The 69,242-nt window shown below is 47.5% G+C and overlaps 4 protein-coding genes, 1 long non-coding RNA gene and 1 pseudogene across 7 annotated transcripts; 4 read left to right on the top strand and 2 right to left on the bottom strand.

Moving 5' to 3' along the window:
* Nucleotides 1-2,565: 2,565 nt before the first annotated feature.
* On the top strand, nt 2,566-7,916 carry LOC150011792 (keratin, type II cuticular Hb1-like). Its single transcript, XM_090275561.1, has 9 exons — nt 2,566-2,939; nt 3,648-3,856; nt 4,634-4,694; nt 5,461-5,556; nt 5,768-5,932; nt 6,151-6,276; nt 6,541-6,761; nt 7,016-7,047; nt 7,283-7,916. The coding sequence occupies exons 1-9, from the start codon at nt 2,571-2,573 to the stop codon at nt 7,543-7,545; spliced, it is 1,542 nt and encodes a 513-aa protein (XP_090131687.1). The 5' UTR covers nt 2,566-2,570; the 3' UTR covers nt 7,546-7,916.
* A 3,449-nt stretch (nt 7,917-11,365) lies between these two features.
* On the bottom strand, nt 11,366-13,522 carry LOC150011791 (keratin, type II cytoskeletal 8-like). 2 transcript variants are annotated; one of them, XM_090275559.1, is made up of 3 exons: nt 13,221-13,522; nt 12,238-12,269; nt 11,366-11,749 (listed from the first exon to the last, which is right to left on the bottom strand). In XM_090275559.1, exons 1-3 carry the CDS (start codon nt 13,322-13,324, stop codon nt 11,574-11,576), a joined length of 312 nt encoding a protein of 103 aa, XP_090131685.1. In that variant the 5' UTR covers nt 13,325-13,522; the 3' UTR covers nt 11,366-11,573. The 2 variants fall into 2 exon arrangements, with proteins under 2 accessions (XP_090131685.1, XP_090131684.1); XM_090275558.1 differs by having other exon boundaries at nt 11,366-11,724.
* A 10,130-nt stretch (nt 13,523-23,652) lies between these two features.
* LOC150011790 (keratin, type II cuticular Hb1-like) lies at nt 23,653-31,624 on the top strand. The gene is made up of 9 exons (XM_090275557.1): nt 23,653-24,036; nt 26,275-26,483; nt 27,135-27,195; nt 28,110-28,205; nt 28,708-28,872; nt 29,034-29,159; nt 29,858-30,078; nt 30,253-30,284; nt 30,804-31,624. The coding sequence occupies exons 1-9, from the start codon at nt 23,653-23,655 to the stop codon at nt 30,977-30,979; spliced, it is 1,470 nt and encodes a 489-aa protein (XP_090131683.1). The 3' UTR covers nt 30,980-31,624.
* Nucleotides 31,625-33,012: 1,388 nt separating this feature from the next.
* Nucleotides 33,013-47,204, bottom strand: KRT7 (keratin 7). Of its 2 annotated transcripts, XM_090273210.1 has the most exons (9): nt 46,777-47,202; nt 45,264-45,475; nt 43,137-43,197; nt 41,858-41,953; nt 40,271-40,435; nt 39,123-39,248; nt 36,379-36,599; nt 33,760-33,794; nt 33,046-33,391 (listed from the first exon to the last, which is right to left on the bottom strand). In XM_090273210.1, exons 1-9 carry the CDS (start codon nt 47,098-47,100, stop codon nt 33,213-33,215), a joined length of 1,419 nt encoding a protein of 472 aa, XP_090129336.1. In that variant the 5' UTR covers nt 47,101-47,202; the 3' UTR covers nt 33,046-33,212. The 2 variants fall into 2 exon arrangements, with proteins under 2 accessions (XP_090129337.1, XP_090129336.1); XM_090273211.1 differs by lacking the exon at nt 36,379-36,599 and having other exon boundaries at nt 33,013-33,391; nt 46,777-47,204.
* Nucleotides 46,390-51,588, top strand: LOC150011788 (uncharacterized). The gene is made up of 2 exons (XR_016510467.1): nt 46,390-47,212; nt 51,130-51,588. It is a non-coding gene; the product is annotated as an uncharacterized LOC150011788 (long non-coding RNA).
* A 1,946-nt stretch (nt 51,589-53,534) lies between these two features.
* Nucleotides 53,535-54,291, top strand: LOC150011787 (thiol S-methyltransferase TMT1A pseudogene; annotated as a pseudogene).
* Nucleotides 54,292-69,242: the final 14,951 nt, after the last annotated feature.

The following is a 69,242-nucleotide window of genomic DNA, read 5'->3' as shown; positions in this document are numbered from 1 at the left end:
TCCAGGGCTCAATCTGGTTTTAAACTTATTCTTGCTTTTTAAAAAATTGCTTAGCAAGGGTCAGCCATTAGTAATTAGCTCATGTTTATGCACATCATTTTATAAGGAGTTATCCTGGTAGAAAAGGTAAAGTGAGTGTGAATTGCACCTTGACTCACTGCGCTTCTCCGCAAGACACCCAGCCAGCTGGCTTGCCAGGAGCACCACTGCTCACTGTGGGCAGTGCCGGAGATTGCAGATGAGGTTATAAAGGGCCTCAGAAGTTCTGGCCAGCTCCCCAAACACATAAAGTCACAGCAGGTACCACACCCTCCTCTGGGATGACCAGATGACTGACACAGTCTCTTATCCCATATCTGTCCTGTCACAAGGTCCAACTCCTGAATGTTTTGCACAGACACCCAGAGCCCAACTTCTAACAAACCCTATTTTCTTCTCCTTCCTTCTCTTTTCCCATAACCTCGCCCCCTTCCTTTGCCCCTGAGCTGCTCTGCCTACCTTTGCCCCAAAGGCACAGCAACTACAGGGGGCTGCTAAGCACTTCATTTCACTTCTCTCTTCATCCTTCCACTTATGCAAACCTCTTATTTTATAAGATAATTTTTCTAGACATGCTCTGTTGAAGTGAGCGTGATTCATGGATAAAAGAATAGTACAATCTATCAAGGTTACTTACAATACATATAAGTATACAAATAATTAAAACTGCCAGTTTCCATCTCCACCCTTCATTTCTGAGACATAGGATCCTGCAGATCTAACCCACATCCCTCTCCAGCCCCCAGCCTCATATTGCCCTTGTGCCACACTCACACCCCATTAGCCCCTCCTGGCTCTGACCATCCTACCATCCCCCACTCATTCTGCCCATCTTCTTTAGACTGACTCCCCAACCCTAAATCCACAGACACCCCATCCTGAACAACTCCCTCTACTCTCTTGATTTTCCAGGGTTTAGGCAATCTAGGGTTGTAACAGCTTGTAGGTGAGAAGGGATGGCATCTCCTGAGCTCCACTACTGACAAGCTGGAGGCTTTGGGTAAGTTATTTAGCCTCTCTGAGCCTCGGTTTTCTCATCTGTAAATTGGGGATAATGGTACATACTTCATATGATTGTGAGAATTAGAGATCATTTATAGCATGTAATGATAGTAGGTGACTAAAAAAAGAAAATATCCTTGGATCAAAATATGTTTTTCTACAGAGTACTTTCTGATTGAAAAGGGGGAAGTAATCTGATGTAGCATTACCAATAACAGGACAACCTGACATTTTATACTTCTTGGGTGATACAGTAAGAGATGCATAGCATCATTTATTAACTATTCAGCCCCAAAATGTTTCAGTTAAACCCAATCAAGCCTCTAGACCAGTGTAATCTAATAGATGTTGGTGTAATGATGGAAATGTTTTATATCTGTACTGTCCAATAACATAGCCACTAGTCCTGTGTGATATGTGGCTACTACAACTGAAGGATTCAATTTTGAATTTATTTAATGTCAACTAATTTAACTAGCCACAATTGCCTATTGGCTATCATACTGAACAGCCCAACTCCAGAGTTAACTTCCAGTTTATAGAAAATACAAGGGCTACAGCCACAAGTTAAAACACATTAAACCTATTTTTTAAAATTTGGGAGACAATTGGAAAAACTGAAATGAAATAGATAGTTAATAGCTCTTTGGAATTATTGTTCATTTTCTTGAATATGAAAATGGTACTGTCTTTACATTAAGAAATGTATGTTGAAATATTTAAGGGTTACATGCCATGCTGCCTGTAACTGTCAAATAATTAGACCAAAGTGAAAGGAAATATAAGAATGTTAACATCTGTCGAATCTAGGTACCTAGGTGAAACATCTCAGGATGTTTGTTATACTACTCTTTCAACTTTTCTATATGTTTAGAAATTATCATAATAAAAGCTGAAAAATACATAAAATATTTAATAATGCAGTAGCTGCTGCCATGGTAAGAAAAATCAGATGTTTTCAAGCAGCCCAATGGACAATCTAGGGAAGGGGAAAGTCCAGATTTGTGTTTTAGTGGCACTTTGGCCACTCCTGGAATGGAATTGAGACCTCAGCCATTTCTGGGTGTCCTTCCCACTCACTCCCCAACTCACACACAAGTCCCCTCCTCCATGCTTCTCCCAACATCTGGCCTCCCTTCTCTGCCTATTCTCCTGGGCCTATTCTTCCCTCCCTTCTCCTCCCCTGCCCTGCCCTCTCTCCCCAATACCCTCAGATGAGTGTATGCCCTGCTGGCAGGGCACTTTGAAGATGAAACATGCTGAGTCCCCCTACGGCCCAGAGATTGGCATCCTTTACACAGAGGCGGGTGCGGGCCACTCACCATTAAAGCACATTCTAGAGAAGGGTTGGACTGGGCTAACCGCCCAAGCCCATAAAGCACAAATTGTGCCAACTCCATCTACATAGCCAAGCCCCTTCCCATCGGAGCATAAATAGGACTGGGGCCACTTTAGGAACACATTGGAGTTTCCATCAAGACTCCAGAACTCACATCCTCTACTCTGCAACCCAAACCTCCAGGAGCATCATGACCTGCGGATCAGGATTCTGCGGCCAGACCTTCAGCTGCGCCTCGGCCTGCGGGCCCCGGCCAGGCCGCTGCTGCATCACGGCCGCCCCCTACCGCGGCGTCTCCTGCTACCGCGGCCTCACCAGGGGCTTTGGCAGCCAGAGCCTCTGCGGGGCCTTCCGCTCTGGCTCCTGCGGCCGCAGCTTCGGATACCGCTCTGGCGGCGTGTGCGGACCCAGCCCACCCTGCATCACCACCGTGTCGGTCAATGAGAGCCTCCTCACGCCCCTCAACCTGGAGATTGACCCCAATGCGCAGTGCGTGAAGCATGAGGAGAAGGAGCAGATCAAGTGTCTCAACAGCAGGTTCGCGGCCTTCATCGACAAGGTGGGTGTCCTTGATCAGCTCTTTCCTGAACTTTCACTTCCTCTACCAATCACTGAAAGGGTAGACAAGGCAGAAGGGATATGGTCCAGGTGAGCTCCCAGTCTGATGGAGGACAGGACACACATCCAAGACACACAGACACAGAGAGATGCATATAGAGGAGGCAGGGGCTCCTGGTTTGATAGCACTGTATATATCGCCTCTGTCCACACAAGCAGGATCCCCACAAAGAGACAAGGACAAGGCTTGGAACTATATCAGAGGGAGGAGGCCATATGTGCACACAAGCCACAAGAAATGCACATAAGAAATAGGAGCAGGACCACAGGGACATTTTTGGAAAGTTTCTTTAATCACATCTTTCCTGAAACTCACCCATGCTCACACTCAGGCAAGCCACTAAGGGAGGAATCAAAAGTAAAACAACCTCTACTCAGCTCCTGGCTACATGCCACCTGGTCTCATCAGGTGGGGATAACTCAGTTCACCTGAGCACAGAAAGTGGCCTTTCCAAGTTCCTAGTTCCCACCCCTAAAATGAAAAACCAAATGTGGATCATAACAGGAAATTCAGAACTTGCTTTGTCTTCAGTGTTTAACCCTGCCTAAGCTCTGTTAAGCTCCAGCTTTGAGAATTCACATAAAGCATCCCCCAAATTGGCTTTGGGACGCCAAGAGCCATCTCACCCCTCTTCCCACCCAAATGCAGGTGCGCTTCCTGGAGCAGCAGAACAAGCTGCTGGAGACCAAGTGGCAGTTCTACCAGAACCGCAAGTGCTGTGAGAGCAACCTGGAGCCGCTGTTTGAGGGCTACATCGAGACGCTGAGGCGAGAGGCCGAGTGTGCGGAGGCCGACAGCGGGAGGCTGGCCTCAGAGCTAAACCACGTGCAGGAGGTGATGGAGGGCTACAAGAAGAAGTGAGTGCAGTGTGGCTGGCTTTGACACTGGGCACAGGAAATGACTTAGGTTAAAGCCCATTGGATTAGACACGAGAAGAACTTCCAAGTAGGCTGAGCAGCCCTGCAGGCCAGGCTGGCATGAGCAGCAGGATCTTCTCACCTGTGCAGTTGTTGTCCAGAGGCCTGCCTAAGAGTAGGGCTGTGGTTCCCCCAGAAGCTCTCTCCCCTGCTTCAGCCTTCTCTTCTTGAGCCTCATCACCCAGCGCTGTTGCCTGCGCTCTGTGGGGAGGAGACTTTTGCTGCTTTCCAGGCCTGTGACTTCTGACTGCCCACCTAAAGCCTATGGATCATGGATGTGATATGAATCCCAGTGTCACTCAGGGCTGACATGTCTTGGGGCTCTGGGTGTCCTACTGCCTAGGGTGTTAAGTGCTGATGGCCTTTGGGACTCATAGACCGTAAACCTGAGCTAGGATGGACACCCAGGTGAGAAGAGGCGGGAGTTGCAGTGACTCAGAGTGGATGGGCTGGGTGCTGAGGCCTCATTTGCCTCCTGAAGTGACTTGAGAGCAGCTTTGGGACACAGGGCTATGAGATTCCAGAAGATTAGCCCCATGGGCCCTCAATTCAAAGTGGAGACATCCCAAATCCAACCAAAAGGACCCCACATGGACACTGGGGGTCCAGCTGTGTTGGGAGGTTCCTAACATTGCCCCCTTCGATGTTATGAAGTGGAGGGGTATTCGTGGGAGACCTGCCCTTCCCTGACCTCCCACTCTACCTCTTCTGCCTCAGGTACGAGGAGGAAGTTTCTCTGAGAGCAACAGCCGAGAATGAGTTTGTAGCTCTGAAGAAGGTGAGTAACGTGAGATCAAGACACAGACCCAGGGGATCTCAGATTGACAGACTCTTCTTGGAAACACGCAGAGGGTTACAACCTCAGTGTGGGGAGCAATGACCTTTGCCAAATCAGGTGGGGGAGTCCCAGAGATCAGGTCATGGAAGACACATCCAGAGCTTTGACAGAGGGCAGTAACTGTGCAGTACCCACTAACATCCTGTCCTGGGCAGGGCTGTGGCTCGGTTGATCTCTGGATGTCCTGCTCTGCCTCAGAGGTTGTGGTCTGTGGGTCCCATGGAGGCCTGGCATCTTCAGTCTCTGTTGAGGGACAGTGTCCTGTCTAAAGCTGTGGGGTGTCTGACCCAAAAGAGGAGCAGAGACCCAGGGTGTGGGGGAGGAAGGGACAGAGTTAGGAGTGGCCAGTTGGAGTCTGGGAGGAGTGCTGGGCGACGGGGAGGGGTCAAGTTGGCTGAGTGGGAGTGAGTCTGGGCAGGCATCCTGGAACAGGGTGAGTAAAAGGAAACCTGGGAGGGTAAGCTGTGTCAGGTGGGAGGGACAAAGGCTGGTGGCCCATTTCCAAGACACAGAGGGGTTTGTTCTTAGATCCGGAGAAAGTTGTGAGGCCCATCCCAGGAAGGTCAGAGGTATGGAGATGGGAAGGGAATGGGAACACTGGGAATCCTTCCCTCAACCTGGCCCCCATGAGTGGGTGAGGAGAGAGTGGAGTTTGGAGTAATGATCACCAGGGTCCTCTGAGCTCAAAGACTGCCCACCTTTCTAGGATGTGGACTGTGCCTACCTGCGCAAGTCAGACCTGGAGGCCAATTCGGAGGCCCTGACCCAGGAGATCGACTTCCTGCGGCGACTGTATGAGGAGGTGAGGGGTGTGGTCTGGGCAGAAACTGGCAGCTGGCCTGGAGGAGAGGCCTTAGGCTTGGGACAGGAGGTTGACAGGGACTTGGGCAGGGGGCTGCAGTCCATGAGGGTGTGGGGGCTGGAGACCAGGGAAGAGCTGAGAAGATTGGGTACATGCTATGGTGGGTGAGGCTGTGTCATAAACATGGTTCTCCCCCCTCTTATTCCCACAGGAGATTCGCGTCCTGCACGCCCACATCTCTGACACTTCAGTCGTCGTCAAGATGGACAACAGCCGGGACCTGAACATGGACTGCGTCATTGCCGAGATCAAGGCTCAGTATGATGACATTGCTAGCCGCAGCCGGGCCGAGGCTGAGTCCTGGTACCGCAGCAAGGTGAGTGGCACAGGACACCTGCCCCCTAGATATGGCAGCGGAGGAAAGAGGGACAAGTATTGGAAAAGGCTTCTGTTGTCTGGGGATTCTGGTCACTGGGGATGGTAACAGGGGGGCAGAGAGCTCTCAGGTTGAGGTGGCAGAGCAGGGCTGCCATGGATGTTTGTGGTGTCCTGAATGGGTGAGACATGCCATCCTGAGTGTCTGCTTCCCCCCAGTGTGAGGAGATGAAGGCCACGGTGATCCGTCACGGGGAGACCCTCCGCCGCACCAAGGAGGAGATCAACGAGCTGAACCGCATGACCCAGAGGCTAACTGCCGAGGTCGAAAATGCCAAGTGCCAGGTATGGGTCATCTGTGCCCTAGATCCCCAGAGAGGCTGGCAGCTTAGATAGGGTTCCACAGGCAATGTGAACTTCACCATCATTCTCTAGTCCATTTGTGTGACTAGGGTCATAGGTTGTGGTCACTCAGGGAGACCTAAATGATGAAGGCAGGAGGCCTGTTCCTGAGGCCTGTTCTAGTAGGTTCAAGAGACTGGGCTCACCCAGGAAATGGACAGAGAGTCCTGGGGACCATAACCCACCTGTGTTCCTCTGGGCCCCCAGAACACCAAGCTGGAGACTGCAGTGACCCAGGCGGAGCAGCAGGGAGAGACAGCCATCAGTGATGCCCGCTGCAAGCTGGCTGAGCTGGAGGCCGCCCTGCAGAAGGCCAAGCAGGACATGGCCTGCCTGCTCAAGGAGTACCAGGAGGTGATGAACTCCAAGCTGGGCCTGGACATCGAGATCGCCACCTACAGGCGCCTGCTGGAGGGCGAGGAGCACAGGTAGGACCCTACCTGACGAAGCTGCCATTTTTGCTCCATAAACAAAGGCCACCTTTTCTCAGGGCTGATGAAGGGCCAGGAGACTGGGAAAAACCTGTCATTTATCCCTTTGGAGGTGGGGTCAATTTGGGAGGGCTTTTCCTTGAGACCTCTGCTCCTCCTTCTTGGCTTGTGGACCCACCCCCCAGTCTGTGGAGCTCTGTCTGCCATCTGGCTGAGTCACTAATACTGCCCTATTTCTTCTTTCTTCTTAGATTGTGTGAAGGTGTTGGTGCTGTGAATGTTTGTAAGTGACAAAGGCCCTGTGTGGGTGGATTTGCTCTCTTCCTGTAAGGGATGGGACCTAAATATAAAAGGGCTGGCATCCCAGCAGGAGGGGTTTGGGATCAGAGAGCAGAAAGACCACAGCTGTAGGACCAGGTGGACCTATCGTTGTGAAGTAGAGATACTTGAGGAGGGGCATCGCGCAGTGACGGGATAACTTGCCCTCAGAATTTTGACTCAGGCTTTGGGGTCGGCAGGTGTCAGCAGCTCCCGGGGCGGAGTCGTCTGCGGGGACCTCTGCATGTCGGGCTCCAGGCCGGTGACAGGCAGTGTCTGCAGCGCCCCCTGCAGTGGGAACCTGGCAGTGAGCACAGGAATGTGCGCACCCTGTGCTCCCTGTGCACCCTGTGGCCCCTGCAATTCCATCACATCTTGTGGCCTGGGCACCTGCGGTGTGGGGTCCTGCGGCATCAGCTCTTGTGGTGTGGGCTCCTATGCTAGCAGCTGCCGGAAATGTTAGACGCCGCAACTCAAGCCCCTGACCGGCGTCTCTCCCGCCCAATAGGGCATGTTCCAGCCCTGGGGCGGAGCAAGTAATGGGTTACTTCTGCACTTTTGAAAGGTCGGTCCTGCTCCTAGACTCTTATGTGTATCTGTGATCCCCTCTTCCTTGATCCTGTCCCTCTTCTCCATATTCACCCCACCCTGCTCTGGGAAAGGCTACCCCAGAAAGAAATCCCCTTAGTGCCCACAGGAAGGGGGTTCCATAGCAGGAAGGACCAAGACCAGGACCCTACCCTGGGCTGCCATAGGGCCAGTGGCCAGAGTCCCCCAGCCTCTCCCCTTCCTCTTCTGTTCACCTCTGTCTTGACCTATTTCCAATAAATCAATGTAGCCAACCCCTGGCCTTGTCTCCACCTCTGTTATCCTAAGGGGTTGGGGTTTGGTGGAGTCTCAAAAGTCACATGTAGCAGAAAAAGGTCCAATCTGGGTTTCCAGTACAGTCTTCTGTCCCTGGGCTCACAGCTGTCTCAGATTTAGCCAAGGGTTGTTCTAGGCCTCCACCCAATGTAATTTCCACAACCTCATTGATTTTACCCACACCACCTTTTATGATACATCCTGAAGATGAGGAAACCAGAGCTCAGTGATGCTCAGTAGTTGGGCCCCATGCTAAGTTCAGTGGCACAGCTAGGGTTTGAATCTGTGTGCATCTCTAGTGCTCATTTTACCAAACCACAGCTACCTCCCAGAAACCATTGCTGTGCACCCCGATGAACTGAGGGATGATGAAAATTAGGTTCTCCAATCACCCAAAGCTTAAGGAAACCTACTCATTGCTGTGGTAGGGAAGACTCATGCCTGAGTAATTTATTAGAATTCTTTAAGGGATAAGTACTTTAACATGATTTAAACTTTCAAAAAGCCTTTGATATGATGACTCTTTTTTTTTTTTTTTTTTAATGGAGTCCCTTTGAGGTTTGGAGACCTGCCATAGCTGATAAATTACCTCAGAAACAGAAAACAGCACCTAACAAGAAGATGATATGGCAGAGTGGTGAGCATACAGACTCTGGGGCCAGACTCCCTGGGCCCAAAACTAAGCTCTGTTCCTTCCTCACTGAGTGACCTTGGGCAATTTACTTACCCTCTCTGTGCCTCCGTTTCCACACCTCTCGTGAGAATGATAAAAAGAGCACCTACCTCACGCTTGATGGGTTAAGGAATCTCATATATATAAAATGCTTAGACAGTGCCCAACACAAAATAATCATGGTATTTTTATTATTAGTTTTGTTTGTTTGTTTGTTTTGTCTTTTTGCAGAATGTAAAGTAGACACTTCTCCAGGGATCAGAGCCATGGCCAGCCTCTCATTACATTTATATCTGTGATCAGAGGTTATAAGTACAGAGAGAAATCTCCATGTCTCCCAAAGTCATTGAGCTCCTTCATTCAGGGAACTGTCCTCCTCCACAGCCCCATTCTGACACTGATGAGGATCTGACAAGTGGTGTTGGGAGTGAGGAGATGGCCCCTTAGCTTCACTGTGGGCCAAGGTGAGTCCCTAACATACATCTGTATAGCAGGGTGAATCTAAATTTTCAGTCCCAGACCCAGAAAACTGTAGCAGAAATGTTAACCGCCATCCATCAGGGCAACAGAAATAATTACAAAAACATATGAGAGACCAGAAGCAAGTGGTCTGAAAACAAAAAAGCTCTTTCAAGAAGTAGCATCTGCCCTGACTTGTGTAGCTCAGTGGCCTGCAAACCAAAAGGTTACTGGTTTGATTGCAGGTCAGGGCACATGCCTGGGTTGCGAACCAGGTCCCCATTTGGGAGTGTGCGAGAGGCAACCAATCTATGTTCTCTCGTACATGTTATTCTCCCTCTCTTTCTCCCTCCTTTCCCCTCTCTCTAAAAAAATTAATAAAATCTCTTTTTTAAAAAGTATCAATCTCTGGTGTCCTGGCCACAATGTGGTTCCTCCACTCTCTGATGGAATTCTGAGCAGAACAGAGCCCTGGGAGACTTCTAGAGTGTGGGATGGTCTAACCAGCCCTCCATGCTGTGACACTACATAGCTCAGAAGAAGACCCTGTCAGGAGTCCAGACTTGAGGCTCAAATAGAGACACTAACACAGCCAAGTTGCATCTGACACATTTAAGTGCAATTAAGTGTGAGACAGACACAAGGAGCAAACAGAGGGCTGACCCCTTGAGGTCCCTGAAGCGATGACTGCACTGGTGACAACCCTCCTCCCTTCAGAAGTCACTCCGACTCATAAAGCTTATAAATGGGCTGGCAAATGACTCTCCATAAATATACCAAGTACTTGTCTCCCACCACAGGCTGGAATGTTGCCCATGACCAGGGTAGCCACTCAAAGAATCAGTCCCCAAACTGCAAACATTGCTGGTGGCCCACATGGCGCTGGCTCAGCAAGAGACTCAAACCTGCCCCCTCAGCTCCTGGGATCTCTTGGACTGATGTCAGGCTTGGGATTTAGAAAGGAAAAACACAGGCAACAACCAATCCTCTGTGATGTGGGCTGCAGAAGTCTCACCAGAAATCCTGCCTACAACTCCTGCGGATATTTTCTTCTCCACTTCCCACAAATGACCAACACAGCAGGACCTGAGAAAACCTAACCTTGAAAATCACAGAATGTCATTACCTAGCAAAATACAGGGAACACAGGGCCCAACCAAAAAGTCTTGCAGAAGGGCAAGCTCTGCTTTCAGTAGCTGCTTTGCACTGGGAGTATTGGTAAGAATGTTTATATAGTTGGTGATGGTCAGCTGGATCAAATGGGGCTGATGCAGGAGTCAGGTGAGGCCATGTCTCCTACCCTGCAGGTAGGTGGCAGCCTGCCAGCCAAGTTTCCATCCCAGTCTTCTAGCATGAGATTGCTCTGTTTAACCAGGAAGAGAGCCATTTAGATACTTTTGGGCGGGGACCCAGGAAAACAGAGCAGACACCTTGGCACTAGTATTCCTTAAAAGGTAAAGTCAGAGCCTCTGGCCAATGATGCACCTTAGCCCTACCCAGGGACTTAGAAAGCAGGAAGCTTTGTTCCCCAGATACACTGATGATGTAAACCTTTGTGCAATAGAAAAGAATGTGAGCTTTGTGAAAGGAGGCATCTCTCAGGCTGTGTGGCAAGGAAAGAGGCCAGAAACCAGACCTTCACTGGCCACACTGCCCCCCAAACTGGTCTGTCTTCTACCCCCTAAAGTCCAGTTACCATGTGAAAAAAACCAAAACAACAAAAAAACAAACTATAACATAGGCCTGGCGTAGAGGCAGGGCTGGAACCTCAGGCTCATTCCAAAGACAAGCTTTCCTCCACCATACTGTGTTGTTCTCAGCCCACCATTAGATCAATTGTTAAACTAGAACTCAGGCCTGAACCACCCAGTTGTTTCATATCCCCATCCTCAGTCTGCGATGACCATCTTCCTGTGAGCCAATCCTCAAGTGCACCTGCCTGGTCAGTGGAAGGCTCACCCTCATCCCTCTCCCACTCTATTCTCTTTCTGGTCTGTCTCCTTGTTGATGGCCTGCCTCCCCACCAGAATGTCATCTCCAGAGAGCCAGGACTAGAGTGTTGTCTTGCTCACCAAGCACCCTGTCTGACCTTCAGAGGCCCTTCAGAAAGTGTTTGTAGAATGAGTGAGTGGATGAATGAATGCACTTTTCAACTCCTCTGCCAAGAAGTGTTGGATGGTTGCTTCTCGGCAGTGCCCCAACCCCAGATCTGGCCAGCTTTGTCTTCATTCGAGGAACAGCCTGAGGAATCCAGGTGCAGACAGCCTGGCGGCTCAGTCCGCTGCAGAATATTTTTATTGCAAAGGACGGGTCTCAGGAAAAGAGGGGTGGGGGCGGTTCAGAGGGGCAAAACAACATTCAGAGACTTTATGCTCTGGGGTGAGGGCCAGGAGGGAGAGGTGAGGTGAGGGCCAGATCCATGGGAGGGGCGTCTGAGACCAAGTCTTCTGGGCAAAAGCTAGGGTTCTTTGACTTTCGAGCGGGGCAGGAAGTGTTCAACATCCGCGGAAGCCTCTACAGCTGAAATCCCCGACACAGCCGGAGAAGCCGCAGCGCGCGCAACCGCCGCCAGGGGCGCTCGTATCCAGGGTGTCGGAACCCGCTCCAGGCGGCAGCAGGCCGGCGGAGCCCGAGGCCGAGCTGGGCCTGCAGGTGGAACCGCTGCCCTGAGCTGAGCAGAGAGCTGCTGTTGGAGGGGAAAATACCCGCTTCCTTCCCTCCGCCCCAGAAGACAGACAAACAGATGACTCTACCAGAAAGCAATACACAGACCCTCCCCACTAAGAGACAGACCTACAAACTCCCCAAAATAATAGATACAGACCCCCATCCCCCAAGAAATAGACCCGAGAATCTGTAAAATCAGACACAGATTTCCCCCCCACCCCATCCAAGCATAAAACAGTCTTGGCCACAAGGATTAACCCACAGAACTTCCTTCCACGCCCCAGGCAAAACCAACAGAACCTCCCCGCAAAGAGCAGACTATAGGATCCCCTCCACAAACACACGAACACAAAGGCCCCCAAGAGAAGAAATGGCCCCTGGCAAAGGGAGGCAGCGGAAGTAGACCCCCTCTTCCTTCCTAAGAGGATACACGCAAAGAGGGGGGATAAGATGTGGCCCCTCTAACCTAAGTTATACCTATTATTTACTTACTGAGGCTCAATGTTCCCAGTCTCAGGCCAAGCCTGCAGGAAGAAGGAAACAGGTAAGTAAATCTATCTCCTAGGTGTAATAGTCCCCATTCTCTAAGACAAAACACTCCTAGCCCTCTCCAGAAAGGCAAAAATCATTCCATCCTGCAAGCTCCTCGGTTCTCTCAGATCCCCACAGACTTTTGAGTAAATTTAAATAACTCACTTTTATGGATGACTTCTTAGAAGAGGAAGAAGGTAAAAGATCTGCACCTTTTTGGGCCTAAACATCTTCAAAGGGGAGACTGTATGTGGGGGTGAATTGTAAAGGAGACCACAGAGAAGCTAGCTCAATTATCTGAAGAATATTGTTCAAGCCTCACTTAATCCCTTTCTACCTTTGCATCGTTGAGGTGGTCCTTTTGCCCTCCCTGAGACTCAGTTTTCTTATCTGTGAAATGGGAATAAAAGCATCCCTTCCCTGGGTTTTGTGTGTTTAAAGGAGATAATAAATGTAGCATGCCTGCAGTATGGTGGATTCCCTCCCCCTCCCCTAAGTCTTATGTCCCCATCTGGACATAACTAGCAGTCCTTGAGTCCCTACTGCTGCCTAAGAGTAAAAGCCAGGCCTTAATTGTTCCCACAAACACTGCCTCCCCAGGTCTTAGGAAGATGGGCAAAACTGAGAAGACAGCACTTCACTTTGGGACCTTACTTCCCCTGGTTGGACCTTGCAGCTGTCTTGATGGACAAACTAGCCCCCGCTGTCTGATCCTGGGGATGAATGACTTTATGAGTCACCCCAGCCCAGGTACCATGGTGCTCATATGCTGGGGCCCTTTGTCTAAAGGGCTGTTGAATAGTGGGAACAAACTGGATCCAGGAAAACAAGTCCCTAGATACTCAGGTCACCTTTCCCCACCTGGTCCCCAGCTGCTGAGGGCCCAGGTGGTGGCCCCTTCCCCCGTGCGCTGTGCTATATCTGAAGCACTGCCCAGCCCTTACCTGCTCTCCTCACCCTCCAGCAGCTTGCGGTAGATGGCAATCTCAAAGTCTAGGCCCAGCTTGACCATCATGAGTTCCTGGTATTCCTGCAGCTGCCGAACCATGCCCTGCTTGGCACGCTGCAGGGTGTCCTCCAGCCAAGCCAGCCTGACCTTGTTACTGCCTGAGGCACCCTCCTCCTGCAGAGCTGATGGGTCCTTGGCTCCTTCTAGTTTGCAGGGCTGGGGGTGAAGGGAAGACCACGGACAGAAGGACGTCTTTGGTCCTTACCCAGTTCCCCTCAAGAATCCAGACCCTTCTCAGAGGCTGGAAGGCCAATGAGGATTACAGATCATTGTGTAAAGTGAGCATGCCTGTTGTGAAATGCATTTGTGTGTGTGTGTGTGTGTGTGTGTGTGTGTGTGTCTGCCCTGTTACCAGGATGGAGATTTGGGACCAGCCATCTGGGATGGCTAAGAGAAAGCCTTTTATATCAGTATAGTGACACTTCTAATATGAGCTCAGATGCGAAAAGCATCAAATGCTCATTAGCACAAAATGCTGGCATGATTGTTTCATCAGGGAAACTAATAAGAAGGCTGTCCTGTTCTCACAGAAGACTAAAATTTATAGTGTTTGGGAAAAAAAAATAACTCCTTGCCTTGGTGAGGTGTGCTTGCTGCTTAGGAAATCAGCAGGGGGGATCAGAGTAGCTGTGGCTGGTGGGAGACTACACCCCAACATGACTACCCTCTCACTCTGCCAACCCCGGAACCTGAACAGCTCATCCCCTCAGAGTCATCAGTTTCTGGAGAAGGGAGAACTTCCATGAGTCTCCCTCGGAGCCTGAGACACTTGTCTTTACAAAAAGCAAGAAAAGACCAAAGCAGAACCCCTTCCCTCTGAAGTGTGTAGTGTGAGCTGGGAGGGCTTGACACAGAGCATGCTGGGAGAAAAGAGAGGAGGCTGGCAGGGAGAGAAGTCAGGAAAAAGAAAGCATTCATGTGGGAACTCTCCTTCCTAAGGCCTAAAGCCTGAGGCGCAAACACAAATGCCTACAGAGGTGTGGCTGGAGGCATCAAAAGGTAAAGGTCAAATGCTAACTAAATACAGCAGTGTCCTGTTCCACAGAGAAATATGCATGCTCTCATCATCCTGAAATCACCAGGACCTCTTTCATGTTTCCAGTCTTTCATTTCTCAACCTTAGAGAGAGACATCTCTTCAGCACCTTTTCTCTTCTAAGGGTTAGTAACAGTGTTCTAGCCAAGGTGAGATAAATGGCAGAGAACCTTCTGCCTCGGCATCAAAGGAGGCAGCCTGAAGTGGTAGGGACTGTGGCACACAAAGGGACATATCCCAAGTGAAGGAGATAGAGGCTTCTCTCCTCTAGCCAAATGTTACTGTGTGGAGTCATAGCATAATATCTCCAGATCTGCACATTTTTAAAGAGAAACCAGACAACTGGATTTCTAGGTAAAATCTTGCAGTTTCTGAAGATGAGCTCAAATTGAATGGTTTGTAAGACAAAGAAAACACACAGACATAAAAAGATACATACCCATAAAAAAAACGATATACAAACAAGCATACATATTCATACATATCTATCTACATGTTGATCAGCCACATGAGCTACAGGGAGTCGTAGGCACGTGTAAGCATGACATACACATATAGACATACTCCTATTTGCTCAGACATTTACAAACAGAAACTCTATTTCAAAGAATGGGGGTCCAGTCTAGTTGTCATAAATAATGGACACACCCCTACCATCACCATGGTCCCCTCCTCCACTCAAACCCCTCACCTGATTCCCAGAACTGTTCACCCCCATAGTCAGGTGCTTGGTGGCCTCATTCAGCCTGTTCAGCTCCTCCTTGCTGTGCCTCAGGCCCTGCGTGTGTCTCTGTGTGGTCACCTTTATCTCTTCACACTGTGGGGAGGGGTCAGCAGAGTAAGGGGAGGATCAGGGAGGCAAAGAGAGTAAATAAGAGCACTTGACTGAGGGCAGCAAAACAGTTTCACTACCCACCCATCCACCTGCTACCATGGACAGATCATCTAACTTTTCTAGGTCTCTGCTGCCCATCTGTAAAACAGGGATGATAATATTTCCTATCCACAAAGGTTGTTGGGAAAATGAAATGAGCTTAGCTGGCACAGTTGTGGGTGTTCCACCAGGCCTGGAAATGCCAAAAGTAGCGTGAACTCAGGGACATTGGGGTAACAACGCAGAGCAACAATCTATTGATTTTTTTTGGACTGAGATCACATAGGGCTTATCCCAGGAATATGGATCAACTCTAGGAAACCAATAGTCATTCACCACTTACATCATCTAAATTAATACAAAAGGCATTTAACAAAATTCATTCACTTCTAATTTTAAAAATACTTTTAAAAAACCTAAGAATATAAATAAACTTTCTTAATTTGATGAATGTTATTAAGCAGAGATGGATCCAGATTCCAACTCCTTCTGTAAACCCTAGGGAAGGAGCCGGAATCTGGATGAAAAGGTCTGGCTTCAAGGAACAAAGTCAGTGACTTTTCCCTTCCTGCACCTTTTCTCCACAGACCAACTTATAAACAGCCCAGGCACAGTAAGTAACACTGGCACAATGCCTTACACTCCTCTAAGTCTTTACCTCACTGGGGCCCACAACCACTTATGAAGTAGGCCAGGAAGATGTTACTGCCTCCATTGTCTTTCCTTGGGCAAGCTGATGCTCATAACATTTACCACACAAGGAAGCAGAGACGCAGAGGGACGTGAATGACCAGCCGGCAGCTGAGCCAGATCAAATCTTAAGTCCATGTTCTTTACTCTACACCCTGAGGGACAGATAAAACCACACACCTCTTCCACCCAAATAATAGGACCCATCCACACCAGCTCAGTGCAAATTTCTTTCTAGGGAAGATGAGGTTTGGGGGAATGGATAGGAATAGGTTGAAAAACATCATTTCCTGCTAATCTCTGCTTTATCCCTCCCCCTACTTTCTACCCTTTCCTGTTCCTGTTCCCAAAAGCTATAGACTGCAGACAAGTTTGTCCCAGATCTGGGTGAAGTCCAGGACCCTTCATCCCATGTAAGCCTATGAGCCATGTGAACTAATCTTACCATGATGAAGAGATGTAGTCTCCAAGCCTCCCGTGAGCAATGAGCCAAGCTCCAACCCAAGGAGCTTCCGGAATCCTCACCTCTGAGGACAAGTCCTCTCCTTCTTAGGGGCTTTGTGACCTCACCTTGTTACAATTGCAAAATTCTGACATGGAGTACAAGGGGGCCATTCTGTGGGCTCTGATGGAAAAGTGGAGGTCCGGCATGGAATAGGCTTAAAGAAGGAGGGGGAAGAAAGGATAATTCAAGTGGGAGGAATGTATGGAGAGCAGGAGTTTGGGCTTATATAGTGGGCAGTGGGGACCCACAAAAGGTGTATGAGCAGACCAGCCACATTGCTATGAGATAGGTGATTTGGGGAGGCATATCTGGGGTAGCAATATGGGAGACAGACAGGAGGGAAACTGGGACTGGGGATTTCAGTTCTAAAACTAGGTAGGAAATCAGGAGTTATGATTCTAAACTGAAGTAACCAGGGGACTAGGGAGCACAAGCTGCTGTTGGCATTTCTTTTTGTCTATAAATCTCTCATACATGCAAAAATATTATATGTAACATACATTTAAAATTTTAAATGCAAAAATAACAAAACACATCTTTGTGTACCCACCAGTACCTTCAAAGTCCCCTGTGAGACCCTTCATCCCTGACCCCATCCAATCTCCAAAGTAACCACTATCCTGGGTTTCTGTGTTAAGCATTCTCTTGGTTTTCTTTATTATTTTACAATGTGTAAATGAACCCCTAAGCAGTCATTTATTTTTGACTACTTTTATGTTTTATACAAATAAAATTACTCTGTGTGCTTCTGTAACTTGCTTTTCCTTGTCAGCATCCTGTTTGTGAGATTCGTCCATTCGTTTCTTTTTTGTTGTTGTCACATAATATCCAATGCATGGATGATGCTCCATTCTCCTATGGCTATGTCCATGTGTATGTTTGTATTTGCTATAACAAACAATGCCGCTATGAACTTCTTGGTACATATCGACTGGCATAATTTGGCTCAGAGATTTCCAATAAGTTGGACCCAAAGAGGCCTATACGAAAATACATCATAATTAAAATGACAAGGCTTAAAGACAAGAAGAGAATCCTAAAAGCTGCAAGAGAAAAGCAGGTAGTTATGTACAAGGGAGCACCAATTAGATTGTCATCTAATTGCTCTACAGAAACATTTCAGGCCAGAAGGGAGTGGAGTGAAATATTCAAGGTGATGAAAAGCAAGGACCTACAACCAAGGCTACTTTACCCAGCAAGGCTATCATTTAAAATTGAAGGAGAAATAAGAAGCTTCACAGACAAGAAAAAGCTAAAGGAGTTTGTTAGCACCAAACCAGTGCTGCAACAAATGTTAAAGGGCTTGCTTTAAAAAGAAGAAAAAGGGAAAGAAAAAAAAAAAAAAAAGGAAAACCGTCTAACAATAAAATGGCACTAAATACATATCTATCAATAATCATCTTAAATGTAAATGTCTTAAATGCCCCAACCAAGACATAGGGTAGCTAAATGGATAAGAAAACAAGAGCTATATATATATATGCTGCCACCAGGAGATCCATCTCAGATTAAAAGATACAGACTAAAAATAAAGGGATAGAAAAAGATATTTCATGCAAATGGAAAGGAAAAACATCTGGGGTAGCAGTACTCATATCCAACAAAATAGACTTTAAAACAAAGGTTATAGTAAGATACAAAGAAGGATACTACACAATGATAAAGGAAACAATTCAACAAGAGTATATAACTCTAGTAAACATTTATGCACCCATCATAGAAGCATCTAAATACATGAAGCAAATATTGATGGACATAAAAGCAGAGATTGACAGCCATACGGGCATAGTTGAGCTATTAACATCCCATTGACTTCAATTAATAGATCTTCCAGACAGAAAATCAACAAGGAGACAGAGGCCCTAAATGACACACTAGACCAAATAGATTTAATCGATATCTTCAGATCATTTCATCCCAAAGCAGCAAAATATACATACAATACTTTTCAAGTATACATGAAAAGTTTTCTAGGACAGACCACATGTTAGGACACAAAAGAAGTTCTCAATAAATTTAAGAAGACTGGAATCATATCAAGCATCTCCTCTGACCACAAGGCTATAAAACTAGAAGTCAATCACAAGAAGAACACTGAAAAACATGCAAAGACACGGAAGCTAAATAACATGTCATTAAACAATGAATGGGTCAACAATAAGATCAAAGAAAAATCAAAAGATACCTTGAAACAAATGAAAATGAGGACACAACAATACAAAATCTATGGGACACTGGGAAAGCAATCCTAAGAGGGAAATTCACAGCATTACGGGCCTATCTCAAAAAAACAAAAAAAAGCTCAAATAAACAATCTAACTTCACACTTAAAGGAACTGAAAAAGAACAACAAACAAAGTCCAAAGTGAGTAGAAGGAAGGAAATAATGAAGATCAGAACAGAAATAAACAAAATAGAGTCTAAAATAATGAAACGAAAGATCAATAATTTCAGGATCTGGTTTTTTGAAAAGATAAAAAAGATTGACAAACCTTTAACCAGACTCATCAAAATAAAAAAGAGAGAGAGAGGACCCAAATAAATAATCTCAGAAGTGAAAGAGGAGAAATAATAACTGACATAAAGAAATACATTATGAACAATTATATGCCAGAAAACTGGACAACCTGGATGAAATGGATAAATTACTAGAAACATACAATCTTCCAAAACTAAATTAGAAAGGATCAGAGAACCTGAGTAGACAGATTATAACTAATGAAATTGAAGCAGTAATTAAAAATAACTTCCAACAAACAAAAGCCCGGGATTGAATGGCTTCACAGGTGAATTTTACCAAACATTCTAAGAACTAACACCTCTCCTTCTCAAACTATTTCATAAAATTCAAGAGGAGGGAAGGCTCCCAAACTCATTTTATAAGGCCAGCATTATCCTAACTCTCAAACCAGATAAAGACACTACAAAGAAAGAAAATTATAGACCAATGTCCCTGATGAATATAGACACTAAAATCCTCAACAAAATATTAGCAAACCAAATACAACAATGCATTGAAAATGTCATACACCATGATCAAGTAGAATTTATTCTGGGAATACAAAGTTAGTACAACATTCACAAATCAATAAATGTGACTCACCACATGAACAAAGCGAAGGGTAAAAACCACATGATCACATCAATAGATGCAGAAAAAGCATTTGATAAAATCCTTCCCCTATGTTCATAGCAGCATTATTTACAATCACCAAGATATGGAAGCAGCCCAAGTGTCCATCAGTAGATAAGTGGATAAAAACAACTATGGGACATTTACACCATGGAATACTGCTCGGCCATAAAAAAGAAGAAAGTTTTCCCCTTCACAGCATATGGATGGACCCAGAGAACATTGTGTTAAGTGAAATAAGCCAGTCAGAGAAAGACAAATACATCTGATTTCACTCATCTGTGGGATGTAATGAACAAACTGAACTAACAAGGAAAATGGGGACAGTCATAGATGGAGAGCAGGATGGCATCTAATGGGGAGGGAGGTGAGCGGGTGGAGGGATTGAACAAAAAGGTAAAAGGACTCATGGACATGGATAGCAGTGTGGTGATTGCTGGGGGGGAGGGTGCTATAAGAGGACTAAATGGTAATGGAAAAAATACAATAAAGATTAAATCTAAAACTAAAAAAGAAAGAAAGAAAGAAAGAAAGAAAGAAAGAAAGAAAGAAAGAAAGAAAGAAAGAAAGAAAGAAAGAGAAAGAAAGAAAGAAAGAAAGAAAGAAAGAAAGAAAGAAAGAAAGAAAGAAAGAAAGAAAGAAAGAAAGAAAGAAAGAAAGAAAGAAAGAAAGAAAGAGAAAGAAAGAAAGAAAGAAAGAGTAAATCCACATGTCACTCCTCCCAGTAGCTGTTCTTGGCCTGGGGGAGGTAGGAGATGAGGAGTGGGGTTCTCACACAACAGGAAATGAGAAGTGGACAGCAGGGAAGTGGCTCAGTGAGATCAACCAGCCCTAACCACCACCAGGCTGCACATGGTTCGGCTGGGCACAATGGCCAGCTGGAATCCTCAGGGAGGGGGAAAGGCTGGGGGTTCAGGTGATTCCTCAAGCCTTGCCAACTTAACACTTCTTATAGCTGCTGCTACAGGCTCCCATCCCACTGTATCTGGTGCCACAGGTACAGGTGGCAGAAAGGTCCCCACAAACAACACTGCCCCAGGAGCTGCTCACACCCGCACAGGGACAATAATGATAACTCAGAACCTTTGGTGGGAATGGGGAGCTGGTCCTAAACCACCCAAGACCTAAAAGAGCAGGTTGGCAAGGGGGTGAGGGGAGGGAGGCTGGGGATGGTTACCAGGGCAGGTACCTGGGGTAGCCAATGAGCAATAGAAGGGAAATAATAGTAACAACAATAATAATAGCAGCCAGAATTTTTGACCACTTACTATGCACCAGGCATTCTACTGATGCTTTACATATACACCTCACTTTACCCCCACCACATCCCTGAGCAAGTTTTATGCTTTATTCTAGATACAAAGGGAACTAAGTCTCAGAGAAATTTTTCACCCAGATTTTAAGTGGCAGAGCCTAAGCTTGAACCTATTTGTGTCTGATTCCAGAAATATTCTTGACCGCTACACCACTGAGAAGGAAAAATGTATTTCCAAAAGGGGCATATTGATATTCAAGATGTTTCATAATGATGTCTTGGATTACCAAAAGTAGACACACACATAGATGCTTTCACACACTCTCCCGACAAGTCCCCTTGGCATGGTGTTCCTCCATTAGAGCCAGACACTCTGCAGCTTTGTATTAAGGCCTTCTGCACCTGCATACCCTTCCTGGAGACTGTAGTCTCCTCCTTCATGCTCTCAGCCTGGTTCCTACTGAGTGCTCAGCAGGTATTTGCTCCCTGCCTTGAATTGGCTCCTGGGGACAAAGGTTAAGAAGAATCCTGACAACCGAGACAGAGCATTCACTTTTCATCAGTAGACTGGTGGACTGGAGATAAAAAAGGGTAAGGGAATGATTTCTAGATCTGGCCAAGAATTTAGCAGCCCTCCTCTTCCCCAAGGAAGAGTAACTACCAGCCCTCTCTGTGGGGAAATCTCTTCTTGATTGCATCTGATTTCTCATGCTTCAGCCGATCTCTCTCTCTCTCTCTCTCTCTCTCTCTCTCTCTCTCTCTCACTTGGGTTCCAAGAATAGTAAAGAGGACACCAAGGAGCGTGTTTCCCTGAGGCTAGGTCAAGGACCGGTACTAACACTTTGGGGGACCACTATGTTCTAGCTGTCAAACCTTTCAATTCCCTCCCCTTCGGGTTGTGTTCTTAGTGGGCACAAATCAATCTGCAGCTCTCTGGTCTCTGGATTTTTGATGCATTTAATTATCTATTTGGACAAAGTCTGGTTATTAACCTCCCCATCAATTGCAAAAGCACAGAGAGCCCAATCCATCTACCCACCAAAATCCAGAAAGGTGTCCAAGCAAGCTTCATGTAAGGGCCTCTGTAAGACTAATTTAAGGCCCCCTTGCTTCTGGGTAAGTCCATTTCCTCTCGTGAGGGGGACACGAAAGGAAGACATCTCCATTATTACTACAATTCCCTGGAGAAATTTGGAGTAGGAATATGTAATCCTAAAGCCACGGGTCACACAGCTGGCAACTCTAGTTGCAGCTGGAGGTGGAAGCACAAGACACTGGGGAGCTGGGCTGCATCTTCTACAGAGGACAGAACTAAAGTTGGACTGAAACTCTCTCAAAACCAAGGCTGGATCAAAGGGATTCAGGCCCTCAAGAGTGTCGGAAAGGTAGCAACGGGGGCAATGGGGCACTCCCTGGAAATGGTATGCTGGGCACGGCTGGGTTCGGCTGGGCTCGGCTGGCCATGATGACCTCTGGTATTCCAGGATTTAATTATCCTATGCACAATAATAACTCATATTTAAAAACAAAGGAAGCTAAAGATAATTTACATGTTTCTTTGTAATACTGGCTGCTGAGTTCACACTTTGGTTTCCTCTGCCCATAGTGGGACACATAATTAACTTTCATTATGATAGGTTTGGCCTTCTAGAGTTGATGGCCATGACCAAGCATCAGTTGAAGGGAAGGCTTTGGATCGGATTGACTTCTCTAAGAGCCCAAAGCCTAGCAGTCTGGGCTCCTGCATCCTAGAGGAACTCAACCCTCCAGAGCCCCTAAAAGACTCAGACCCAAGAGGGCCCAGTGTGGGGGAAGGCTGGGAGCCACCTGTCAGATTCTGACTCTGCTCCTCTATGAAGCCTACTATGCTTGACCTTAAACAAGTCACTGATCACTCTGAGTTCACATTCATAATCGGGTAAACCTTAGAAGGATACCTGGAGGTTGGATGAAATAATGCATTTTAAAGCCCTCACATACTGTAGGTACCCCATAAATGCAACTCCCTCCCCTCCACCTAGCAGAGTGGAGAGGTACAGAAAGCTATTTCAGGGATGGGCAGGGAAGGGTGCAATACTTATAAGGAGAGGAGCTATAAGCTGAGTTCTGAAAAAGAAAAGGGAAAAAGTTTTTCCCAAAGGGAGGCAGGATGAATGGCAAATGAATAATAGTAGAATAAACAGAACAAACAAATAAACATTTGTGGAGTTCTTATTAAATGCTAGGTAGAGCCCTGAATGCTTTCGGGTCCGTTGTCATTAGGTTCTCCTAACAACTCTCAACTGGGCGCTGTTATCCATATTTTGCACTTGAGGAAACAAGGTTCAGAAAGGTTATTCACCTTCCAATATCATGACAAGAAAATGCAGGACCGACTTCAGAAGCCCTTGCCCTTCAACACACACAAACACACTCGCCCCCCACACCATATGAAGATGCACAGGTAGCTAAGACAAAGGCTGTGCAGCCTGAAGCTTGGTTTCAAGGGCCTGGATGCCAAGGAAAAGCCGGGTATTTCCAGCTGCCCAGCCCGGGCGATGGAGCCAAAGATACAGCGTTACTCAGGCCTACGCGGGCAGAGGGGCATAGGGCGCCCGCCCTGAGCCCACAATACAAGGGGGGCAGAGCTGAGCAGGCACTTACTTCCCGGCCCCATAAAGCGGGGTGGGGGTGAGCGGGACAAATGCTGTTTTATGAATGCTGCCGGGCGAATGGCCGGCGAGCTTTGATTCCGGGCGAGACGGAGAGCAAGGGCCGACCTCCAAGCTAGTAAACGCGTTGGCTGCTCGCTCCCTCCCTGGGCCAGCGGGCAGCGATATAAGGCGCCACCCGGCCTTCGGGGTCCAGCGCCCGCCACTGCCACAGCCGTCGCACCATGTCCTGCCTGTCGTCCCGCCTTGGCGCCCCGTGCGGGGTCCGCCCCTTCAGCTGCGCCTCGGCCTGCGGGCCCCGGCCAGGCCGCTGCTGCATCACGGCCGCCCCCTACCGCGGCGTCTCCTGCTACCGCGGCCTCACCAGGGGCTTTGGCAGCCAGAGCCTCTGCGGGGCCTTCCGCTCTGGCTCCTGCGGCCGCAGCTTCGGATACCGCTCTGGCGGCGTGTGCGGACCCAGCCCGCCCTGCATCACCACCGTGTCGGTCAACGAGAGCCTCCTCACGCCCCTCAACCTGGAGATTGACCCCAATGCGCAGTGCGTGAAGCATGAGGAGAAGGAGCAGATCAAGTGTCTCAACAGCAGGTTCGCGGCCTTCATCGACAAGGTGGGTGTCCTTGATCACAGCCTTCCTGAACCTTCAGTTGCTGGGCTGAGCACTGAAGAGGAGTCAGGGGCAGGAGGCATATATGGCCCAGGTGAGCTCCCACTCGGATGGAGGAGATGGACACAGATCCAGAGCAGAGACAGACACGGAGACGTGTGTGTTGGGCAGGGGCTCTTGACTGGATAACACTGTCATTACACACATCCTCTGTCCAGGCAGGCAGGGTCTCCACAGACAAGATGGGTGTTCTTCGGCACACCCTTCCAGAGCCTGGAAACCCTGCGAGGACCTGGGAATTCCCAGGCAGTTTCTCTAGAAATGGGAAGTACTGATATTTCATGTGATAACTTTAAATGATACCTTAAATAACACTGAAATGCCTGATGAGAAAATTCATCTACTTTCATCAATGTTTCAATTCTTTGGATTAAATGGAGAAAATCTCATTGGATGCTAATATGTCTTTAACATCCCTCTAACACTTTCTACTCTCCCACTTTTAATAAAGAGAGCAAGCTTCAGGTTCAGAGCTGTCTGGGGCAACAATTCCGACCACAATTTATGTTTTATGATTTCCTTTTACAAATCCACAGTGATAATGGCTTTACAACTCTGATGTATTATAAAGTTACCCTTTTAACCCCATTTAAATGTAAATGTTAAGCAGATCCACTTATAGATAAGTAATGAGTAAAATAATATAAAGGGATGGCAAAATTTTGAAGTCAGCCTGTGTAGAGTTCATATTTGAGAATTGATGCTACCCCTCAGTCCAGCCCCTTGAGTGTAAACAGAATAGAAAGGAGACAGGGATATAGGGCAAGGGGCCTGCCCAAGGGTCCACCGAGAGTGGGTGGCAGAGCAGGATGTCAAGCCCAGGCTCTCTCCAGCTCCTCAGGCCCTTGGAGGTGGAAGGTCCAAAGCTTGGTGTCAAGCTACCCCTCTCCCTTCCATCAGGAGCTGGTCCACCTCGGGAGACACTGCACCCTGAGTGTGCTGGCACTCACACTTGGGAAAGGTGGCCAGGGGTGGAGTGTGGAAAAGCTCCTGGCCTGGGAGCAGGCAGACTGGGTTCCACGCCCTCTTTCTCCACTGATTCGCTGTGTGATTCTTGGCAGTGGTGTCCCCTCCTGGACCCAGTGTTCTTCACATCAGAGCTATGCACAGTGCAGTGTGTGAGATGACCATGACTTTGAAAGGAAAGATGAAGGACAAGGCAGCCATGAGACTCCCCACCACAGCTGGAGCCCCATCAGCTGAGACCACCTCAAATGATCCCATATAATATCAGCAGTCCTGGTTCCCTGTTTCTGGAGGTTTGTTCCAACAAGGGAATTCCCAGCTGCACTCCCTGTTGAGTTAGATGAAAGGATACCAGGACAAAAGGCAAGGTAATGTCTCAACTCCAGCAAAGTATATGAGAAACAGAAAACTGGAGGCCAGGGACCTAGTCATATTTGCTGATGTCCTTTCCAGCCAACACAGTGTGCAGACGGTTGCCATCGCAACTGTCCAGTTCAAATGCCTTCCAGTAACAGCTCGCATGCTTCATTTCCCTACAGTTCTCACCCTCCCTACTTCTTAAAATCACTCACCATTCCCATTACCTGCCTGGCCTCTGGAGGCATCTGAGTGTCCAACAAGAAGCTTTAGCCACTTAAGACCAAAACCCACCCTGTTCCTCCCCAGGCCTTATTCACCCTGCTTGATGACAGCCTGCCCTTCTAACATCCCCAGCTAGGAAGCCCTTTCCACCTTGACCATCCATTCAAACAGCTCACCCAGCCCCAGCCTGGCCACTGAGGACATAGATAAAGGAGCCATAGGCCCTGACCTGGGAAAGCTCAGAGTAAAAGGCTTTGACCCTACTTTATCCTCCAACCTCTGCTCTACATTCCTTTCCTTCAGGAAGCCTTCCCTGACTATCACTACCTTCCACCCCTACCTGTCACCTCAGCCCAACTGGAATCCCACACAGCATGTATGTATGTATGCCCCTCACTTCCTCACTTGTCCCATCCAAGCCCACCCGAACAGACCCTCACTCAGGCCTGAACAAGCAGCCGTGAAACGAGGACCCTGCCAGTGTATCCTCAGGCCAGGAGAGCCCAGCAGGGTCCCTGCGCTGTCCACCCCTGGCTTCTGCTCAACTTGCTTCCAGTTCTGTCTTGACTCTGCCTTCTCTCTGAGGTGGGGAGGTTGACTCCTCCCACTGACTTTTCTCCCACCTCCATACAGGTGTGCTTCCTGGAGCAGCAGAACAAGCTGCTGGAGACCAAGTGGCAGTTCTACCAGAACCGCAAGTGCTGTGAGAGCAACCTGGAGCCGCTGTTTGAGGGCTACATGGAGACACTGCGGCGGGAGGCCGAGTGTGCGGAGGCCGACAGCGGGAGGCTGGCCTCAGAGCTCAACCACGTACAGGAGGTGATGGAGGGCTACAAGAGGAAGTGAGTGCATCAGGAAGGAGGTTTTGGAGAAAGGAAATGGGATTAGGTCAGAGCAGGGTAGATTTGGATTAGACCACAAGAGGAACTTTCCAAGAAGAAGAAAACAGGGATAGGAAGTTTGTGGGGAAAATTTTTTTCTGGGATGGGAATTTAAACATTTAAGAGACTGAACTACCCCAGTTACCTCATTATTATGTGCTTATTTTATTAACCCATCAAACATTTGTTGAACGTGTACTCTATGTTCCAGGTGTTGTGCTGGGCCCTGAGGTGGAGTAGAGGTAAGAAAGTAATGAAGAGGGGTAAGGGGGATGCCAGAACTAGGGCAGGATTCCTGCCCCCCCCCCTTGGAGTTAACAATCCAGAAGCAGAGAGAAGGCCTAGGAAAACGTGCAAGACACCCACCCTGGCCCACATCATGAGTAAGAATTATGGAATCAGGAAGAACATTGGGTGACATGGGTTGGTTTGAGTGCCAAGAGGAAAGGGATGAACAAGCTTCTTTCTAACCTAACACTTTTTGATTCTATGACCACCTCCAAATGATCCACTTCCTGGAGTATGTTTGTCTAGACCTTAATTCTCTTTTATTCTCTCTAAATCCCAGCCTATTAAAGTTTTAGCCACTGAACCTGTGCTCTTTGTCCTCAGGCATGATGAGGAGGTGGCACTAAGGGCCACTGCTGAGAATGAATTTGTAGCCCTAAAGAAGGTGAGTGACCCCAGAATACTCATCCACAACTCAGAACCAAGGGCAGAGGCAGAAGGGAGCTCCCTGTAATTCAGAGAAGCTGAGCAACTCCCCTAGAATCACATAGCCCAACCTCTCCTCTGTTCTTTTTCCCAAATGCCCCAGTGCTCCCTCGGTGGCCCTGGACACCAGAGCACTCTGCCTGCTTCAAGTAGGATATCTTCTTCTCTATCCAAGGTAACTCCACTCTGGCCAATGGCATCCCATCTCCTTCTGCCCTGTGCCTGGCAGACAATAGGCACTCAGTAAATATTTATGAATGAAAAGTCACACGAATGCTTTGAAGATCAAATCCTCAGACCAGCAAGAGTTGGGAAATGCATAAACAGGGCTGTTGTGCCTTGCCTTTTAGACTTGACTCGGTACAAGTGCCATCATGTGGACTTTCACCTGGTCCTTCCAACTGCCTCCATATGAAGAAGACAAAAGTTACTGTGAGGAAACAGGCACAAAGGTCAGGGGTCATGCCCTGTGTCACACTGGCTTGAAAGGAGCAGAATGCTTCCCTGAGACCTCTTCTCTGACCACAGATCTAAATTTCTTTCCGCAAGATTCCAGAGCAGAGAGAGGTGGGGCATCATTAGAATTGACCCATCCTACACTAGATCCTAAGTTTCAGTGATGGTACAAGATGTGGATTCTAGAGGCATCATCCCAGTGGGTGCCAGAGGATGTACCTGGATACTTCAGTGTCTCCTTCCCTTACCCAAACCTCCTCTTGACCCCTCTAACTGCAATAAGGACTTTACCAATGCCATGATACCAGGCACTGGGGTGAGCAGCTGGGGAGGGTCTCCAGGGAGTTCACTCTCCCTGGTGAGAAGAGCTGTGTGTTGTCTCCCCAGTGAGACTCCTGTGCCCTCTCTGCCCTCCAGGACGTGGACTGTGCCTACCTGCACAAGTCAGATCTGCAGGCCAATGCGGAGGCCCTGACCCAGGAAATCGACTTCCTGCGGCGACTGTATGAAGAGGTGAGAGGGAACACAGAGGGGTGTAGCAGCAGGGAGGATATGAGTTAGACATTGGAAAGCACTTGCTGCCATTTGGTTTTTGGACCCCCTGGGTATGGGGAGTGCAGAGGAGAGTTGAGATACCCAAGGCAGGTTTACTGTCACAAGGTGAAGAAGTTTAGCTTGATGTCTTATCTGGCATGGCCCAGACAAGGTGGTATTCCTGGTTAGTGTGGTGACAGTTATCACAAATTGGCAGATTCTGGTCCTAGACCCCAAGGATCCAGATAGGAGGCCCTGACTGAAGTCAGGCAGCAGACTGCAGACATGGGCTCCTCTCAGCCTTGGGACTCTGGGTCTGAGGTGCATGGAGAGATCCCAGGGTTGAGGGGGAGACTTCACCTTGGAGGCTGGGGCTTCAGTGAGTCTGTGGAAGAAGCAAAGGAAGGGAACAGGGAGAGGGTGGGCCACTGAGAGCAGGGTTCTGGTCAAAGAAGCGCTTACCACTACCCTCCTCCCACAGGAGATCTGTGTCCTGCACGCCCACATCTCAGACACCTCAGTCATTGTCAAGATGGACAACAGCCGGGACCTGAACATGGACTGCGTCATTGCTGAGATCAAGGCTCAGTACGATGACATAGCCAGCCGCAGCCGGGCCGAGGCCGAGTCCTGGTACCACAGCAAGGTGAGTGCTCAGCACCCTCTTCCCAGCACCCCAGCAGGAGGGATGCTAAAAGGGCAAGGGAAGGGCAGACAGCTCTCACGTTGGGGTGGCAGATGTGCAAGCTGCAGGGCTCAGTGGAATGACACAGCCTATGTCCCATGAGTGTCTCTGCTTTTCAACAGTGCGAGGAGATGAAGGCCACGGTGATCCGTCATGGGGAGACCCTGCACCGCACCAAGGAGGAGATCAATGAGCTGAATCGCATGATCCAGAGGCTGACCGCCGAGGTCGAGAATGCCAAGTGCCAGGTACAGGAGCCTGGCCCAGCCCTCAGCATAAAAAGAGAAGGGGGTAAGCCTGCAGCAGGGCGACTAAAGGGTAACACCTTTTCAAAGTGTGGGGAAAGGAGCAAACATCAAATATTAAGTGAGTCTCTTCTATGGAAAATGCTCTCCATTCCACTGAATGAGGATGGGAGGGGGGCTGGTATGGAGGGGAATGGAAAGACCAGGATATTCCTGGTCTTGGGATCATAAAGGGTCAGGGGAAATAGCACCAGTCTGAGGGGCAGGAAACTGGGGTTCTCAAACCAGCCCTGCCACTAGCTTACCACATGATTTGGGGCAACCCATTTCACCTCGGTGGCCCATTGTTCTGGATCAGTGATCACAGACTCAGATGTCCCAGAGGTTAGTAAATAAATGAATTAGGTTGTACTCAAGGCGCTAGGGTGTGGTAAAGTAGAAAACACAAAATGCAGAGCTAACCGGATCCATCTGAGGCAGGCATCATGGAAATGCAGGTCCAGTGGGCTTAGATTTTTTTCAAGAGAAGCCAGGAATTTAGATTTTTGTGTTAAATTTCAAAAATCAAAGACATTCCTGGGAGCACTAATTTGCAACTCCTGACTTTACAAATGGGTGAGGCTCCTTCTTCCTCTGATAGTCAATGGACTCTGACCCCAAATCCAGAACAGGAGCATTAATAACCCTCCCCTGCCTCCCAGAACACCAAGCTGGAGACTGCAGTGAGCCAGGCACAGCAGCAGGGAGAGACTGCCATCAGTGATGCACGCTGCAAGCTGGCTGAGCTGGAGGCCGCCTTGCAGAAGGCCAAACAGGACATGGCCTGTCTACTCAAGGAGTACCAGGAGGTGATGAACTCCAAGCTGGGCCTGGACATCGAGATCGCTACCTATAGGCACCTGCTGGAGGGCGAGGAGCACAGGTGAGGAGCACACCTGTGGGAATGATGTCTCTTCAATCTTTCCAAACTCTGCTTAGAGCCAGGAACATGTTTGCATGTTATTTTCATCTAATTTGCATCAGGATTACTTGGAGGAGAGAAATTTGCAAGCTTTGCTCTACCAGTTAATTTTTGTCTCTTTTCTTTCCCCACCAGACTGTGTGAAGGCATTGGTGCTGTAGATGTCTGTAAGTAATCTATACTATGGGTTCTGAAATAAGGGTTTGGGGCTCTGAAATAAGGGCAAACTTTTTCTTAAAGGGCCAGATAGCAAATATTTTAGACTGTGGGACATGCAGTCTCTTCCTCAAGTAAATTCTGTCATTGTAAGGTTGAAGTAGCCACAACAATAAGCAATACTTAACAAATAGGTCTGGCTGGGTTCCAATAAAACTTTATTTACAAATATGCAACCACAATTTGAAGATCCTGAAGGAAGGCGGGGAATGTGGCAGTGAATGATTACGATAACTTTAATAACTATTTCTGCCCATAACGAGGGCCTGGGCTAACAGTTTATCAAGGATGATCCTTGAGGTTAGACTGCAGGAAGGAGTGCCCAGGTATGAAGCGGGGAGCCAGGAATAAAAATGAAGGGGAGGAGCTCTGAACAAGAAAACTGGGCTTTGGTCAGCAGGTAGGAGCCGCTGCCCCCGTCCCGCCCGTGCACAGGGACTAAGTCCTGAACTCCCCACCCCTCCCCACAGGCGTCAGCAGCTCACGGGGCGGGGTTGTCTGCGGGGACCTCTGCGTGTCAGGCTCCGGGCCCGCGACCGGCAGCGCCTGCAGCGCCCCCTGCAGCCGGAACCTGGCGGTGAGCACCGGACTGTGCGCTCCCTGCGGACACAGCTGCGGCAGCGGCCGCCTGGTGCGGTTTGCATAGTGCCTCCTGCTATGTACAGACCACTCCGCGCTCCGCGAGCAAACAGGCCCCAACTCCAGCAGCAGTCCCGGGGCTCTGAAAGGGCCTGGGCCTGAGACGGAAGGGCCTCAGGAACCAGCCGGCCTGCCCTGCCCACACTGCTGCCTTAATTCCTCACTCCCCACCCACCCCCATCCGCCCTTCTTGTCTCCCAGTTTCTTCTAGGGTGGTGGGGCTCTCTGTGCTGCCAAGTCTTGGCAGCTCTCTCCAACCCCCAAGAGTCTGAGCGGCTGGTTTTCTTGAAACCCTAGCCAAAGGTCCAGTCCTGACTGGGCTGCTCTGGACTTCAACTTGGGCTTGGGCTCCTGTGGCTTCGAAGGCCTGGCCACAGGGCCCATCTAGTGGGTGAGTGCTTCTGGTGCTGTGCCTCCCCTGCCCTCTAGACCCACCGCAGCCCAGCCTGGTGTGGTTCAGTTGGTGGGAGCGTTGGCCTATTACCAAATGGTTGCAGGTTTGATTCCCAGTCAGGGCACATATGTGGGTTGAAGGTTCCTCCCTGGTCTGGTGCATATGATCCCCAGTTCAGGTGCATACAGGAGGCAATCAATCCATGTTTCTCTCTCACATCAATGTTTCTCTCTTGCTCTCTCTCCCTTCCTCTCTCTCTAAAAGCAATGTGAAGGGTAGGGGGTAAAAATAAAAATAAATAAATAAATAAAATTAAAAATAAAAGCAATGGGGGGATGTCCTCGGGTGACAATAAATAAATAAATAAATAAACCCATGCACAATGACTGAGGATTGTGTCTTCGGCTGCCTGGGCTTCCTCTTCCCTTCCCCCCACCCTTGGTCTCCAAGTTTCCAGTTAAAGCTCAGGAGTCATACATAAGGCCCTGGCGACTCTCCCTACGAACATTTGTGCTTACACAGGTGGACTTCCAGGCCAGTTTTCACCCCCTGTTGGACACAGAGGAGCTGTTTTCAGCCACAGAGGCAGAGAGGGCTGTCTCTGAAGCACCCTAATTGTGGTGCCACGCTTCTACATCCTAAAGGGTGCAGGGGCATGGGCTGGCAGCCCCCAAACCCAGACACACGAAGGAGCTGGAAGGGCAACAGAGAGAAGCCTTAGCAAGGAGGGGGAGTGCCTGGCTCTCCTGGCACCTTGGGTGGGGACCTCATCACTTGGGCTGCTGGGACACCAAGTGGTCCACTTCCTTCTCTGCCCCACTCCACCCCCACCTCAACATGTGAAAATTCTTGACCATGGGAATCAAATATACAGACTTCCCCTCTGCCCTAGAAACCATCACTCCCTAGATAGACCCACATCCTCCCCACACATACCACCCCACTCCTCCAGGGTCTCAGACACAGAGACCTCCCACCACCCCAGTACACATCATATGCTACTGTCCATCCTGGATGGATATCCCCAAGCATGGACCAGAAAAACACCCCACACAGTCACACACACCCCAAGTCAGAGACCTGATACATACATGCCCCATGAAGCAGAGTAACACAAACACACCCTCAGGGGTCCAGCTATACAGACCTTCCCTCAGCCCAGACCTAGGCACAGAGCCACTACTAGGGACTCAGACTTGACCCCCCTCCCAAACACACTCAGACCTCCTTCCCACTGCCATCACCCCCACAAAACCCCAGACCCAGAAAACCCCTTCCAGGGTCTCAAAACACACACTGTCCAGGACCTGGCAGACAAAGCACTATAAGGGCTGAGGGTGGCTCATCTGAATTAACCAGTACACCCAGAAACCAGGGCCTGAGGAATGTACTCTGACAGCCCTAGCCCTTCAGCAGGAGAGGGCCCCATTGCCCACTTCTGACAGAGCCAGAACTTCCCTGGGGTGTCGCTGGGCTTCTTCAGAAGAGTTGGAACTGGCCCCAGCCCTGGGAGGGGGCCAAGGCCTCACACTCAATAAGAGCCAAGTTCCTTAGAGAAGGACCCGCAGTCCCCTATATAAGAAAGAGGCTTCTAGTTATTGGGGCAGACCCTGTCCTCTCTACGGCTCCTCCCTCCCCACCCCCTTCTCTGCCCAGCCAAATCAAGCCAGGATACCAGGTGCTGGCCATGGGCTCACCCATGCCTCAGAAAGAGACTGTTTATTGGAAACTATTCTGACATCATTTTTCAGACTGCTTTGCAGTCTTGGGACCACAGATGGGACCAGGGTGAGAATCTTCTTGTGATTGTGGGGGGAAGGGATATGCGTCTCCCCATACGTGGGGCTCAGTTGAGGACACCTCTGTGAGTGGCAGATGTGGTCCTCATGGAATAGGCATTGTTGGTTCCACTCGAGAACCTCAGGGCATTGCTGCCCATGGTTCCCCTGAAGGCCAGCCCACTGCCACCACTGGCTCCCCCGTAGGTCAGTCCGCTGCCACCACCACCAGAAGTATTCACCACAGCTGCGAGAGAAGAGAGGAGGACTCCACTGGCATGGGCCCACCGCCGAGGTCCCATCCCTCATTCCACCCCACCCTCCCTGCTGTGGCTGCCCTTCTGCCTCCACCGTCACCTACCTTTCCCACCACCCGCCATGGGCCAGCCCAAGAGCCTTGGACAGTGGAGGGTGGGGCATACCCCCTGCCCAACCCTACCCTCTTTCAAGACCTCCCTGGGCCATTGAGTTAGGCTGACTGGGAGCTCCAGGCCCCTGCTAGAAGCTACTGCAGGGAAGGAGGCTCCAGGTCCCCACAAGGCTGGGCCAGTGTGCCATCCTATGGACCCCACCCAGTCTGGAAACCACAAGGGGTAGCCGAAGCCAAAGACTTACAGATATTCAGGGTTCCCACTCCATCTCCATTCAACCTGGGGGTAGAGGAAAGACCAGTGAGAGCAGCTCTCTCATCAACACTGGAGAAGACAACCCCGGCACCCCCCTGTCCAGGTCCGAAGCAGGATTGGTCTTCCTTCCTGTGCCACCACATTACCAGCCTTCCTGCAGCCTCGTTGCAAAATGAGCAAGGAGGAGTGGGGGGCAAGGTTCACTTAGGCCCTCCTACCTACCGGCTACATGACCTTGGGAATGTCTTAGAATCTCCATTTCCTCACCAAAAAAAAAAAAAAAAAAAAAAAAGGCCTAACTTAGTCAGTACCAACCTCAAAGGGTTCTTTGCGAGGGTTAAATGACATAATTTACCTAAAGCTCTGGACATTCAGGATTTGATAAATGGTAGCCACTCTTACTATTACATAGCTGCCTCCCCTAACCAGGTCATAGACTCCTCAAAGTGAGCTGTAGCTAACTGATTACTGTACCTCTAGCCCCTGCATGAGGTCTGGCATGTAGTAATTAATATGTGTTGAAATAATTAGTGCATTGTTGACAAAGTGAATGCAGCTCCAGCAGAGACTGAGCTGGGAACAGGGAGGTAAGTGGGGTAGATTTAAGCAGCCTGTGAGGCTGAAACATGTCTTGCATTGGAAATTAAAAATCCACCCAAGACAGCTGGGTGTATTTGCTTTGCGATGCACAGCCTAGCCCCGTTGTCACCAAGTCGTTGGCCTTGAGGATGAGTGTACTCTTCAGAGGGGAAAAGACACCTCACATTTGTGGAGGGAGTGAGGGAGCCACCTGGTCTCAGCAGCCCCAATTCCAGGGAGGCAGAGCAAAAGCCAAGAGCAAGAGATGGATATACTAGGAAGCTCTCAGGCCCCTGCAGGTGCTGGGAGTTAATGGCAGTTAGGGAGCAACAATTCCATACAAGAATTCAGTTCCTAAAGAACTCAAAAGGAGGGAACCTGAGTGTCTCAGGCTCTACTGCTGTGTGATTTTTCTTTTCTGATCCTAAATAAATATTTGTTTTGTGCCTAATTATATATTTATAACTTTGTATTCCTAACAAAAGGCCTCCCAAAGTGGATGAGTTTCTAAATTCTAGACCTGCCCCTGGAAAGGCTGAGGGATTAAGGGATAAAAACAAGGTGTCCATCTCCATGTCCCCTAAGTGGCAGAGAGAGGACAATCTCCTCTCACAGAGCTAGATCAAAGCTCTGATGACAGCAACCTGGTCTGAGATTAAGCTTTCAGGAGGAATGTCTCCACTTGCGGTGTGACCTTGGGCATGCCACTTAACTCAGCTTCAGCCCTCTCATTTGCCCACAGGAGAAAGCAGATCAGGCCCCACTCTGAGGGTCCCCCAGCACTGATTTTAGGAGGAAAAGAGGCCCAGGGTGTGCATTTCCAAGAAATTGAGGCTTCTGCACTCACAGTGGAAGAGGGTGCAGAGAGAGACACCTTGGCTGGGACAATTGGGCACATGTGCTGCCTTATGCCCCAAAACAGCTGTTCTCTCTTCCCAGAGGCCCTTGGTGTTCAATTCCTCTTCCACAAAGACTAGGTGCCAACCTTTCTCCTCCTGCCCACTGCTCCTTCCAGACTGATTTCAGCATTCAGGCACCCTGCCCCCATGCTCTCTTGTTCCCCAGCTCCTTCCTCTCCACTCCAGTCACCAACTCCCATGTTCTCTCCCCAGCCCTCTGGCATAATGCTGAGAAAAGGAAAAGTTCTTTGTAAACACAGCATTTTACAAGTTACTGGTCTCTGAGAGCTTCCTTTGCAGATGTTGTGTCTCCTCTACCCCCTCTGCAAGCTCCCTGAGGGCAGAAACATGTCTTATGTGTTATCTGTCTCTGTTGGGTTCCAATAGGCCAAGCCATGGTGAGATCTACTTCCAGGCCTTTGCCCATGCTGTTCCCTCTCACCCTCTCCAAGTCCTAACCTTCCCCCACGGCCCACTCTAAAAGCCTGTCTGACGACTGAATGAAGCAACCAACTCACCAAGGTGAGAATGAAGACACAACTTCATGGGCACAGCACTTCTCTGTCTTTCATAACGAATTCCCTATGAGACTAGCCCATCCCAGCCTCATCTCAGGCAGCAGGTGAGTATGCAAATATCTCTTGGGACAGGGAGAAATTAGCCTCCTCCCCCACATTCAGTCAATACCACATGGCTTAGGCCTTTGTATAGCGAGAAGCAGCCTGGAGTTATAGGAGATGCTTGAACCAGAAATCAGCAGAGCTTGACTGCACACCAGCCATGTCCCCTCAGTTAACAGAACTGAACCACAGTTTCTTCTCTGTATTAATAACACCTGACCTGTTTACCTGAATGTGTTCTAAGGATCAAAGAAGATGATCCTGCTAATAGCCAAATACAGGAAGTTACTACTTCAATTTCTCCACTGAGCTTTACCCCACATGGTCTTTCCTGCTAAGTCATCTCACCAAGGACAAAGAAGGAAGCATCAGCTGTACCCTCCCTGCACCACCCACCTCCACTGCCCTGCAGAAGAGGGTACACAATAAATGCTGGTCGAGGGATGAATGTCAAGCCCCAGGCCCCACTGAACCCAAGAAGGATCCTTTTCTCCGTTTCTGGGACCTCACCGGCACTCCTCGCCCTCCAGCAGCTTGCGGTAGGTGGCGATCTCAATGTCCAGGGCCAGCTTGACGTTCATGAGCTCCTGGTACTCCCGGAGCTGCCGGGCCATGCCCTGCCTGGCTCGCTGCAGGGCAGCCTCCAGCTCCTCCTGCTTGGCACGTGCATCCTTGAGTGCTAGCTCCCCATGGTCCTCAGCCTCAGCAATGGCGGCCTCCAACTTGGCACGCTGTGGGCAGCAGAGGAGCTGTGAGGTGGGGACAGGCCTCACCAGCCACTGCCTTCCTGCCTCCCCTTCCTGTGGCGAGCACCAGGGCAACTTACTTATGGGGCTTCACTGGCACCAGCCTACTTCCCTGAGCACCAAAGGATCCCAAGAGTTAAAAACATAGGTTCTGATACCCAATGCCTAGGTTCCAATTCTGTCTCTGCCACTTACCAGCTATGCGATCTTGGATAAATCAGCCCTTCTAAGCCAAAGTCTCCCCTTTGTATTTTTCTTTCCTCACCCAAGGGCATTTTTTATTGCTTTTAGAGAGAGAGGAAGGGAGAAAGGAAGAGAACATCGATGCAAGAGAGAAGCATCAATTGTTTGCCTCCTGTACATGCCCAGACTGGGGACTGTATACTCCCAGACTGGGGGTCGAAACTGCAACCCAGGTACGTGGCTTGACAGAGAATCAAACCCTCAACCCTTCAGTTACAGGACAACGCTCCAACCAACCAAGCCATACCAGCCAGGGCCAAAGTCTCCTCTTTTCTAAAACAGCAATGATCATAGTGTCTACCTCATAAGGATATTGCGAGAAATAAATGAAGTAATACATAAGTCCTTGGCACAGTGTCCAGCATACAGTAAGTACTTAATAAATATTATTAGGACTACTATTATTAATAAATGTTATTATGATTTGCAAATGCCGAGCTCCCCAGCCCTCAGCTGGAGCACCTCCAAAGCCATGGGATCCTAGTTTAGTTCCCAAATTTCAGGCAGCTGATAAGAACCAAAACCACCTTCAAAACAGGAATCAGTTTGGAACAGACCTGAAACAGGGAGGGGCTTGGAGCAGACACTACTTGGAAACCCCAGACCCAAAATGCATGATCAACAGCCCCCAGGTGTGGGAGGAGTGATCAGATTCATGATGGGCCTGAGCAATAACTGCCACTTCCTGCCCAGCCATGGCCTTCCCTCTGCTTGTAGCTCGCCCACCACCACCAGGAGCTTACCTAGTGCTGGGCCCCCTCTGGTCAGCTCAGAGGGCCACCATCCCCATGTCCTAGCCCAGTGTGCCTTCTCCTTCCTTCTCACCCACCATTCCCTGCCCTCAGATCCTCTCCCCTCAGCTCAGGCACTCTGCCTCTCTGCCCATCCCCCTGATCCTCCCCAGGAGGCCCTCTGATGCCCTCTGCCCCCTCATCCACCTGGCAGTGCCCTTCCCTGTTATACTGGTGCCCATTTGCCAGCCCATCCCACTGCCTTTGGGCCCCTCAATGTTGGCAGACGCCCCCACTCTGGGGCCTGGTTCTGCCCTGTTGTGTGAGAGGAAACCCGGATATGGCAGAAGCTGCAGGGTTTTGGGCACCTGCCATTCATTATGCTGCATCTCCCCACTGGCCTGGAGGCTGGCTTGCTTCACCGGTGACTCATGGTCCCACATCTTTGCCAGGAGGCAGCTTCTGCCCTTATGTCAACAGGTCTTCGGGGGCTCAAGGGGAGGACATTTCTGAGCAAACCACCTCCACATCCCATCCTCCTAGCTCATCTGGAAGTTAAATCTCTGAATCTGCCACACTGGTCACCTTCCCTCCCTCCCCATTGCAGACACCTGCTCAGGTTTAGTTGCCCCTCCCACCCCTGTGCCTCTGCCAGGGCTTCGGAGACCCTTCCCTCATCAACAACTCCCATGCCAGTTTCACAGCATGTTCTCCCATCAGTCTGTTGTCTGAGACCTGTGCCCTAACCATGAGCCAGGCACTAGGAAGGGAGAAGCAGTGAACCAGGCAAATGGGGCCCCTGCTCTAAGGCATTTTGTATATTCCAGTGGAGGTGAGGGACAGTCAATACTTAGTAAGACAGAACATTTCAGATAGTGATAGGTGCTTCAGGGAACGTCAGACAAGACTGCTGATAGATTAGCCGGGTGGTTGAAAAAGCTACTCTGAAATCTTTGGTCCTAACCCCCAGGGAAAGGAAAGGGGCAGCCATGTACAGAGCTGGGAGAACCACATTCCAGGTAGTGGGAATAGCAAGTGCAAAGGCCCTGAAGCATGAAGATGTCTGGCAAATGCAAGGTACAGGAAGCAGACTAGTGGGGCTGGAGCATAGCAAGTGAGGGAGTGGTGGAAGGTGAGATCAGGATTAAGACAGGGTCTTGTGAGCCATAGTAAGGGTTTCTGATGGCCATTTCAACCCCGTCCCCCATTCCATATACCATACTGCACCCAAAGCCAGGTGCAAGGAGACTGCTTAGTATCAATTTGGTAATGAGGTGGTTCTTCGCTGGCCAGCCTAAGGCTTCTTCCATAGGCTGTTGGCCTGAGCCAAAACCCAGCCAAGAACATTCTGTCCTGGAGCTCTCACAAGTGGGTCTGAGCTGCACCTGCGTCGGCCTGGTGGCACAGGGGCGAGAACATGGGAGAGGGGCAGAGCTGACATCCCCACCCCAGCCTCCTGCTCCTGATTGCCAGCTGGCTACCCTGCACATGCCCTAAGAAACAGGGAGAAGCAAGGAGGAGGGCTTGTGCCCACCTGGTTCTTGATGTTGTCAATCTCAGCCTGCAGCCTCTGGATGGCCCGGTTCATCTCCGCAATCTCATTCCGGGTGTTCCGGAGGTCATCCCCATGCTTCCCAGCCTGAGCCTGGAGGGTCTCAAACTGGAACAGCCACACCGAGAAGTACGGCAGCAGGTGAGCGAGGATTATAGGGGACTTGTCCCTCTCCCCACCCAAGGGAGGCCCAATGTTCTGAGTGACAAGCTCTCTCCACTTATTTTCCCAGGGAGAGACAGTCCGACTCCCAGTAACCTTCACCCAATGCTAAGAGGCCAGACACAGGGCGGTGAGGTGGCTCAGGGGCTGTTTCCTCCCAGCAGGGACAGAAAGGACTAATTATGGCTCCCAGGGCCCATCCCCATTGATCCTGGGGCTCTTCCCATTTCCATCACACCCTAGCACTAGAGAATCACTGGAAGTCTGAGCTCCTCACCTATCAAGCACTCCCTCCTCAGCACCACCCCACTGTACATATTAGGAGAGTGAATTCCAGGGAATGAAGGCATTGCCCAAGGATCACACAGCAAATCTGAGCCCAGGGCTCCTTGTTGGCATACCTGTGTTCTCACCTGTGCACCATGCATGACTCCCTATCCCTGCAGAGAGCCCTGCCTCGGGCTCCCTCCCCAAGCACCCCCACCCATTCCCTTAGCACCTGCACAGTCAGCTGTGCTGCCTACTCACAATTGCCTGGTCTGCAGCCCTAGGACCCTGCTTTTCCATCTACTAGCTGTGTGGAGTTAGGCAAATTACTAAACCTCTCTGTGCCTCAGCTTCCTCATCTAAATATAAAATGGGGATACTACAGTGCCTACCTAATAGGCCTATTCTGGGGGTTAAATAAGTCAATACAGGTAACACATATGAAACACTGCCTAGCGCATTTTAGCTATGATAATTATTAAACCACGTCCACTTCCTCTGCCCTGCACCCCCATCAGGGAGGGTCCTGTCCTTCGCTTCCTCCTTTCCCCAGGACACTGGAAAGCAGCACAGAATTAAACACTGGTGCCTGCCAGAATGGGGGGACCAGGCCCTACTGGCCTGAGACAGGGTGAGGAGTAAGGGAAACTACCACCAAGGACCCTGCAGGAGGAGGGAATGTGTCCCCAGTGGCTCCACACCTTGGTCTGGTACCAGGTCTCAGCCTCAGCCCGGCTGTGGTTGGCGATCTCCTCATACTGGGCCTTGACCTCGGCAATGATGCTGTCCAGGTCCAGGGAGCGGCTGTTGTCCATGGACAGCACCACGGATGTGTCGGAGATCTGGGACTGCAGTTCTGACAACTCCTGTGGGGATCAGACAGAACACGGGGACTTGGGGCAGGATTCACCCTCGTTCCCAGGCCCATCCTGGGATTCCCCACACACCAGGGAAAGAAAAAGGGAGAAGAGGCCCAAGTGGGTGTGAGTCACCAGTCAGGATAGGGGCACAGACCAGGACCTGCTAAACAGTATATCCCACCTAGGCTCCCAGAGGAGCCCATTAGCAACTGCTCAAATAAGAGTCTGGTGGGATTACAGCAGATAAAAAAGGGACAGGGTGTGTGAGCTGCGATGGCCCCCGCTGTGAGGTGCTGCCTGAGGGGCCCGAACCCTACTGGGAAGGGGTCACTAGGGGTGAGTAAAATAAGTCTTATTCTGCCCAATAATAAAACACTCTGCAGTCTTTAAATCAGATGATATGGCTATATTTATGAACAGGGAAATACACCCATGATATACTGTTACATGGAAAGCGTATGGTTCTATTTTTATTAAAATATGTATTTCTATATCCCTCTGTGTATATATACACAGAAAAAAATCTGAAAAGGTAGATACCAAGATGATAAGAACAGGTATAGGTGACTTATTTTTAATTTTCTGGATTTTTTTGCAATGAGCACATATTTCATAATGAGAAGAAAATGATTATATATACATATGTACACACAGAGAGACACATACACACAAGTATATATATGGCATGTGACAGACATATGAAGACCTGAACTAAGATCAAAAATGCCTAAAATGATCCTCAAGAATCCAGCCCCTTGGAAATTCACTCTAGGAGGCTGATTATTCAAGCACAGATTAAACTGAACTGAGAAATGAGAATTGTATTTAGGGTCACGTGTAATTTTGTCCCAGACCAGTCCTGCCAGATGTCTGGCTACCCTATCTTCTATCTAAGGCCAGAGCCTCACACTGATGGGAGTGAAAGGATTTTAAGTCCCGTGAAGGAAAGAGCTGGAAGCCCAGAGCAGGGCAAGGGTGAGTGGCAGAGAATGAGATGGGAAGGTAGACAGTGACCAGTTGGTGAACGGCCTCCCACCCAGTCCCTCTGGGTGGAAACTCTTAGGCACCCCAGTCTCTCCTGACTCGGGCTACCTTGCCTGCCCCACCCAACCCACCACTGACCTCTGTCACAGCCTGGGATCCCTTGACATCCTCCCAGCTCCTTCAGCCCCTCCCTACCACACTTCCAGACAAATGGTCATTCCATGTCTCTCAAAGGCCAATCCTGATGGACCTTACCACCCTGCTCTGATAAGGCCAGCTTCCCCTGAACCCCCCACCATCAAGGATTCCTGAGTTCAGAAAGGATAAAGAGCAGGATAAAGGTCAACACACACCCAGACTAGCCCAGAGGCACAGGGTGGACCAGATGGCTCCCTGGTTAGGACATGCAGGACATGACAAGTCTCCCATCCCTGAGGTCCTCACCATCTCATAGAAGGTCCTGAGGAAGTTGATCTCTTCATTCAGGTCATTCACCTTGGCCTCCAATTCCACCTTGTTCATGTAGGCGGCATCCACATCCTGGGCGGGGGTGTGGGGGGATGGTGAGAAGTACACAGACCATTTAGCAGGGGAGGGAGGGAGCCAGCACTGGACAGGGCCAAACACTGCTGTCCTACCAAGAAACACACAACTTCTCCAGGCTGCCTGAGATGAGATGCCCATAGCAGGAAGTCTCCTCTAGTCGATCCTCCCAGGCTGCACAACAAACACCATCTTCATGAAGCCCCGGGACCAGAGGCACCTTTTCAGTACTAGTAGCCCAGAGCAACCTAAAGCTCCAAACCCACCATTTTACCAGTTCTTAAAGGTTTTGGTGGTTTGGACACACCCCTGGCTCTGCCAGCTCCTAGTTATGTGACTTTGAACAAATCACTTCGATTCCGTGAGCTTCAACTTTTAATCAGGCAAATATGAGAGCATAAGATCATTCAGACTCCAGGACAGCACTCTCAGATGAATATTTAACTTGCAGCGTGGGTGATTCTGCCATAGGTGGGCCACATATAACATCACAGTTCCAGATGATGTCTGGGTCCCTTGTAGACACACTTTCCTTTGGTTAAACTCCTATGGGTAGCGCCCACTTTTACCCATCCCTGAATCTCCAAGGGCCCAGCACTCTGGGGGCAGGCTGCCTTGATGTTGATGGTCCTGGAAAACTCAGCTGCTCAGTGAATGTGCATTGAATCAGAATCTTAAATCAAGCCCCTGTAAGGTATTTCCAACATCTTCCAACTTTGGCTTGTATATCTCTAGGGATGGGGAACTTATTCAAGGCAGCACATTCCATTCATTCAGCCAATATTTGAGGCCTGCCTGCCACCCTTGTCTCTAATGAAATGTTCAGTCTATGATTGAACATGTCCTTATTTGGGGTTGGAATCTCTGATTCTAACTTTCATCCTTTGGTATTCATTCTAACCCCTCCAGGCCCAGAAACAAGTCTAGCAACTAACCAGACACACACAAATACACACACACACACACACACACAAGTGCACATACACACATAAGAACAGGCTGTGCTATAAGGGCCTGACCTCAGATCTCTCTTGCTCCAATCCCATCATTTCCTTCTTGTAGCCTCTCAGGCTAGACCTTGGCCACAGGTTCCTACTGACTGCTCAGGTAAGAGAGCCATGTGATCCCCTGTCCCATGTATTCAGACAACATCCCCATCTCTCCTATCCTCCCCCTTCACCTTTTTCAGGAGCACAAACTCATTCTCAGCAGCCATGCGCCGGTTAATTTCCTCTTCATACCTGCAACAGACGAGATGGACATGGTGTCGGTACAGCTTTGACTCCATCCCCCCTCTCAGATCCAGGTGTGAGAATCTACCCTGCATCACCGTCACCTTCTCCTTAATGACACATCTGAAAAAAACAGGTGTCAGCTATGCAACCCAATGTCCCTGACTGTTCCAGATGGCGATTCCTAAGGCATTGAGAGTCTTGCCATGGGATAGAGGGTGGGGGAGCAGGGAACATGTGAATTAAAGGACAAAGGCTGCATATACTGGGAGAAGGCAAATAATAAAAGCCATGCTTATGGACCACTTCATAGGCGGCCTGCACTATTAAGAGCTTCCTGTGCTTTAGCTCATTTAATCCTCACAGCAATCTTACAACAATAGGACCATGACTAGCAGGGCAGGGAGCAGAGGCACATAGAGGCAGAGTAATCTGTCCACTCACTAAGCTGCTAAATAGCAAAGCCCAGACTTGAGACCTGGAAGTCTGACTCCTAGCCCAAGCCTTAACCACTATCTAATCCTACCCCCTGACGGAAAGAAGGGGCTTGAAGGGGAGGAACTTTGTAGAATCAGGAAGGGGGTACATAAATCCCTGGAATAACCAGGCCCCAACTAGGTGGTCCAGTCCTCAATCTCCCCTCCCATTCCTCTTTTTCCCAAGGAGCCAGCCCCACCCATAGGAGGACATCAGCAAAGCAGGGCACACAACAAGAGAACGGGTGGGCTTCACCCAGGATATATTTGAAAAGTTAAATAAAAAGGTGTCAGAAACAGAAACTCAGCAGTGCCTGAGAGCTGCTGAGGAGCAACTATAGTGGGAAGCAGTACGTTTGAGCAGATAAGAGACCCTCCAGGATGTTGAACTCTCAAGGTCCCACTCCCTTAAGTCCTATAGAATAGTTATGGAAATATCCTTGAGGCTGTCTGTCCACCGCTGCCTCAGCAATGTGCTGCAGGGCCCGGAGACTGTGCAGCTGGGAGCTTCTGAGCAGTTGCACCCAGGGCTCTCCCTGTGCCTCCTTCAGCCCCAGCCCAGAGCTCAGCCGGAATCCACAGGAAAGCTCTGCGGGCTTTGGGGTGGGGAAAGTATGTGTGCCCACATCTTCAAATGCACATAACAAAAAGGGCCTTCCCTGCCCAGCGCCTGTCTCATCTACCCTCTGTGAGATTTATCTGGTTGACTGTTGCCCTAGAGCAGTAGGGGGTGGGCATTCTCCCCAGAGGCCTTTGTTTGTTCTACCTCCAGTCAGTACCAGTGTCCAGGCTCTGGCTTAGTCATGCACCTCCAGGCAGAACACAGAACTCACTCACTACCCCCACTGCCCACAGTGCAGGCGTGCCAGGGTGGGGACCAGCCCAAGCCTCAGGCTTTGATTTCTATTCAATGAGAAAAAAGAACTCAGTGGGCACCTCAAAGGCCTGACCTCAAAACCCCAGCCTTCCTGGCCCCTGTACTCCCTGCCCCTTCCCACATCTTCCCTTCTGTTCCTGCCCTGATCACACCCACCCTGCAGCCTCTGCAACCCTCTCCTGGCTCACAGTGGTCGTTCCCTCTCCCTGCTTCTTTTTAGCCCAAGTTGGTTCCATGTCTCCTCCTGGGAATCAGGGGCCCAAATTTTAAGTCCCAGCTCTCCCAATGATCTGCTTCAAGTCCCTGAACCTCTCTTGTCTCTAATTCCTCACCTGAACAAAATGAAGTTGATCTAGAATAATTTGTGAGAGTTGTACAAGTTCTGAAGCACATCTGTCATCCCTTCTGCCCTACCCTCTCTTGGGGCCTTGGTCAGGCAGCCAAAAGGAAAAGGGCAGGTCAGAGCTGGACAGAGATATTTTACTGGGAATAACTCAAAAGAAAGCACCAGAAAGACTTGGAACAGCCCCCAGGGACAAAGGGACTAGGATAGGCAGGGAATGTGTTGGTCAAGACCCTTCAGGGGTTAGTGTACTAAGTAGCTTCACCCCTAACCTCAGAGGAGACTTCAGAGGTCCAGCTGACTGGGTACACATTGGCCCAAGGCAAGGCATGGGTCCCACCCCTCCCATTCCCCCACAGGTCACACTGGGAGGCAGTACTTATTCTTGAAGTCTTCCACCACATCCTGTGTGTTCCGAAACTCCACCTCCAAGCGGCTCCCATCCATCTGCAGGGCCTCAAGCTGTTTCCGCAGGCCTGCTATACGGGCTTCAAAGATGCCCGGGAGGCGGCTGCTCTTAACCGACTTCTGCTCCTGCAGCAGAGCCCACTTGGTCTCCAACAGCTTGTTCTGCTGCTCCAGAAACCGCACCTAGAAGGGAAATGGAGCCAGAAACTCCTGAGGGGCAGTCCGTGTTGCCCACACTGGGACTGGGAGGGTCTCCAGCCACCTGGTAGAGCCCATGTTCCCACTGGCTGTTCCCCCAACATGCCCTGCCCCCCGCCCTTGGCCCTCTCCTCCAGGAAAATAACCCTGGGCAAGCCTCTTCCCCAGGACTCTGTCTCAGGTGTCTTAGAGCATGATCCAGTGGTCAGGTGTACCTGGTCCACCAATGTGCCCTGGCGCTGTGCTTTAAGATCTCCTCCCCCCATGCTCCCCATCGCATTACGGGGGATCTCCACATCCCTCTCAGAAAGCACTCCCTTTCCTGCCTGTGTCCTGGGCCTGACTTGGCTTCCTGCCTTCAGGCTGGGACCTGTCTGTCCTCCCTCAGTATCCTCTCTCCCCTTCTCCTTTCATCCAGCAAGGCCTCAGGACAGGTTCCTCCAATCCAGTCAGTGTCAAATGAGCACCTATTTTGTGCTCAGTCCTCGGTCCCAAAAGGCCCCTAAGAAGCACCCTGTATGACTGTGGGTGGGAAGCAAGCCTCCTCAGAACCAGCAACTCAGGGCGGCAGGACCTGGGAGTTGTAGACACTGAGACAGAGGAAAGAAACTTGGGCCTAGGAGGCTTCAGCAGAACCTGAAGGACATGTACAGTCAGAATGGCGAAAGAGAAGAGGACACTGGAGGCCGGGGAAGTGAGGAGGTGGGTACACAAAGGCAGGAGAGAGAAGCCCTGGCCAGTGGGCCCAGCTGGGCTAGCCCTTAGTTCCTGGGTCCAACCTCACCAATCAATCCTGCCCCTTCCCTCACTCCCCACCCCACCCCACCCCTCTGGAACCCAGCCAGGAAAAACACCCCCCAAATGTCTCTTTCCTCTCCCTGCCCCCCAAACGGTCTGTCTCCAAAGGCAGTTATAACCTCATTCACCTCCTACCACCAAAGGGAAGCTGGAGGACCAGGTAGGGTGGGGCGGGTGTGACGGGGAGCCTCCCTACCTCCCTCCAGCCCTTTATATTTAGCATCTGCCCTGAGGTAGGAAGTGGAGGTGAGGAGGGCCTCCTCAGCTGGGAAGGGCGGTTCACCCCTACCCCACCTCTGACTCCACACAGCCCCCTCACAGAGAAAGGGGCCCAGAAACAGAGGAACTCCCGGCCCTGGCCTCTGGAGCTCCCAGTATTGGCTGAGAGACTAGTTCTCCCAGCGCCTAGACCAAGTTTAGCCAGCCAGGGCTCAGTAGCCGCTGTGGCCTGGAGCGTGGCGGCTCCCGGCAGGCTGCAGCCGGCTCACCTTGTCGATGAAGGAGGCGAACTTGTTGTTAAGAGTCTTGATCTGCTCACGCTCTTCCTGGCGCACCTGCTGGATGGAGGGGTCAATGTCCACCTGCAGCGGGGCCAGCAGGCTCTGATTGATGGTGACCTGGTGGATGCCGGGCCCCGCTGGACCCACGTAAGCGGAGTGCACGGCCACGCGCGGCCGCATGGTGCCCAGGCCGTAGAGGCTGCTGCCGCGGGAGCCACCGGTGCGCGCCGAGCTCAGGCGCACCTGGGCACCGCGCCCCGGGAAGGTGGCGGAGCGCGAGCTGAAGACCTGAGAGCTGAAGTGGGTGGACATGCTGGCTACACCGGGCTGGATCTAGCAGTGGACGAGAGGGAGCCGAACTCGCTGACCTTCGGGGTACCTGGCCGCTTTTATCCGCCGAGCGCCGGCCGATCGGCTTACACAGGTAGGGGCGGGGCTGGCCGACTGCCACCTTTCTCTTCGCGCCCCCCCCCACCCCTCCCCAGGGCTTTGCTTCCGCCCTCCGCGCCGCCCACCCGGCCAAACCGAGGCTTTCCGTCCCAACCGAACCAGTCCCGAGTGGGAAGAAAGGCTGTAGAGCGGTAGGAAACATTGGTCCTAGCTGGACTCGGTCAGGGAACGCTTTCTAGAGGGGGCTTGGAGAATGGATGAAGAATGTCTAGATTCCTGAGGCCAGAGCAGAGAGATGAAGCAGGAAAAAACTGGCGGAAGAGGTAAACAAAAAAGCTCTAGTCCAAGACTGCGCCCCCACCCACGCCACCCCCAGACTACCGAAAGCCAGAAAAGAATTCCCTAACAGCCTCTAAGTGCAGCTACTCCTTGAGAGATCAGCTCAGTTCTTGAGTTTTCTGACCCCAGGGTGGGCCTGGCCTAGCTGGCTTCCCTGACCACATGCCACTACACCTCATTTCTATAGAGAGGGTAGGCCAAGTCAGGCATGACCCCACTTCTCACCCGTCTCCTCCTCACTCCACTAGGCATGTGAAGCTCAGAGGCAGCTGGGAATGGTCACCCTGTCCATGATTTGCCTCTGTAGAGGAAGGGGACACCTGTGTGTATTTGGGACACTTTGTGGATGTTAGTTCACTTCTGTGGGGTTTCTCTACATGCACAGCCTAAACGTATGCTGTGGTACATGTCTGCAAACACTCTTATACAAGTGGGAGTCTATGTTCAGGGGGAGGGAGTGCCTGTGGATAACACTGTTGCACCCTTTTGCATCCATGTCTTCGTGTGTGCTTGCATCTGCACTCAAACCCTCCTCCCCATCCCCCTACTCCTGCCATTTTTCTGTTTAAAAGTTCCCAGCAGTTTCAAATCCAGCCCAAGATAGGGATGAACATTGGGCTAGAACAGAGAATACTGGACACAGAGACAGATAAGCACAGGCCTCCCTTCCTAGAAGCCTCCAGCTACACAGGCCACACCCTCTGCACTGCTCTGCTGCCATTTTCTCCAGTTCTGAACAAATAGAGGAATAACTTGGAGGAGGCTTTGGAAAAGAGCTGACAAGCCTGGCGTCACCTTTAGCCCACCACGAGCCCCAGCCAATGAGCTGGTCAGGCTGTTACCTCAGACCAAGCCCTTTTCAGTCCCAGAGTTCAGCCTCCCCTTGAGCAACATTTCCCCATTCCAGGGCCTGCCCAGTGTCCGCCCTCCAACCCCTCCCTGTAGCATTCCTGGTGGCTCCAGTCCTTGACATTCTCTGGAGAGGAGGGGGAAACATTCTTTTTGGCTCCCTTCAGCACTTTCGGAAACATTACTCATTATCTGTCCCCTAATATACAACCTCTGATTCCTAAAGAAAAAAATAAAAACCTGATTTGTTTTTATTTGTTTTTATTATTTGTTGGAATTCGAATGCTTGTTATGATTACAAAATCATAACCAAAAAAAACCTTCAACTTTTGAACTTTCAGTTGTGTGCTAGTGCCTGGATATGCCTAAATTCTATAACTAAATCTCTGAAGAACCTCAAGAATGTTCATCTGCTACAGATGTATATATGTCTTATAGATAACCACTTGTCATGCTGAAGAAAAAACACGTTCTTATCCAGACGACCTGGCATCCATTATTCAGACACCGGACATCTGGAAGCTTACCATCCTTAGCCAATCCACTGGCTAACAATGCAGGACTGACTTTTTTCCAAACATGTGCTTCTTACTATAAAAACTCTCAAGCTTTTTTTTCTCTTTTGGAATACTTTGGGTATTTCCTAGTTGTGTTTGATGGGGGACTCAAATGCTGAAAAATTTTAGCTTCAGGTAACAGCTAATAAGCCTAGTAATCAATGTATGTAGGAAGCTATTGTTTCAGGAACTGGAGGTATGACCCACTTTGACTCCAGGAGACCATAAGCAGCTCCACCTCTGTGCCTCAGGAGGACTGCAAGCAATCAAGATGGTATCTGAGCCACTGGGCTACAGGGTGAGATGACCACCACCCAAGGCACAAAGACCACCGCCCAGGGCACAAGGACCACTGCCCAGGACACAGATGAAAGAATGCTGCAGCTTTTATCCAGTTAACCTTTTCCCTGAATTCCAAACCCCTTACCTATACTTTTCTTCACCTTATAAAAAGGGTCCATTTATAATGGAATGTAAGACAGTCTGTGAGGGTACAAACCCACTGCCTGCTCAGATCTCCAACCATCTAAATAAAGCGCCCATAAAGATTCAATCCCTGTCTCTGCTTATTGGGTCTGGTAGATGACAGGCAGCATGGACACTGGCTTTTCCGGTTTCATGTATACAACTTGCAAACCTTCAGACCCTTGAGTAAATTTTTGTCACTTATTTCTAGCCAAAGCTTCTGATTCTTTTGAGCTTGTTCGACAAGCCATTTAACATTTCTGCCTGGAATGTAATACTTAAAAAAAAAAAAGTCAAATGATGAAAGACAAGGAAGCAACACATATGGCAGCCAATAAGCTACTCTCCTAAATCGATGGATCCATAAAAAAAAGACAACTGCAACAGAAAAGTGGGCAACAGGCATGAAGAATATGAACTATTATCAAGGTATTGAAGCAACTCAAGTGCCCATCAATAGACGAGTGAATAAAAGAGTTGTGGTATATATCTATACAATGGAATATTACTCAGCCACACAAAGAATGAATCTCATCATTTGCAACATGGAAAGACCTGGATGCTAAGTGAAATAAGTCAGTTAGAGAAAGACAAATACTGTAGGAGTCTACTTACACATGTAATCTAAAGAACAAAATAAATGAACAAACCAAATAGAAACAGATTCAAAGATATGGAGGACAGACTGATAGTTGCCAGAGGAGAGGGAGCTTGGGGGGACCAGTTGAAAAAGGTGAAGGGATTCAGAAGTATCAATTGATAGTTACAAATGTGAAATACAGCACAGGGAATATAGTCAATAATATTGTAATAACCATGTTTGGTGCCAGGTGGGTACTTGAAATATCAGGGGATCACTTTGTAAATTATGTGGTTATCTAACCACTGTGCTGTACACCTAAAACTAATACAAAATAATACTAAATGTCAACTATAATTGAAAAATAAGACTTAAATTTTTTAAAAGAAATATGAGCTATTGGTTACATAGTGCTTACTTTACATATACCTAACAGTGTTTTAAGGACTTTGCATCTATTCACCCATTCAATTCTCACACTAACCCTGTGGCATAATGTGTTATTATCCCAATTTTAAGAGAGGAAACCAAGGCACAACAAATTTAAGTAAATGGCCCAAGTTCACACAGTTAGTATGTAGAAAAGCCAAGATTTGAAACTTAGCTGTTTGAGCCTCTAGTTTAGTTACAGAAAAAGGAAAAGAAAGAAGAAAAAAAGCAAATAGAAAAAGTGGAAAAAATGTTCAGCCTCACTCAAAGAAATACAACAAGAATAGCAATGAAAATCAATTTCCATATGTTAATTTGTCAGAGACTAAAAAGTTTGATAACAGTGTTGACAAGTGTGTGGGCAACAGGGAGTTTGGTCCTTTGTTCATTGGGTCATTGATTGGCTCATCCTCTTAGATGGAAAGTTGGCAGTAACTATCAAAATTAAGGACACTTGTCATTATCTAAACAAAATGAATATTCTTGTTCATAACCAAGTATAGGAACTTATCCTATAGATGTTCTCATCAAAGTGCACAGTACATGTGGTCTCTGCTGGCATTATTTTATATTAGTGAAAAACAGGAAACAACATAAATGCCCATCTATGGGAAATGATTGAATCAATTGAGCAACATACATTCATGTAACAGTAGAAAATTGTAACCCATCCTACCATTCTTTTGACATTATTTCTGTAAGTACTGACTCTGACTAATACGTATCTTCTAGATAAACATCATGTTTGTATAAGAATCCTAGTAACCAACTTCAAAAGATACAGACTTGGACCTTCAGGCATCCCAGCTCTGGGAGAGTTGCTGACCTTCAACCAAGGATCCGGGATGACAGGAAGCCAGGATGACGTGCCTCCAGAATGACTAAACCAGAATGATGCACACCAGACCATCACCTGCCTTATCAGAAAGGACTGTGCTAATCTGCACGTAGAGAACTTTTCAACCCCCTCCCCTGATCTCTTTGTTCTGTTCCCCTCTCCCTTCTTATAAAAACCTCTGCCTCCACTGAGAGGTAGAGATGGGCTTTTTCACCTGAGTCCCCATCTTCCTGGGAGATGGGCTATGAGATGTGAGGCCCCCATCTTCCCAGGAGATGAGCTTTGAGACATGAGTCCCCCATCATCCTTCCAGGTGGCCAGCACCTTAAAATAAACCACTTTCCTTTACACCAGCACCTGCCTCCCAAGTATTAGCTTTCATAGTGGCAGGCAGCCAGACCTGCATTTGGTTACATTCAGAGGAATACTATTCATTGAAAAGAATGAAAACCCTTATATACTGATTGAGTTTTTACCTCTATATATTGATTGCATAAATCGCTGTAATTTTTTAAAGTCCTACAAGGTCCATGCCATCCACTTATACCATGTCTACCCCACCCCCGTAGCTGGTGCCTGTGACCCCACAGTCACCTGCTGACCTTCTGGCCCCTCCCCACCCTCACCAGGGACACTGGCACCTGGTTTCTGGTGCTCCTATCCACCCTGGCACCTTCATTCTCCATGTAGGTGACCTGCCCAGCATCTTAGCCTGATCATTCCTTAGCTCCTCCATTCTAATGACTTTCACTTCCACCCTTTTTCTCTCGTCTTTGCCCATGGCCATGCTCTAGACCCTAAACTGCTTTGTCTCTGAAGTCTTAAACTGGTCTCACATTATAGGATTGTTCATAACTCTCTCACTCTCAGAAAATGTGTTCTTCAGCCGCAACAGCAGCCTTAGTTCTTATCCCGACTATTCCATTTTCTTCCCACCCATCACCTTCCTTCAGACTTTCTTCCAGCTTGGACCCCTCCCTTTCTGACCCCTTACCTTTTGGTCTCTTCTACCTGGAATAAACCCCAGCCCTATTCAGCCTACACACTGAATTTCTCTGCTCAAGCTCCAAATTGCAGAGGATCAGTGAAGAAGCCATCTCCTATAGATCTGGTGTCACCACCAAATCAGATCCTCAGGCTCAGTGGCATCCTCTTTGCTACTGGGCACTTCTCTCTGTTTTTGCTCAGCAGCCTCTCCCAGTCATCTGGTTGCTACTGCAAAGCTCCTCTACTCTTCCTATCCCTACCCTACTCTCTGCACCCGCACTCTCAACAAAGTATCAGAGCATTCCTCCTCACTGAGAAAATCAAGGCCATCTGGCAAAAACTCCCTTACCTTCCTTCCCCCACCTAAACTTAACCTGCCCATCCACCCCTTCTCCCTCCCTCCAGGCTCTGAAGATAGGCTCTCTGCACCTGTGCCCTGGACACCAGCTTCTCTCACCTCCTCAGCTGCAATACTTCATTCTGCTCATTGGTCACCACTTGCTAGTACATACTGCTGCCCTCCCTCTGACTGCCTTCTCACTGCACTTTCATTGCAGCTGCGAGGGTAGAAGCCAGGTGTCAGCGGGCTGGGGTTTGGATGGGGTGAGGACGCAGATAAACAGAGTACCAACTACAATTTCTCATCAAGTTAAGCAGTAAAGGAAAGTGCAGCGGGAAGTTAGCTTGAACGGAAAACAAGCTAAATGAAAGGGTTATTGTAGGATAAAGAGATTTGAGCATGAGGTTTGGCAGCAGAAAAGGAGATAGACCAGAAGGAGAGATGTTAAATATGAGCGGGGGAGGGGGCGCAGCTAATTAATGGAGCAGGGAGTGGGGATGGAGGACGGGTTTAGGAGTCCAGGTGAGAGCAGCGCATCTGCTGCAGAGGAGAAACACCACTACATTGATGGAAGGAAGGAGCTAAGGATAGACAAGGATATTCATTCAAAGGGGGGCAAGAAGTCTAGCTAGTCAGAGAAGGTTCTACAGACTCTGTTAGAATGGCTACTTCTCATAGATAAAGACATTTTGTGGGACTGTTCTGACCTAATTCTCTACAGCCTGTGCATTCTGTGGTCTCAGTCCGCACGCAGGGCAGTAACTCCCTACCGGAGACAGGAGTATCCGGGAAACCGTGTGGCACCAGAAGGAAGGTGTGGGCTCTGCTTTGACTCAGACCACCGCTTCCCAGCTACACGACCTTGAGCGACACAGATTCTTCTTCTGTAAAATGGGGAATTAAATACTGTCTATCCCATGGGTTTTCTTAAGTATTGAAGAAGAAAATGTTATAAGATAGACTCAGTAGATGGAAGTGGTTTCTGTTGTGGAAGGTATTTTTTGTGGCAGATGACCACTGGAATGTCTGCCGTGCTCAAGCAATTCCTGTCTTCTCCTTGCTGGTAAAGAGCCCAAGGAGACTGGGATTCGGGATATCACCTCCCTCGGCTTGTTCCTCATTTGATGACTTTGTGCTCCTAGGAGGTCTGCAGAATTATATGTTACCCGTGGTGCCACCACCCTCACCCCTCTCCTATTCCCCTGTCCCTGTGGTTCTGGGCTCTGTTGCCTGCACACTGGCAGTCCTCACCCACCTTCTCTTTCTGGCCCTCTGCATCCTGGCATTTCCCCTGTACTTGCTGAGCTTTCTGGGCTTATGGAACTGGATATGGTTCCCTTACTTCCTGGTGAGGTTCAGTGTGATGTACAACACACAGATGACGAGCAAGAAGCAGGAGCTCTTCAGCAACCTGCAGGAGTTTGTGGGTCCCTCCGGGAAGCTCTCCCTGCTGGAGGTGGGCTGTGGCACTGGGGCCAACTTCAAGTTCTATCTGCCTGGATGCAGGGTGACATGTGTAGACTCCAACCCCAACTTTGAGAAGTTATTGATCAAGAGCATTGCCAAGAATCGACACCTGCAGTTTGAGCGCTTCGTGGTGGCTGCCAGGGAGAACATGCGCCAGGTGGCCGATGGCTCCATGGATGTGGTGGTCTGCACGCTGGTCCTGTGCTCCGTGGAGAACCAGGAGCAGATCCTCCAGGAAGTGTGCAGAGTGCTGAGGGGTTAGTTGGGAGGTGGGAAGAAGGGAGGCAAGAGGGACCCATCTTCACTGTGTGTTAAGCTGGCTATTTGTGGGTTTCATGCACAGCTCCCACTTTATTCAATTTATTTATTCATTATTCATAAAACAAACATTTAGGGGATATTAACTAAATACAGCAACACAGTATTTCTGCTGTGAGAAGTCAGCTTCAGAGAGGTTAAATGACCTGCACACGGTCATGTGGCTCATACAAATGGCAGAGACAAAACTAAAATTCAGGTGCCTTAACTCCTAGGTCAAGAAGATCTAGGCCATGCCACTGCCCTGATGGCTTCCAACCTGGTATCCAATTTTCTAAAGATGGGAACAGTACATCCCCCATAGGGCATGCCTGAACACCTCTCTTCTTAACAAATGAGAACTTGTAAGTACACAGATAGCTATCTTTATTCATGGCATAATTCTTTAGTTTTTACTTTGGGGCCTCAGGAGTTAGCCACATACCATTCTCTAGTCCTTTCCCCCAGTAACAGTCATTATTCATTGTTTGTCAGGGGAGGGTGTATGCAGGGAAAGAAAGGAAGATTTGGGGAAAGCAGTTTCCCCAAAGACATTGCAGATGGAATCACCTTTGTATCTTTAAACACTGTTGACTTTTTAATGTTTCTTACTTCATTGTCTATAATTATAAAGACAATTAATGCATCCTAATTGTTAAAAAGAATTTAAAAGTTAAAGGAGGACAAAGAAGGAAAACAATGAAACTTCTCCTTTCACTTCCCTAAATCCCATCCCCCGTACCTGACCCCATAGGTCCCTACTGTTATGGGTATCTTTCCAGTATTTTTCTGTTTTAAATTCATGTTTCCCTTCCTGATATTTGGAAGTTTTTCTATCCATCTCAAATTTACTAGTAATTACATCCATAGTTCAGGTTATATTTGAACCCATACTTCACTATCAACATACTAAAATTATATAGTTACATGACCCCCCTCAACTCAGCACAATCCTATAGCACTTTATTTCCCCGTCCTCATCCCCTCTTTCCTCTCAACCACCTCAGTCTCTCCATCCCATATCCTGGTTTGGTTGAAATAATCTGTAATTTTAGTTTCAATCTATTACTAAGGATTTTACCCCTTGCCTTTTATTTCAAAAATCCTTTGTAATGTACAACCTAGTTTAAAAATAAGTTTATCATCATCTATTTATCTACTATAAATTTTACTAGATTTATTGCTCTGTGCTGTTTTATATGCTTTGTCTTCCCCTGTCTTGAGATATTTTTGTTTTTGTTTTTAAATTTTAATTTTTATTTGTCTAAACTACCTTCTTGAATAGTTTCCTAAAAAATGGTACATGAATCCTTGCAGATCTAAAAATGTCTATCTTCTACCTCACACTTAACAACATTTTGGTCAAGATCTTGGATCTGATTTCTTTCCTGCAGAAGCTGTGGGCATCATGTCATGGTCCTGGGGCTTTCCAAATTGCAAATGACACTTCCAGTGCCAACCTGGTTCTCTTTCCCTTTTAGGTAGCCTGTTTTTGTTGTTTTATGTCTAGAAGTTTTTAGGATTTTATTTTCTTTTAAGTTCTGAAGTTTCACCAAGAGATGACTAGATGTGTATCTTGTTTTTATTAGTAATCTTGCTAGGCATTTGAAGAACATTTTGTATGTTAATACTCAAGTCTTTCTTTAGCTCAGAGTTTTCCTCATTGTTTCTTTATTATTTCTCCTCTCTTTGTTCTTTCCTTCTGTCTTTTTCTGGAACAACTATAAGATCTCCTAGCTTTAGCATGCTTGCTCTTATCTTTTCATTCATAATTTCCATTTCTTTGTACTTTTGTTCCATATTGCAAAATTGTTCCTCCATTTGGTCTCCTAAATGACTTCTATCATCCAGCAGTATTTATTCTACTTTTCATTTCCTCTATTGAATTTTAAATTTGGGGGGGTTTTAATTGCCTCTCTTATTCCCAGATCATTTCTTAGCAATATATTGTTGAATCACCATAAAAGTATCTTTGTTGTTGTTGTTGTTGTACAGCATTTTTAAGTCTATCTCATTTGTTTCATTACATTTTCCCCTGTACGAGGCACTTGTCCTGATTGTTCAAAGTGGTATCCCCCATCAGGCTGGCAGCAAATGGGCTGGTAGGGAGGACTCTCTTGTCTGAAGAAAGGAAAAGAGCCTCTATGTTCTTTGACTATTCCGGGTATGAACAAAAGGACAATCTTGTCCCAGCTCAAGCAAACACGGTGGATTCCCTCTAGGGTAGCCACTGTCAATAGATATAGAGGACTTCTCTCCAGACCTTTCGCAAAGGTCCAAGGCTGGGTCCTTTCCTTGTCCTGAGGAAGTGGATCTACCAACTCAGGTGCCTCAGGGGACCTTGACTCTACTAGACAAACAGGCTTCCTCCAGGCCTCTGATTCCAGGGTTCTAAGAACTCAGAGCTTCTGGTGTGCCTGCTCTGGGCTCCAGTAAAGATACCAAACTTCCCCACCCACTCTCATTAGCCAATTAACTTTTTTATACTATTGGTTGAGTATCTCACCAGAACAAAAGAAAAAAGAATCACCCTTCTCCACTTCAGGCAACATTTTCCCAATAGTCCCCAGAGATAGATAAGGTGGATGAATAGATAGATAGATAGATAGATAGATAGATAGATAGATAGATAGATAGATAAATTTTTATAAGTTATACATACATATGGTTTAAAGAGAAAAACCACAAGCTTATGATGAAAAATAGCAGCTCTTGAGCACACAAAATTTCTACCCCCCAAATGCAATCACATTCAAGTTTCAACCTTTTTTATCTTAATTTATATACATATCTCTAAATAGTATGTTTTTACTACTATTTCTTGTCTCTTCAGATTTAGGTGTTGGTATTAACTTCCCATTCTGGAAAGTGAAAGTTTACCTCTTTCACAACCACCCCACAATCACCAGATTTCTCAACTCTCTTCTTCCTGATAGAATTATTTCTTTAATTGATATTCACAATTGAGCCATGTAGTATACTTTACTTATTTTTGAACCATACAATATACTTCTTTACTTCAGGTTTCTCAGAGTAATAATGATCTATTTATCTATATATATCCTTACAGATATTTTATAGATATAGATTCCTAAATCATCCCAGACTCTCCCTCACTTGTCTAAACCTCTCAGTATGGTCAAACATCTCAAGTATTCTATCAATTTCATCATCTGGACCCATTTTTCCAAGGTCTCTCCAGGCTTCCATCTGGACTCGGTGCTCTCTAGACTTGTTGCATTGCTTTCATCTTGGAATCTTCCTTCACCATCTTCCAAGGAACTCCCTTCTTTTCTCTTTTGCATTGGACTCTGTTTCCTGAATCCTATCTCTTCCTCTTCTTTGTTTACTCCTAGATTTGGTAGAACATATCCTGTGGTACCTTTTAGGGAAAGGTGATGCACACGTGTTGAGAAAAATGCATGTCTGAATATGTCTTGTTCTCAAAATAATTCATAATTTGCACAGCTGTAGAATTCTGAGTCAGAAAATGTTTTCGCTCAAAATTTTGAAGGTATCCACTGTCTTCTAGCTGCCAACGTTACTGCTGAGAGGCCTGAATCAATTCTAACTTTAGGTACTTTATTTGAAATTTTTTTCTCCTCTGCCTCCAGTGAAATGAATTAATGATACCTGTTGGGAATTTAATGGGCCTGCAAACTTACAGCCTTTAATTACAGAAATTTTCTGGAATTATTTCTTTGATAATTTAATAAAAGGGAGATTTTCTTTCTTTTAATATTATCATCTCTCTACTTAGTCTTTACTTCCCTTAGATTCCTTTTCCTTTTTGTGGTCTGAGCTCCAGTTTTCATGTTGGAGGCTCTTCTCAGATGACTATTGATCCACAGCTAAGTACTCACATTTCCAGGGGTAGCATTAAAAACTGGCTGGAAGCTCATGAGCATGGATGAGGCATGTCAACGCTGGACTTAATGTAGCTTGAGACAGTTGAGCTGCTCAGATGGAGAAATTCCACTGTCAGCATCTTGGGTCTTTCCTTTGCAGCTGGTCAGAGAAATCTTCCAAATCTCTCCCTGAAATCTATAAGCCTGGCTTCTAGCATCCTGGAAACAAATGAGAGAAGAAGGCTGGAATCTCAGCACTAAGACTGCAAACTTTCTCTTACTATCCATCTTTTCAGTAAGGTAATATGCCCAACTGTGCCTTGTTATAAAGACCCTCTGTTTAACCAGAGAATAAACCTCAAGTCTTCTGCTGAGGTGGAGAGGGACAGTACCTGGCTCTCTGAATGGAAGAGGGGATTCCAAGGTTCAATGGATGATTAAATAGACTGCAACCAATCTTCCAGGATTTTTTTTTTTTTAAGTCAGCTTTATTGAGATACAGTTTGCATGTGATCAAATGCAACCACTTTAAGCATACAGTTGGATTTATTTTGATAAATGTACACACTCCTGTAGGGCACTACTAAAATAAAGATATAGAACATAGCCATTACCTACCTCCCCCCCCCCACCAAAGAGTCCCTATGCCTCTTTATAATCAATCCCCACAACCCTAGACCCCAAGCAAGCCCCTATCTATTTCCTATCACTATAGATTTGTCTCTTCTAGAATTTCATGTAAGTAAAAGTATACAGTGAGTACTCTTCAGTGTCTTGCTCATTTTATTCTATATTTTTTTCAAATTCATACATGTTGTTGGCTGCATGTGTCAGTTTTCCTTTCTCTTTATAGCTCAGTAGCATTCCATTATGTGGATATAACACAGTTTTACCTTTTATGGACATTTGAGTTGTTTCCAATTTTTTGGCTATTATGAATAATGAATATAGCTGATACAAACACTCATACACGTATTTTATGGACATATATTTCCATTTATCAAATAAATACCTAAAAGTAGAGTTTCTGGGTCATAAGAAACTGCAAAGTAGTTTTCCAAAGTTGTTAAGCAACTTTACTTTTCTACTAGGAATATGTAAACATTCTAGTTGCTCCACATACTCGCTAACACTTGATATTATCATTAATTTTAATGAGGGTTTTGTGGATCTTACAGTGGTTTTAATTTAATTTCCCCAATAATTAATAACATTAAGCATATTTCCATTTGCTCATTGGCCATTCATATAATATATTCTGTGATGTGTACATCAAATATTTTACCCATTTTTAAAGTGGGCTATTTGTCTTATTGAGTTGCAAGTGTTCTTCATACAGTATATTCTGCATTCAAGGACATTGTAAATATATGACTATTTTCTCCCAGTATGGCTTGCTTTTACATTTTTTTAAATGATGTCTTTGAAAAGCAAAAGGTTTTATTTTTATTAAATCCAAGTTAGCCAATCTTTTTTCTTTTATATTTCATGATTTTTGTGTCTTATCAAATGAATTTCTCTCTACCCCAAGACTGTAATGATTTTCTCTTATGTTTTCTTCCAGAAGTTATATAGTGTTAACTTTTATGTTAAAGTCTATGATCCACTTCCAGTTAATTTTTGTGAAGTGCATTAAGTTTTCTTCTTATGGATGTATCATTCTTCCAGGACCATTTGTTGAAGACTATTCTTTCTCTATGGAGTTGCCTTTTCACCTTTGTCAAATATCAGTTGACCATAGATGTGTGAGTTCATCTCTAGATTTTATCATTCCATTGATCTATATGTCTATCCTTTGACAATATTATACATTCTTGTTCACTGTAGCTTTATATTAAGTCCTGGGATTAGGTGGCATAGTCCTCCAATATTAAACTCAGCTAGTATGAGTCTAGAGTAGCTTTACTCTGGACTAATTTAGCCCATTCACTAGGGCATGACCCTTCTGGGGTCTCTGCTGAATGCCGCAGGTGTTCATTAAGGACTCTCCTCTCTGACTAGATGTAACTTGAATGAGCTCTGAAAATTTTTCAGTTTACAATTCCCAGTCATTCTTTGCCTATCCCCAGTGTCACTCTACACATACGAGACTCATTATTCAACAACGGACTTCAGGATTTCTGAAGCTCTCTCTGTGTAACTCCTTTCTTCCTCATAGCTGGCTTAATAGTCAGCTTTCTTAGGTCCAAGTTAATGTATTAAAAAATCCTCAGTTCTCCTCCTTTGTGTCTCCTTTACTACTCACACAGAACACTTCACTTCTGACACTTCTGATCACCAAATATGTGAAGGTTTTCTCTACCAAGCAGTTCTGTGACACCAGCTGGGTGTCCTATAATTTAATTCAATTCTGACACTATCTACCTGGAGATAGCATCATATCCCACAAGTTAAGGGCTCAATCCCACAAGATTACCCCCACCCCACTGCAGATGCCAATTGGAAGTCCAGGTTCTCACCTGTGCTTCTGACTGGTTGGTCATAAATCTGAGGTTCCCACAACCCCCTTCTCAGGTCCTGTTATTTTGCTAGAGTGACTCACAAAATTCAGGAAAACACTTATGTTTATTAGTTTATTAACTGATATGATAAAGGATACAAATGAACAGCCAGATGAAGAGATACTTAGGATGAGGGTCCAAAGTATGGGAGCTTTTGTCCTTGTGGAGTTGGAGTGCATCTCCCTCCCACTGTGCATGTGTTCACCAACCTGGAAGCTCTCTAAAACCCATACTATTGGGAATTTGTGGAAGTTTCCTCACAAAAGTTATGATAATTACTAATTCGATTTCCAACATCTCTCCTCTCTCTGGAGGACCGAGGATAGGGCTAAAATTTTCAAGTTTCTAATCATGACTTGGTCTTTCTGGTAACCAGCCCCCATTCAGGAGCCCATCTGGAGTTACCTCAATAGAACAAAAGATCATCCTAGTGCTCTTATCACTTAGGAATTTACAAGGGTTTTAGGAGCTTTGTGTCAGGGACAGAGACAAAGACAAATATTAGAACAAGAGATGCTCCTAATGCTCTTACCACTTAGGAATTTACAAGGGTTTTAAGAGCCCTGTGCCAGAAACAAGAGGCAGAGACCAATATATGTATTTTCTATTATTTTGCAGGTGGTTACAATTTGTTCTACTTTCTAGCTTTCAGAAGCATTCTGCAATCATCTCCCTTGCTGTTTTCTTTGTCTTAGGTATAGTCAGTTCTTCTATAACATATGCATTCCTGAAAATCACTGTACTATGCAAAACCATGCAATAGAACAGAAGGCTTATGAGGGGGGAAATGGGGTTATGGACACAATACTCAAAACTTCATTAGTGCCCTGACCGGTGTGGCTCAGTGGGTTGGGCATCCTCCCGCAAAGTGAAAGGTCATCCATTTGATTTCTGATCAGGGCACATACCTGGGTTGCAGGTTCAGTCCCCGGTCCACTGATCAATGTTTCTCTCTCACATCGATATTTCTCTCCCTCCCTTCCCCTCTCTCTAAATAAATAAATAAATAAAATATTTTTTAAAAACTTCATCAGTGACACTTTAAAAAAGATAGAAGTCTAATAAAAACAGTAGCACAGCTTTACACATATTACATGGTTAAGAAATACATAACAAAAATGTCTAATTACTGTTATACACATGAAACTAATATAATACTGTATGTCAACTGTAATTTTAAAATTTTTTTTAATTATTATAAAAGAAAAGAAATACATAACAACTATAGTAAATAAGATATTTTACCTGGAAAAAAGACTTCAACTTTGCTTGTGGAGGTGGGCATTGGAAGGATTGCAACTTATGAGTTCTTGTGACCTGGCAGGAAGGGAGGGTTACCTGAAATCCCACAAGAAGTTGTAACAGCAGATGTGGCTGGGTGTGTGTAATGAACTGAGGCCACTGGTAGATGTTTGAGTTGTGTGTATTTTGTATATTCCTACGTGGCTCCGTTAGAATGGGTGCAGTTTTCCGCATTCATTTATGTTCTGACCCTCATTAGGTGCTCACTAAATAATGTTTGTTGAATAGAGTTGAAATGAATGTTGTTCTATGGCCATTTAATGCATCAAACAGACAAAATATTTATGTGGATTTATGAAGACAGACTATTTTAAACAGATTCCCGTCTCCAGATGTCCTTGACTTCCTGGAACAAGCTGCTGCCAAACATTCTGGCTGGAATTTCTCCAGTCAACACTTCCTATCTGAGACCTGACAACAGAGCCCTAATGTTCTGGAAAAGACCGCTTTCTCTCAGCCAACTTTGAGGCTCCCACAGGCCTACTGGCCAGGTTCCAATGAAGAAACAATAGTCACACCAGTCATTTGAACAGAGAGAATTCAAGGTAAAGATTTGTTAACCAGGTACAGAGTTGTTCACTTGGAAAGTCAAAGGGTGAAAAGAGAGTCCTAAGATATCATAGAACTGGTGGAATTCGCTGCCATAAGTAGGGCTGAGGGGACAAAATAAAGAGGTTACAACGATTCGCACTTCAAAACCGAGAGGAGATCTGAAGCGCAGGGCTCTGAGAAGGAGGCGGGGCCCCGCTGCTGTGTGTCTCAGGGTCCCGGGGGCCGGGACGCGAACCTCTGCGGGGCGAACACGGGCGGCCTGGCACACGGGAGGATCTCTGATTCTCGGAGGGTTGGGAAAACTGCCCAGTGGATTCAGCGGCTGCTACAGGCACGCACTGCTGCATTCCCGGAGAAGACCCATTGCCCACACAGCGAGCGGCGAGGAAGCCCACAGAAAGCAAACGCCCTGCAGCCCCCTCTGGCGCCCCCTATCGGCAGGTCCTAACAAAACCTCTGGCAAAGCCGACTCCGCCCCGCGCAGCGGAATATTGTTAGGGTTCGGACCTGAGACTCAGCAGCTTAACTCTCACACCTAACAATGGGGAGTCCTCTCCATCTCGCATCACATTTTTCCTGAGCTGACCCAGCCCATTGTCTGGGCATTTGCCCCCACATAGCCCCTCAGCCTTTTAGTGAAGGCCTCACCACCTCAGCCCCTCATACAGTCATGGGCTGAATTAATGGAGATGCCTTGGTGTTGGATTTCTGACTGAATTATATAATAAAAATAACTTTGTGTCTTCCATTCCTGCCATCATTCCTGATATACAGCAGGGAACCCTTAGATGTTTCTTGAATAAAACAGAACTTATATTCAAATATATGCTAATTTAATCAAAGTACTTTTTTGCCTATTAAAGTATCAGGGTTTTTTTCTTTCTTTTTTTTTTTTTTTATCCTCACTCAAGGACATTTTTTTCATTGCTTTTTTAGAGAAAGAGGAAGGAAAAAACATCGATGCAAGAGAGAAGCATTGATTGGTTGCCTCCTATATGCACCAGACAGGAATCATAGCACCAGACAGGGGATCATTGCAATATAGGTATGTACCCTGACTGTTATGGATGACACCAACCAACTGAGCCACACTGGCCAGGGCTAAAGTATCAGTTATTTTTTAAAATAATACTATGCCAGTAGTGTTTGAGTGTGGCATTCAAATTAGGTTAACCCTTTGGAAAACAATTCATGAAAAACCATATCTATGAAGATGTTCATCATGGCATTGTTGATTGATTGAGAGAGAGAGAGAGAGATAAAGAGAGGAAGCAGTGCACATATCCTACAACCAGGGAGTAGTTGAGACAGTCCCAGTAAGTTATGAAACATTCTGTTCCTGGCTTAAGTGTCAGAAAATCACTGACATTTCAAAAGCTATGAGCATATCTAGTGCCGAGATCTTGGTTTCTAAATACCATTCTCCACTAAAAGAAACTAAGTTTCCTTGGAGAAAAGGACAATTTCTGGGACAGAGAAATCAGGGCTGGGACAGAGAAATCAAATGATGAGTCAGAACCATCTTGTTCCAAAAAGTAAGGAAGTGCTTAAAGAATGGAGGGGATGTATGAAATACAGAAGCCAGCTTGAAAGGACCTCCCACTGGCCAATATGCCTGCATTTTAAATGAGTTATGGAAATTGCATTGCACAAAATCTCAGTTGTAAACTGAGATTCAGTTTCTTTATCCCTAATATTAGGCAAATACCTACTTTGAAATATTATCTTAAGGATTAAATGAGAAAGAAAACAACCTATACAGAGCCAACATGTTACAGAAACAGGGGAGTCCAAAAACAAACCCCAGAGTTTGCGGCTGGGAGATAGGGAGCAGGAAGCAGCTTTCAGGATGCCCTTGCATGCCTGGAGCTAGTGGCTGGATACATTGTTGCAAAGATCCGCTTTACTTCCAAGATTCAGGAAGATGGGAGGGATCTTGGACTGTGGGCTGGTAGGAAGAAGCAGACAGAGCCTACATAGGGTTCTGTGAATGGTCAGAACTGTTTGCAACACCCATTGTGTGAGAGGACGCAGGGGGAGAGGGGAGGCAGGGAGGAAGAGAGAAGCAGCTGCAGACATTTTGGGCTGGCTCTGGCTCTAGGAGGCTCTCTCTCTGGCCCTCACGCCCTCACTCTCTGGCTCTTGTGGGCTCCCTCCATTTGGCTTGGAGAAGGGATCTCCAGGCTGCTTTAAGAAGAGGCTCTTGCCAGGCTGCTTGGAGAAGGAGAGGAGATCCATGCGGCTTGCAGGAAGAAGGCAGTTTACAAGGAGGCTGAGAATCCAGGAGGTCCTGCATTGAGAGCTGGAGGGCACCACAGCACAGAAAGGACCTCCCCAATCAGAACTGAGTGATTGGCAGCTACTGGTAAAGCTGAACTGTGCCCAGGAAGTAGGGAAACGGTGTTTCTGACTTCCGTAAGACTGGCCAGGTCTGGGAGGGGGAGGCAGGACTTTGTGTAAATAAACAATTCTTTTTCTTTTCACCAAACTCTGGTATTCAGAGTTATGATTCTGGTGGCGGGCAATCGGACCCTTAACTAAACAGCCCGTGGGTTCTGTTTCAATTGGAGCAGCCCAGGGATTCTGTTACAAACATACTAGGTACTTCATAAATAGCGGATGTTTTTATTTTTGCCTCAAGTAAATGGGCAGGTTGAAAAGGTATAGCAACATTACAACTATAATTATATTTAAAAGAGAACAGATTCACTTGAGGGGGGAACTAAAGAAGTACACTAAAATGCTAAACAAGGCTTGTATTCAATTGGTAAATTTATGGATGATTTTTCTATTTCTCTGTATTTCAAATATTTATCACATAGTTTGGTATTTTAATAATGACAAAGTATATATCACTTTTAAGGATAAGTTTTGAGCTAAACATCCCAAAGATCAGGAAATTACTTATTGGGCATTAAAATGTCCAAAATGCTGCCTGCCTATCTGCCTGATTTTCTTCCTACATAATTTATTCCCAAATCTATTATAAGGGGCCAAGAAAAGTGAAATCAACAGCTTTAAGATAGGCAGACAGATAAAATACACAGATTAAATTATGTGTGTATACATTACACACACACACATATATATGTATGTATGTATATACTATCTCTCCACTGATATCTTAGATTCCATAAAATACCATGTTTACTCAATAAATATATATTTCCATTAAAATCTCATTCTTTCCATGTTGTCCACCATCTGAACAGGTTTTAGGATCACTGGTCTAGAATGTTAAAACTTGAAGGCAACATTCTGTTCCTAGCTTAAGATTCATAAAGTCACTGATATTTCAAAAGCTATGAGCATACCTAGTGTTGAAATCTTGGTTTCTAAATACCATTCTCTCCTAAAAGAAACTAAGTTTCCTTGGTGAAATGGCAAATTCCAGGGCTGGGACAGGAAAATCTCAAGATGAGTCAGGCCCATCTTGTTCCAGAAAATTAGGAAGTGCTTAAAGAGTGGAGGGGTTGTTCCAATGCAGAAGTCAGTTTGAAGGGACTCCCACTGGCCAAAGCTGGGACAACCTGAGCATCAAAATAAATAATGAATAAAATAGGAATCCCTGAGTCTATATAATATAAATAAATGAATGAATGAATAAATGTGAAGAAGATAAGGGAGGGTTTTCCCACACAGAAGATGCCAAGTAATAAATGTAGAAGTAATAATGGATTTGGCAACCATAGCAATAATTAAACCAAGAAACATCTGCAAGGATAGAACTGGCAGAGAAAGTTTTATGAGAATCCCATAATTCACATGGCCTCAGAGTGTCTCTCCACAAAGTTCACTTTCATTGTAAAGAAGACAAATGTATTTCGCAGTGGAGAAACCTGGAAAACACCATCTCAAGTCATCAAAGTTAACATCCTCAGTGATGGAACAAATTGAAATTGTGCACCACCTGACAGGATACTCTAGGAAGATCACAGTGTCACTTCTGTTGTCTTCCTGCCAAAAATGTCTAACCTGAATCTAATCATGAGGAAACATCAGGCAAACTCAGATGAAGGGATATACTACAAAACAACTGGCTTAGCATCCTTAAAAGTGTCAAGATCATGAAAATCAAGACTGTTGAACAGCTCCAAACTAAAGGTGACTAAGAAGACACCACAACCAAATGCAATAGCACAGGATTCTGAATTGGATGTTTTTGCTATAAAGAACATTATTGACACAACTAGTGAAACTTGAATGGGGTCTGAGGGTTAGATGTCAGTCATGTATCAGTATTAATTGCCTGATTTTGATGGCTGTAATGTGGTTGAGAGAATGTCCTTGTTTGTAGGGAATACACAGTAAAGTATTCGGAGAGAAAGGGACATAAACTGGTTCTAAAAAAAAAAAGAAAAAGAGTCCTTTGTAGTATTTTTGCCACTTTTCCATAAGTTAGAAATGATTCAAAAGAAAATAAAGTCCAAAAAGTTTATCTCAGCTGTGGCCAAAAGCTCTGTCTCTTTCTTTATCCCACTAAAAACAAAGCAGGCTGCCAGTTTGGTCAGCCAAACCTGTTCATCCTGACAGTCAGGGACACACTGCCAGGCGTGGGCTGAGCAAACAGCTCTCTGTCCAGGGCAATCAGAGGCTGGCCAGGAAGGGCTGGAGTGGAGGCTTGGGGCCATGGCTTACACGAGGAACCTCAGCACTGAGTTCTTAGGAGGAGGTCAGAAGCTTATGGCCTCAGGGGCTCAGGGTAGGAGGAAAAGCAAACCAGAACTCTTTCCACACCCCACTAGCACTAAGCTTGTCCCTTCAGGCCCCAAGGCTCAGGGAAAAGAAGGGGAGAGAGACAGGGAAGAGAGCACAGCCTTCGATTTCTGGCATTGTCATGTTGTTGATACATAAATATGTATTTAATCCACAAAAAAGTCACCAAACTCTGCTGACCTTGGACCACTTTGCCATTTCCCTGATGTGTCCCAGCAGGAACGGGCAGAACCCTTCTGGTGCAGTTGCCAGTGGAACCAGGAAAGGGCTGCCCTGGTAGGCTGGGTTGGTTTCTTTCTGCCCAGCCAAGCTGCTGCTTCATTTTTTGCCTATTTTAACATATTTCATATTTTCCCTGAGATAGTTCTGCAAATTTAAAGAATGGAAAAGAAATAAATGCTCGTTGACCCATAGCTCCTCTGTGCAACTGAACTGCTGCAAGGCAAGAGCTCTGCAATCAACCCCCTGTCACACTTCTCTATCCATTCCCTCCCAGGTCCTAGTGAGGGCTGGTCCACCGCAGCTGCTCAGTGAGTGATTTGTGTGTATATTGTATTCAGTTTTTCTGCATGCTAAAGTGGCAGGAATACGCCCTACCACCACACACTTTCCCCCACTTTTCTACCTGCAAAGGCACCTCATCCTAAATCACATCACATTTGACTGTCTAGAAGAGTGTGTGTTTAGTTATCTATCCTAAGAAATCAGTGGGTTCCTGGCTCCAGAGAAGCAATGGCTCCTAGAAATAAGAGGCCAGGCTTTGGAGATATGTGTACTGTGGCTAAAATTTTTATTATTGCGAAGCATAGAGACCTTCCTCCCCACCTTGGCCCACCCCAGGCATGGGTGCTATCCATTGTGCTGAATGGTCACCTTTACATCAATGGGGAAGAAGGGACCTCCTGCTCAGAGTTAAGGGTGTGGGAGAGTTCAGAGCAGGGATTCCCATGTGTCTGGTGTGTACCAAAGCCTGGGGAAAGTTCATCTGATCCTTAATTGGAGACCACTGGGATTTAGATAAATAAGAAAGGTTCTCAGGAACCAAGACAGGGCTCCGGGCCTGGCAAGCTGGATTCGGGAGCTCTGATGAAGATGAGGGAGTGCCCATGTTGGGCCCAACCCCTGGACTGGAGTTCCTGCCCTAGTAGCAGCAGCAGCAATAGCTATGAAAGCAAGGCCTTGTAGGGCATCCCCGGGCCCTTTACAGGGCATTCTATCTGAAAAGCATCTAGATATCACAGAGCCTGTGTCAACAACACCTTCAGCCCGCAGACCTGGGGTGCTCTGTTCAGCCTCAGAGCCTTGCCTTCCCACCTCCTGAGATCTAATTACTGAAACAGGGAATTGTGATAAGGTGGCAACCAGGCATAAGTCTGCTCTTACCTGGGTCCAGCATCTGACCCCATTGCGACCTCCCTCCTCCCTGGCCTCGGTGTGACTCATGCTTCTAGAATGGAACTTGAGGATTCCTGCTGCCCAGCTAAAGATGACTCATAGCTAGTCCAGGGGTAGCTGTGGAAGGGGCTCAGGGCAGCGGTCATCCCTCAAGGTGGTGTGACCCGTCATTTCCTGAGCACCTACCACATGTCAGGTACCAGGCACACCACCACATCTCATTGGTATAATGACCCTGTGTGGCATTTCTGCTCCTTTCTAGAAAGAAGGAAAGTGAAGTTCAGAGAGAATCATGCAGAGGTGAATTCAAAGGCCAATCTCCCTGCATTAAGTCCAGCCACCCACTTACCCTCAGGGAACCCCCTGACACCAGACAGCACCACTCCTGGTAACCACTATTTGTTCCTTATTCCTCCAGCATTTATATAGGGGCTTCCTGCCCTCTGCTTTGTGGCTGCTTAGCCCTGGAGGGAAGCCTGCAGGAGGCCCTCTCAGCTCTCTTGGAGGAGCCAGGCTTAGCTGGGAAAGAGGGTACCCAGATCCACCAAGGCCAAATAGGTGTCCCACTGCCTGCTGGCATGTTGCCTCAGTGGCCAGGGAGG

This window comes from Furipterus horrens, unplaced genomic scaffold, assembly GCF_987537825.1.
Source record: "Furipterus horrens unplaced genomic scaffold, mFurHor1.1.pri manual_scaffold_4, whole genome shotgun sequence".
In the NCBI taxonomy this organism is placed as follows: Eukaryota; Metazoa; Chordata; class Mammalia; order Chiroptera; family Furipteridae; genus Furipterus; species Furipterus horrens.
Note: the sequence above shows the minus strand (reverse complement) of the source record. Positions and strands in the feature narration are given on the sequence as shown.

What these genes read in the sequence shown, in the direction of transcription:
- LOC150011792 (XM_090275561.1), top strand. Translation starts at nt 2,571, where the DNA reads ATGACCTGCGGATCAGGATTCTGCGGCCAGACCTTCAGCTGCGCCTCG. An exon ending in TGCGGCGACTGTATGAGGAG is followed by an intron (nt 5,557 to 5,767) that starts GTGAGGGGTGTG and finishes TTATTCCCACAG; the next exon opens with GAGATTCGCGTCCTGCACGC. An exon ending in TGTTGGTGCTGTGAATGTTT is followed by an intron (nt 7,048 to 7,282) that starts GTAAGTGACAAA and finishes TGGGGTCGGCAG; the next exon opens with GTGTCAGCAGCTCCCGGGGC.
- LOC150011790 (XM_090275557.1), top strand. Translation starts at nt 23,653, where the DNA reads ATGTCCTGCCTGTCGTCCCGCCTTGGCGCCCCGTGCGGGGTCCGCCCC. An exon ending in TCGCGGCCTTCATCGACAAG is followed by an intron (nt 24,037 to 26,274) that starts GTGGGTGTCCTT and finishes ACCTCCATACAG; the next exon opens with GTGTGCTTCCTGGAGCAGCA. An exon ending in AATTTGTAGCCCTAAAGAAG is followed by an intron (nt 27,196 to 28,109) that starts GTGAGTGACCCC and finishes TCTGCCCTCCAG; the next exon opens with GACGTGGACTGTGCCTACCT.
- KRT7 (XM_090273210.1), bottom strand. Translation starts at nt 47,100, where the DNA reads ATGTCCACCCACTTCAGCTCTCAGGTCTTCAGCTCGCGCTCCGCCACC. An exon ending in TCAGGACCTTCTATGAGATG is followed by an intron (nt 40,436 to 41,857) that starts GTGAGGACCTCA and finishes TGATCCCCACAG; the next exon opens with GAGTTGTCAGAACTGCAGTC. An exon ending in TTGACAACATCAAGAACCAG is followed by an intron (nt 36,600 to 39,122) that starts GTGGGCACAAGC and finishes TGCTGCCCACAG; the next exon opens with CGTGCCAAGTTGGAGGCCGC.
- LOC150011791 (XM_090275558.1), bottom strand. Translation starts at nt 13,324, where the DNA reads ATGGTTCGGCAGCTGCAGGAATACCAGGAACTCATGATGGTCAAGCTG. An exon ending in CTGGAGGGTGAGGAGAGCAG is followed by an intron (nt 12,270 to 13,220) that starts GTAAGGGCTGGG and finishes TTCTTCCTGCAG; the next exon opens with GCTTGGCCTGAGACTGGGAA. An exon ending in ACTGGGAACATTGAGCCTCA is followed by an intron (nt 11,725 to 12,237) that starts GTAAGTAAATAA and finishes TTCCACCTGCAG; the next exon opens with GCCCAGCTCGGCCTCGGGCT.